Source organism: Astatotilapia calliptera, chromosome 4 (assembly GCF_964374335.1).
Source record: "Astatotilapia calliptera chromosome 4, fAstCal68.1, whole genome shotgun sequence".
Classification (NCBI taxonomy): domain Eukaryota; kingdom Metazoa; phylum Chordata; class Actinopteri; order Cichliformes; family Cichlidae; genus Astatotilapia; species Astatotilapia calliptera.
The window spans coordinates 14,733,831-14,805,370 of record NC_137425.1 but is presented as its reverse complement, the minus strand read 5'-3'; the positions used below and the strand labels follow the sequence as shown (position 1 = coordinate 14,805,370).

At 39.4% G+C, this 71,540-nt stretch overlaps 4 protein-coding genes across 9 annotated transcripts in view; 2 read left to right on the top strand and 2 right to left on the bottom strand.

Moving 5' to 3' along the window:
- LOC113020763 (nuclear GTPase SLIP-GC-like) overlaps positions 1-2,695 on the top strand; it is an 11,309-nt gene extending 8,614 nt beyond the window's left edge. For both annotated transcript variants that reach the window (XM_026164983.2, XM_026164985.2), the window contains 3 exons: positions 1,012-1,142; positions 1,326-1,407; positions 1,495-2,695. In XM_026164983.2, coding sequence (XP_026020768.2) covers positions 1,012-1,142; positions 1,326-1,407; positions 1,495-1,583 — 302 coding nt within the window. In that variant the 3' untranslated portion in view covers positions 1,584-2,695. The remainder of the gene's footprint in view (positions 1-1,011; positions 1,143-1,325; positions 1,408-1,494) is intronic.
- Positions 2,696-29,847: 27,152 nt separating this feature from the next.
- Positions 29,848-44,252, bottom strand: LOC113020769 (nuclear GTPase SLIP-GC-like). Its single transcript, XM_080300272.1, has 24 exons — positions 43,685-44,252; positions 43,472-43,553; positions 43,194-43,306; positions 42,990-43,031; positions 42,816-42,854; positions 41,823-41,861; positions 41,507-41,531; positions 41,263-41,349; positions 40,867-40,954; positions 39,465-39,681; positions 39,129-39,344; positions 37,549-37,754; positions 37,280-37,456; positions 34,171-34,264; positions 34,001-34,088; positions 33,762-33,883; positions 33,376-33,552; positions 33,136-33,284; positions 32,921-33,038; positions 32,703-32,811; positions 32,488-32,618; positions 32,117-32,204; positions 31,940-32,026; positions 29,848-31,121 (listed from the first exon to the last, which is right to left on the bottom strand). Exons 2-23 carry the CDS (start codon positions 43,536-43,538, stop codon positions 31,944-31,946), a joined length of 2,475 nt encoding a protein of 824 aa, XP_080156398.1. The 5' UTR covers positions 43,539-43,553; positions 43,685-44,252; the 3' UTR covers positions 29,848-31,121; positions 31,940-31,943.
- Positions 44,253-48,803: 4,551 nt separating this feature from the next.
- Positions 48,804-68,536, bottom strand: LOC113020775 (nuclear GTPase SLIP-GC-like). Of its 5 annotated transcripts, XM_080300283.1 has the most exons (24): positions 68,132-68,536; positions 65,739-65,820; positions 65,466-65,578; positions 65,106-65,135; positions 62,946-62,987; positions 62,802-62,840; positions 62,355-62,379; positions 62,141-62,212; positions 61,780-61,867; positions 61,360-61,576; positions 61,005-61,202; positions 59,531-59,737; positions 59,265-59,431; positions 53,624-53,681; positions 53,458-53,545; positions 53,207-53,328; positions 52,817-52,993; positions 52,576-52,724; positions 52,367-52,484; positions 52,149-52,257; positions 51,933-52,063; positions 51,324-51,411; positions 51,155-51,241; positions 48,804-50,290 (listed from the first exon to the last, which is right to left on the bottom strand). In XM_080300283.1, exons 2-23 carry the CDS (start codon positions 65,803-65,805, stop codon positions 51,159-51,161), a joined length of 2,388 nt encoding a protein of 795 aa, XP_080156409.1. In that variant the 5' UTR covers positions 65,806-65,820; positions 68,132-68,536; the 3' UTR covers positions 48,804-50,290; positions 51,155-51,158. The 5 variants fall into 5 exon arrangements, with proteins under 5 accessions (XP_080156409.1, XP_080156411.1, XP_080156412.1 ...); XM_080300285.1 differs by lacking the exon at positions 62,802-62,840; XM_080300286.1 differs by lacking the exon at positions 62,946-62,987.
- Positions 65,902-66,985, top strand: LOC145428265 (uncharacterized). Its single transcript, XM_080300307.1, has 3 exons — positions 65,902-66,421; positions 66,508-66,625; positions 66,757-66,985. The coding sequence occupies exons 1-3, from the start codon at positions 66,350-66,352 to the stop codon at positions 66,915-66,917; spliced, it is 351 nt and encodes a 116-aa protein (XP_080156433.1). The 5' UTR covers positions 65,902-66,349; the 3' UTR covers positions 66,918-66,985.
- Positions 68,537-71,540: the final 3,004 nt, after the last annotated feature.

Below are 71,540 nucleotides of genomic sequence, written 5' to 3'. Positions count from 1 at the left end.
GGTTAGGTGAGAATCTGGCGAAGAGAAGTTGAGAGCGCCGGCCTTATATGTTGATGGCTTAATTACCCACAGGTGAGAGCAATGAGCAGGAACACGGTGGCTCCTCCCAGAGGTGGAACAGCCGGCTCTGTTGAAAAACACTGGATGCCTCCTTGCGGCCGGTCACACCTCTGACCTTAAAAAGTCAGAAATCATCACAGGGTCAAATATCAACGATCTGCCCAGCTCTGCTGCCCTCTACCTCGCCGCCGCACATCCAGGATATGCTGGACAGTGAAGGCTGGGTGTCTGTCGATGAGCCGGGCAGGAGGCGGGGGGTCAGGAGGCGGGCACAGGTGATTTGGATTTGGGTACAGGGACAATGGTGGCCGTTTTGAAGCAGGCTGGGACTACAGACACAGAGAGGGAAAGGTTGAAGATGTGTGTAAACACTTCAGCCAGCTGAGCCACACATGACTTGAGGTCATGGCCGGGGATCCCGTCCAGATCAGTAGCTTTGCGTGCATTCAGCTTCCTGAATCACATCTGCGCATCCTCCTCAGACAGTGTGCACACTGACGTCATCCACGGTGTGTACACTGTTCGGTCTTGTGGTGTTCGTTGTGTCAAATCTAGCGTAGAATACATTAAGATCCTCACACAGAGTGGCCATGTCTGTCCAAAGGCAAGATATGCTTCATCATATTTTTTTTTTATGTTTATTGGAGAGAAAACTTACGTTAAGTGCAGCACTTCAAAGTTACACTGTTAGCGATCAAAGATTTATGTACATTTGACAAGCTGAGCGCATTCTGTACTGTACAGAAGACACAGCATGAGATTCGCTGTAGACCACTGTCAATCAATCAGGACGCAGAACACAATGTGCTGTAAAAAAAAAAATACAACATGCAAAATTGCACAAAAAAAAAATACACAAAACAACGAGGCTGCGAAAAGTGAACCGCGTTATAGCGAGGGACCACTGTATTTCCATTCAACTGTGCATAAATATTTTTTGTCTCCTTGTAGAAGCAGCAGCATTTGAAGGACGAGGCACCCTGAAGAAGATGAGACACACTATTGAAAGGCATGTGCACTCAAGGAAGTACATGTTTGAAGAGGCAAAAAATGCCATGTTGGAGCAGTTGAGCGATTTGAAGGTTTGTTACAATTTAAAATCAACAAATTATATGAATGTATTTTCTTGATTTTGGTGAGATGCGCAAAAATGTCGAAGTAGCTTTGAAACACATATCATGTCAATAATTTATCTCTTGTCCAGTTATTCTTGGATTCAATAGTTACCGCTGTAAAAACTAACAAAGGGTTTGATAATAAATTAGGAAACTGTTCTGAGGACACTGGAGAACACCATGAAGGAATCCATTGACTTCTCACTCAAGACTGAGACCTGCTCATTGCCAGGTAAACAGAATATATAAAGTATTAGGAATCCTCTCAATACAAACACTAACAATAAATATTTAATGAATACAAATACTTTGTTTTTAGATGTTTCAGATCATCTTCAGGTGGTGAAGAAACATTATGATGAACTTAATGGCGGTCAAGATGAAAAAAAAACAAACCATACTGTGTAAATCTTAAAATCTCACAAATTGTTTAAAGGGCTTTGATCATGAACTATTTTGCTTATTACTGTGAACAATGTGTTTATTTACAATACAACTGATCCATCCAGAAGCTGATGTGATTTGCTCCACAGAAACAGCTGAGGCCTGATGACCCACAGAACATCCCTGAGGAAACACTGATAGAGACAGGAGGTCTTTAGATACTGTCACAATAATATTTGTTTTGCTCTCTTTTAATTTTATGTTGATGTGTACTTTTGACTTTTAATGAATTTTATACACAGAGCATTTGAATATTATAGATATTAATTAAAACTGCTTATTAACTAAGATATTAGGTAAAACTGCTAATAATAAGGTGTTAATCACAAGGGTCTAAATCATGCTTTGATTTCTTTCTTTTTTTTTAAAAAAAAAATGCAGTATGTTTTTGATCACTTGTAGCAGAGCGTAAAGGCATGTAATGCATTTCCCCATTCAAACCTGAGATTTATGGTTTTAATTGTAAGAGTCTGAGCTTACGGTTTCCAAAAGCATTTTGATTTTGTTGCATGTTTTAAATATCATAATTTAATGTTTTAAGTTGATGTGTATACTCTTGGTTCATTTGGATGGGAGCATTTATTTTAATGTAATGCTTATCAGTTAAACATTAAGCCTTATCCAACACAGAAATGATATTTAACACTTTTACTTCATACTTCTAAATACAAATACTTGTTTTTTGGGTTTTTTTTTTTTTTTTTTTTGCAGTTATAGCATGTGTGTAAATGACAAATAGTGAGAAATAGGTGTAAGTAAAGCTGTAGAAAATTATCAGCTACTTCTGTCATCTCCCTGCCATATTGCTTTTTTTGGGTTTGGAATTATCGATGAATATATTACAGTTTGGGTTTAGGTTGATGGTTTTTTTGTGTTATTTTTTATTATTATTTTAAGTGTATTACATTTTATTTACTTCTGTGCACATTTCTGAATTCCTGCTTTGATTTTTTGTTTTCATTAAGTCTCTCGAGTTTCCTCCCCCGACAATGTGTTTTGAATTTTATTATGGCATATATACCTGTATACACTAGACATGTAATTATAGTTACTCTCATAAATTGTGTTTAATAACACCATGTTCAGCGTCCCCATTGCCGAAGCTGCTGCATTGAGCTGTGGCCGCAAGGTGGTTGGTGCCTGCCATGGTGGTAAGCCACCAGGCTGAAGAAGGAGTCCTATCGGGCTTGGTTAGCCTGTGGGACTCCGGAGACAGCCGACAGATATCAACAGGCCAAGCGGAATGCGGCTCGGGCAGTGGCTGAAGCAAAAACTCGGGTGTGGGAGGAGTTTGGAGAGGCCATGGAAAAAGACTCAGACTGCCTCGAAGAGATTCTGGCAAACCGTCAGGCGTCTCAGGAGGGGAAAGCGGTGCTCTACCTGCACTGTGTATAGTGCTGGCGGAGCGCTGCTGATTTCAACTGAGAAAATTGTCAGGCAGTGGAAGGAATACTTCGGGGACCTCCTTAGTCCCACTGACACGTCTTCCGAGGAGGAAGCAGAGTCTGGGGATGAGGGGAAGGACCCGCCAATTTCCGGGGGTGAGGTCACTGAGGCAGTTAAACATCTCCTTGGTGGCAGAGCCCCTGGTGTTGATGAGGTCCGCCCCGAGTTCCTGAAGGCTCTGGACGTTGTGGGGCTGTCCTGGTTGACACGCCTCTACAATGTTGCGTGGAGATCAGTGGCAGTACCCCTGGACTGGCAGCCCGGGGTGGTGGTCCCCATCTTTAAGAAGGGAGACCGGAGGGTGTGTTCCAACTACAGGGGGATCACACTCCTCAGCCTCTCTTGGAAAGTCTATGCCAGGGTGCTGGAAAGGAGAGTTCGTCCGCTAGTCGAACCTCGGAGACAGGAGGAACAATGTGGTTTTCGTCCTGGTCATGGAACACTGGACCAGCTCTTTATCCTCTCAAGGATACTTGAGGGTGCATGGGAGTTTGCCCAACCAGTCTACATGTGTTTTGTGGACTTGGAGAAGGCATTCGACCGTGTCCCTTGGAGGTGGGAGTTGCTGCGGGAGTATGGGGTGTCTGGCCCATTGCTACGGGCCATTCGATCCCTATACAACCGTTGCAAGAGCTTGGTTCGCATTGCCGGCAATAAGTTGGACTCGTTCCCGGTGGGTGATGGGCTCCGCCAGGGCTGCCCTTTGTCACCGATTCTGTTCATAATTTTTATGGACAGGATTTCTAGGTGCAGCCAAGTGGCGGAGGGCTTTCACTTCGTTGGCCTCAGAATCTCATCTCTGCTTTTCGCGGATGATGTGGTTCTGTTGGCTTCATTGAGTGAAGGCCTCCAGCTCGCACTGGAACAGTTCACAGCCCAGTGTGAAGCAGCGGGAATGAGGATTAGCACCTCCCAAATCTGAGGCCATGGTTCTCAGCCGGAAAAGGGTGGAGTGCCCACTCCGGGTTGGGGATGAGTTCCTGCCCCAAGTGGAGGAGTTCAAGTATCTCGGGGTCTTGTTCGCGAGTAATGGGAGAAGGGAGCCGGAGGTAGACAGACAGAGTGGTGCGGCAGCTGCAGTGGTGCGGCAGCTGCAGTGATGCGGACGCTGCACCGGTCCGTCGTGGTGAAGAGGGAGCTGAGTGTAAAAGCGAAGCTCTCAATTTACCGGTCGATCTACGTCCCTACCCTCACCTATGGCCACGAGCTGTGGGTAGTGACCGAAAGAACGAGATTGCGGATACAAGCGGCGGAAATGAGCTTCCTTCGAAGGGTGGCTTGCCTCTCCCTTAGAGATAGGGTGAGAAGTTCGGCCATCCAGGAGGGCCTCTTAGTAGAGCCGCTGCTCCTCCACATCGAAAGGAGCCAGCTGAGGTGGTTTGGGCATCTGACAAGGATGCCTGCTGGGCGCCTCCTGGGGTTGGTGTTCCGGGCATGTCCCACTGGGAGGAGGCCCCGGGGCAGACCCAGGTCACACTGGAGAGATTATATCTCTCGGCTGGCCTGGGAACGCCTTGGTGTTCCCCCGGATAAGCTGGAGGAGGTGGCTGGGGAGAGGGAGGTCTGGGCTTCTCTGCTTAGGCTGCTGCCCCCATGACCCGGCCCCGGATAAAGCAGATGAAGATGGATGGATGGATGGATATCTACCATTGTATTAATGAAAGATTTGTGCCAGTTGTTGTATGAACACATGTTGATTAATACTGTTTGAAAACGTAACACTGAGGATCAGGAAGAAACCTTTGATAGTGTTATGGCACTGCTAAAGTATGGGCATAGGACACTTCTTGTTATGCAGCTGCCTTTAACTGTGCAGCATAAGCATGCAGCTACGTTTAACTGGACTGCTTCGGGGCGTGTGCAGCCCTTTAAACGGCTGTACAACAGAAGCATGCAGCTCTTTGGAGCGCTGTAAAGCAAAGGCCTGGGGCCCTTTCTGGGGCTGTAAGATAAAAGTGTGCAGCTCCTTAAACGGCTGTACGGTAAAAGCATGCAGCCCTCTAAGTAACTGTAAAACAAAAGCATACAGCTCTGTGAATGACTGTAAAGCAAAAGCAGGAAGCTCTTTAAATGACTGTAAAGCTGAAGTGTATAGCCCTTTCAATATCTCTATAAGCAAACAAACCTGGCCTTTGCAGGGCATGTATTTGGGATTTTGCTCGTTTGACAATTTATCAATTATTAAAGCTCACTGGTGGTCACATTGTTTATTTTGACTCCGGTTGCAGTCCCACAACTGCGTTTTTACTCCAGCACATTGTGATGCATCTAATATATCACTTAGTTTTCTTGCTTCCTTATCTGAAATGATTCTAAAAGAATGCATGTATTTGATATTGTGTACTGTTCAATAAATCTTAAGTGCAAGAAAATATTTATTTTAGTCATAAAATGGAAACATTTTTTATAGCCCGATCTTTTTACCCTAAAACCACCAAAAAATTGCATTGCAGGACCAACATACAGTGGTGAGACAAGTTTGCTCCCCTTCCTCATTTTCATTTTTTGTGTTTGTCACACTTCAGTGTTTCAGAACAGCAAACAAATAAAAAAATCTGACAAAAATAATACAAGTAAACAAAATGGAGTTTCTTAATGAAGGTGTTTATTATTAAGAGGGAAAAAATCCAAACTTATGTCGCCTGTTTGATGATTTGAAACATTTAAGTGTGACAAACATACAAGAAAAAAAAGGAAACCAGGTAGGGGGCAAATACTTTTTCACACCACTGTAGTTTAAAACACACCACAAAAATTACAGTTTACATTATGCAGATTATAGGTTAACGAACATCTTAGCCAGAGTACAAGATTTACATCACACTCTGAAATGATATTGGATAAAACTAAAGATATTTTCTGTGTATCTTTTATATTTTTTATCTTTATTATATTTTATTCATGATTTTTTACACAGTATCAGATTAGCCTCTCGTTTTTAGTGACAATTTCTTATTCTTTGACATGAAAACTTTGCATATTTGAGTTGGAAAATTGGGTTGGAGTTTTTTTGTGGTCAAACATGATGTGTTACTGTTGCGGGAGCGATTAATATTTGGAGAAATGCGCCAAGCCAGTTAAGAAAAACTGATCCCCTTTTGACCTTTAAGATTTATCTTGTAAACCTTTCAGAGATGACTGGCCTCACTTTAGAGTAAGTAGGGTTTTCACTACATCACAAGTTTAACAATTATTAAAAACATTACTTCTGTTGTCTAGCAGGGAAGCAGTCATTACCACAGGCATTATCACTTAATCATAACTATGTCCATCCCCTGGACAGGTCACCAGTCTGTCGCAGGGCTAACACACAGAGACAAACAACCATTCACACCTATAGGCAATTTAGATGATTTTGAGATCAAATGATTTTTAAATCTTTCTTTAAAAACTATGATATCTGTCACGGAGGAGCAGGGAGGACTCGGCGCAGACTGAAATCTCAGAAAAACAGGTTTATTTACACACTCCAGGTGCACTATATACAGGTGAAGGAGAAGGGGGCCAGGGTTCCCAGGGGTGCAGAGCGGGGTCGGGAAAAGCATCCAGAGTCTCCAAACCAAACACGAGAAATCTGCATACAGAGAACAAGGGTTAGCACGGAACTTTCACGGACAGAGCTCAAAACTGGCTGAGGCTAAAGTAGCACTGACGAGCGTTATTCAATAGTCCAGCGGCGAGGTGCTCTCAGTCACTGCCTTAAGTAGCGGGAGCAAACAAGGTGAGGAGCCACAGGTGATTGCCTACAGGTGGTGGAGGCCGGGAGCTCACAATGAGCTCCGCCCAGGCAGCGAGCAGAGAGAGAGGAGAGAGAGAAAAGACAAAACATAACATGTAGCCACACAGGGCCAGCTGAGCAGGCACGGGGACCATGACAATATCTAAGATATGTTTTGCACAATTCCATCACACAATATCACTCGAATTCCCAACAGAAATTATAACAAGGAGCAAAAAATTAAAGAAAAGGAGGATCGCAGTGAGAATATTGAATGACAGAGAACACTAGAGAACATTGGTATGATATCAGGCCATCAGATACCCTGTGTTCAGCAAGTGGTTCAAGCTTCATTTTGCTTTTGAGTAAATATGGTGTATTCTATTTGCATGAGGTTGTTTGCTTTGGGTGTGTGCAGTGGGTGGAATAGGACACTTGGAAAAGAGGTGATGCACTCTAAAAACTAAAACTCACATTTACTTAACATTTTTGATGCAACACTTTTACACTTAAAAATATTGAGTAGATTGGAAACCAGTCAAAACTGTTCAATATACTTGATCAATTGAATAACTAAAGCTTAAAGAAATTAAGTTGAAATGAATAATTGTAGTAGTTACACAAACACGAAAAAATTGAGCAAATATAACAGAACTCATGAGTTAAAAACAAATGTAAGGTTAAGGTGGGTCAAACTTCTCTACAACATCAATACTAATAAACCGTATTATATCACAGTCCTTCGACCTCCACAGAGGTACAAGACAGGGCTGTCCACTGAGTCCTCTGCTTTTTGCTTCAGCTTTAGAGCCTCTGGCAGCGACAATACGTAGAGAGCCTGATTTTCCAGGTATCCAGGTCCACAATAATAATCACAAATTGATGCTCTATGCTGATGACGCCCTGGTCCTAATATCGCAGCCAGAACGCTCTCTACCTGCTCTCTTAAGAATTATTAACCGGTTCTCTAATATATCAGGATATAGGGTAAATTGGTCAAAGTCTGAAGCGCTCCCTCTGACAGGCTTCTGCCCCAAAACCCTGTTCCAGCCAGGGGATTTCAGCTGGCCTCAGACTGGTATTAAATACTTGGGCATTACATTCCCCCGTTTGTTATACAACATAGTTCAGGCTAATTTTGAACCCCTATTGGACAAGTTCAGAACCGACATAATTAGATGGTCCCCTTTGTTTCTCACCCTTTGGGGTAAAGTTAACATCATCAAAATGAATTGTGCTCCAAAATTTAATTACCTACTACAAACACTCCCGCTAGAAATCCCATCAAAATATTTTCATCAATTTGACAGATTATGCAACCAATTCATATGGAATAACAGACGCCCTAGAATAAAGCTTAAAAAGCTACAGCAACCAGTGGAGTCGGGTGGCCTGGGGGTCCCAAATCTACTATTTTACCATTATGCTTTCAGTCTGAGACACATGGTTCACTGGGCTCTCCCTCCAGAACGAGCCCCCCCATGGCTTAGTCTGGAGAGTACTTTGTGCTCACCACTCCCTCTGATGCACATTTTAACCACCAAGCTCCCACCAGATTTACAAACCCACCCCATTCTTTCTTTTCTCCAGACGGTCTGGAAGAAGGTGGCCTTGCTACTAAATTTTAACTCCCACCTTCATACTGAGGCCTCCATATGGCTCAATCCCAAACTCTGCATTAATAAGTCGCCGTTTTTCTGGAGACTGTGGGTCCAGAGAGGGTTACTTGTTCTCGGAGACCTGTATCAGGGGAGAATTCTCAAGTCCTTCAACGACCTTAAAGCACAGTTTCAGTTGCCACAAAGTCAGTTTTGGAGGTACTTGCAGCTCCGGCACTTATTGCTCAAAACCTTTGGTTCCTCCTCCACACCACCTCCAACTATTGAATATCTCAGCTACATCAAAAAAATCTTTTGGGGGGGGGGGGGGGGGGGGGGGTCGTGAAATCTCTAAATATTACTCAATGCTTGTTAAGGGCACGAGTAAAGGGCTACCCGCTCTCCGGTTAGCTTGGGAATCTGACCTTGGTGTGGCTTTTACAGATCAGGAATGGACTACAATTTTGCAGAATAGTTAAAAGGTGTCCAGGGAACTTAGAACGAGACTAATCCAATTCAAATTACTACACCGAATTTACTGGTCGCCACACAGACTGTATAGGGCGAACCTCATACAGTCCCCTGAATGCTGGAGATGTCAGACTGGGGTAGGCACATTGACCCATGTGATTTGGAGCTGTCCTAAAACCCAAATCTTTTGGACTGAGATACATGACTTTATCAAATCAACCATACGATGGGATATTCCTTTTTCACCAAGACTATTTGTTTTGGGGGACCCATCACTCCTTAAATATGCTCCGCCTAAGGCTGCTGAGTGGGTACAGACTGCATTGATGCTGGGGCGTAAACTCATTATCTCTCAGTGGAAGGCCCCTTCCACCCCACCTGTCTCTGTATGGCATATTCAATTAGGGAGACTCACTGCACTAGAACAACTCTTATACAGGCTCCTGAATAAAGTGGAGAGTTTCCATCTGAAGTGGGATCCATATCTGTCCAGAATAAAACGAACAGACTAGAACTTAGAGTGGGATAGACATACACACACACATACATACACACCCAGCACACCCCTGCAGGCGGTTTATCCTTCAAGCTCGGGTCCTCTACCAGAGTCCTGGGAGCTTGAAGGTCCTGCGCAGTATCTTAGCTGTTCCCAGGACTGCGCTCTTCTGGACAGAGATCTCCGATGTTATTCCCGGGATCTGCTGGAGCCACTCGCCTAGCTTGGGAGTCACCGCACCTAGTGCTCCGATTACCACGGGGACCACCGTTACCTTCACCCTCCACATCCTCTCGAGCTCTTCTCTGAGCCCTTGGTATTTCTCCAGCTTCTCGTGTTCCTTCTTCCTGATATTGCTGTCATTCGGAACCGCTACATCGATCACTACGGCCGTCTTCTTCTGTTTGTCTACCACCACTATGTCCGGTTGGTTAGCCACCACCATTTTGTCCGTCTGTATCTGGAAGTCCCACAGGATCTTAGCTCGGTCATTCTCCACCACCCTTGGGGGAATCTCCCATTTTGACCTCGGGACTTCCAGGTTATACTCGGCACAGATGTTCCTGTACACTATGCCGGCCACTTGGTTATGGCGTTCCATGTATGCCTTGCCTGCTAGCATCTTGCACCCTGCTGTTATGTGCTGGATTGTCTCTGGGGCATCTTTACACAGCCTGCTCCTGGGGTCTTGCCTGGTGTGATAGACCCCAGCCTCTATGGATCTTGTACTCAGAGCTTGTTCTTGTGCTGCCATGATTAGTGCCTCTGTGCTGTCTTTCAGTCCAGCTTTGTCCAGCCACTGGTAGGATTTCTGGATATCAGCCACCTCCTCTATCTGCCGGTGGTACATACCGTGCAGGGGCCTGTCCTTCCATGATGGTTCCTTGTCTCCCTCCTCTTTCTTGGGTTTCTGCTGCCTGAGGTATTCACTGAGCACTTGGTCAGTTGGGGCCATCTTCGTGATGTATTCTTGGATGTTTGTTGTCTCATCCTGGACTGTGGTGCTGACACTCACCAGTCACCAGTCCCCGGCCCCCTTCCTTCCGCTTAGCGTACAGCCTCAGGGTGCTGGACTTGGGGTGAAACCCTCCATGCATGGTAAGGAGCTTTCTTGTCTTGATGTCAGTGGCTTCTATCTCCTCCTTTGGCCAGCCTATTACCCCAGGAGGGTACCTGATCATGTACGTGTTGATGGCCCGGATCTTGTTCTTACCATTCAGCTGACTCCTCAGGACTTGCCTGACCCTCTGCAGGTACTTGGTGGTTGCAGCTTTTCTAGTGGCCTCTTCATGGTTCCCATTCGCCTGCGGGATCCCCAGGTACTTGTAACTGTCCTCTATGTCTGCAATGTTGCCTTCTGGTAGTTCAATCCCCTCAGTTCTGACTACCTTCCCTCTCCCTACACTTCTCCAGTCCGAACGACATTCCAATGTCATTGCTGTATAGCCTGGTAGTGTGGATCAGTGAATCGATGTCTCGTTCACTCTTGGCATACAGCTTGATGTCATCCATGTACAGGAGGTGGCTGACAACTGCTCCGTTCCGTAGTCGGTATCCGTAGCCAGTCTTGTTAATGATCTCACTGAGGGGGTTCAGGCCTATGCAGAACAGCAGTGGGGACAGAGCATCTCCTTGGTAGATCCCGCACTTGATGGTGACTTGTGCTATGGGCTTGGAGTTGGCCTCTAGTGTTGTACGCCACATCCCCATTGAGTTCCTGATGAAGGCTCTTAGGGTCCCATTGATCTTGTACAATTCTAGGCATTCCAGTATCCAGCTGTGGGGCATTGAGTCATAGGCCTTCTTGTAATCAATCCAGGCAGTGCACAGGTTGGTCAGTCTGGTCTTGCAGTCTTGGCTGACTGTTCTGTCTACCAGTAGCTGGTGTTTTGCGCCTCTGGTATTCTTGCCAATTCCTTTCTGTGTACCATGTGCCTGTTCATCTTAGCCGATATGATGCCTGACAGGAGCTTCCATGTAGTACTGAGGCAGGTTATTGGTCGGTAGTTGGAGGGGACCGGTCCCTTCTTGGGGTCCTTGGGGATCAGGACCGTCCGACCTTCGGTTAGCCATTCCGGGTGTCCCTCGTTAACTAGCAGCTGGTTCATTTGTGCTGCCAGACGCTTGTGGAGTGCAGTCAGCTTCTTTAGCCAGTAGGCGTGAACCATGTCGGGCCCTGGTGCTGTCCAACTCTTCATACTGGAGACCCTTTCTTGGATATCTGCCACTGTGATGGTTACTGGACCCTGTTCAGGGAGGTCGCTATGGTCTGCCCTCAGATCCACTAGCCACTGAGCATTGCCGTTATGGGTTGCGTCCTTCTCCCATATGCTCTTCCAGTATTGCTCCATCTCCAGCCTTGGTTGTGCTGTTCTCTTATTATTGTTCCCTTGCCACTGAGAGTACACCTTTGCTGGTTCTGTGGAGAACAGCTGGTTTATTCTCCTGCCTTCTATCTCTCTGGTGTACCTCCTCAAGCGGCTGGCCAAGGCTGTGAGTCTTTGCTTGGCAGTTTCCAAGGCCTCAGGTATGGACAGCTTGCTGTATTTCTTATGCACTTTCTTTGTCGCACCTTTCTGCAACTCTGTTAGTTGGCTAACCTCCCTCCGTGCTACTTTGATCTTGCCCTCTAGCCTCCTTCTCCATGGAGGGTACTGCTCCTTGTGGCTGTTCAACTTGTAGCCAAGCATCTCACTGATCACTGCTGCCGTATTGTAGATCAGCTTGTTAGCTAAAACTAAAAACAAACTAAAAACTACTCCCACAAACATTCAGCTTTGATATTAATGAGTTTTTTGGGTTCATTGAGAACATGGTTGTTGTTCAATAATAAAATTATTCCTCAAAAATACAACTTGCCTAATAATTCTGCACTCCCTGTAATGTTAATAAAAAATCTCCATATAATGTATGACTATAATGAAGTCTGGGGTGGGGTGGCTGTAGCTCAGGTGGCAGAGCAGGTCAGCCACTAATCAGAAGATCGGTGGTTCGATCCCAGGCTGCCTCCTGGCTGCATGCCAAATATCCTTGGGCAAGATACTAACCCCATGTCTGCCTACTAGTGGTGGTCAGAGGGTCCGGTGGCGCCAGTGTCCGGCAGCCTCGCCTCTGTCAGTGCGCCCCAGGGCAGCTGTGGCTACAATGTAGCTTGCCATTGCCAGTGTGTGAATGGGTGAATGACTGAATGTAGTGTAAAGTGCTTTTGGGGTCCTTAGGGACTAGTAAAGCGCTATACAAATGCAGGCCATTTACCATTTTAACAGGAAACAAAAAACTTCCATATCCAAAGCTGATGAATATAAACGTCTGAAAATGTTAGCTGCATCTCATGTTTTTGGAATTACTTCAGATGAAGGCATTAACAGGGAGGCTTTTCTAAATCTTGGAGATTCATACTGATTACCAAAAGAGTAGTAAAAGAGACTAGAAGAATATTTATAGATAATGAAGCCAGTGTTGTTGTTTTTTTGTTTGTTGTTGTTTTTTAGTTTGTTTGTTTGTTGTTGTTTTTTTTTTGTAGAAACAAGTTTGTTTCATTAATGTGGGATATGCTATGTTTGTTTCCACTGAACTGTGGATGAAGACATGTAATTTTGTCCAGGATAAATTGACTGAATGGCATTTCAGTGAGCTGATTCACAGATTTGAAGTTAAAGTATTTCATTACAGTTTTGGTTTTGGTAAAAACAAAATACTACTCCACAACAAATGCCACAGTGACACTTTTTTTTATGTGATTTTGTAACTTAATTCCATTGCAGAGGAGAGCATTGACAAAAAGCTCTCCTAAGTCTTGAGGATTCAGACAGAATCAGTGCTTTGATCCCTAAAAAAAGGGGACCAAGAGTAACGTAATATTTTATTAAATTTTACAGAAAATGGTCAAATCCTGGAACATAAAGCCATTAAAGTTTGCCTCATATAAACACATTTCTGAAGAGATGAATGTTGTGATTTAGCTCAAAAACCATTTCAGTGGAGAGACAACAGAGGCGCTCATCACTTCTTTAAAAGTCTGCTTGTTTTGCTTCTCTGATGCTGTCCACTTCTCTGGAATATGGTTGTGACTGGTTTTTACACCCTGGAACTGTGACAACAAAAGGCTCTGTGAAAATATGTTTGTTGAAAATGTATGGAATAAAAGGCGTGTTGTGCCTTTCTAGACTTTCCTTGTTTGACATTGTGTTGCATTGTGTGGATTTGTACCCAGATGTTTACACTCAGTTTTAGTTAGTGTATGTGTCTTTGGGTGAATGTAAAACTCCATGAAAGACTGATATGTAGATGAACAGATTTTACAAATAGGCTCCCGTCTTCACATGTTAAAGCCTCCATCAGAAATGAGCTGGTGATTTCCACGATCACTGGGGTGTTGTGAAACTTTTGAGCAGCGAGTTTTCCTTTAGTTTTATGCATTTAGTATTCTGCCGTCCTTTAGCCTCCACTTCTCCAACATTTTTTTGTTTTGTTTTTTTTTGTCAGGTAGCATTCACATTCTGCAAAAAGAATAACTCTTCTAAAATGACTTTCACATGGCCCATGAGAACCTTGAAACCTTAAATAAAAGTATGTGTATTTATTTTAGGTATAAAACATTTTTTTGCAATGTTGGTTGTTTTACCCTGTTGTTAAAAGAAATGCACATACCACCAAAGTGAAAGAAAGTATTAGTATTTCTGGATAAACAAGTTTCTTATTAGCATGAACAAAAAGCAGCTGTTGATATCCCAGAATAGGACAAGTACAAATCATTTGCACACATAACAAATGGTTTGCATGCATAATAAATGGTGGTGGTGATGGTTGTGCAAGAGGTCATTGGTTTCGAGGAAAATTGGGTGTGGGTAGTCAAACTAGCATGCAAATCACTTGTACCAACTCCTGGATATCAACAGCAGCTTTTTGCCTATGCAAATGAGAAACCTGTTTATAAAAAAAAAAAAACCTTCTCAGGGTGTGCCACTTGGCTTCACTGTCTGGTATCTCTATTACTTTCAACACCTTCTGTAACATATCTAACTCCACACATCTAAACTCAAGTTGCTGAAAACATTTTTATTTCTTCGAATCAACATGTTAACAGAATTATCTGAGTAATGACACAATGTTTAAGAAATGATCTGCAGTTTTGTTGAGTTTAATTGGTTTGATTGTTGAGTTCAAACTTTAAATATTATACTATTTAATAACACTAATGTCACCTGTATCAGTGCTGGGAGGGGACTATTCTTACACATTCTGTCACAGTCTGGCCGGGGCAGACTGTATGTGTTTGCAAAAGAGGACTCAAACGCAGACCAAAAACTGAACGTGGCGTGGATTTAACAAAAAACAAGCCATTTATTGAGGCTAGCAAAGAGGGTACAAACAAATGGGCATTGGTGAAACTAAACAATAACCTAAACTGGGTGAACTAAAACTAAACACGAAAAAACCTTAAACATGGTGAACTGACATAGATACCTGAAGTTGTGACATGGATGCGCAGACGACCTGACAAAGAATGACTGAAAGCACACGGACTAAATACACACAGGAGGATAATGAGGGAAGTGGGAACACATGGGGAAACAGCTGACACATGAACATAACGATGTCACAGTGGAAGAGTAAACTATACACGATGAACACAGGAACACCAGACCTCTTCAAAATAAAACAGGAAACATACTGACTGAACTCTAGACATGTAAACTTAACAGCAACTGGGGAGACGGAACATAGGAACCTGAAACATGGTACAAAAACGTCACAGTAGACACAACATGGAACACAGGGAAGCCATATTACAAAGCCAAAGAACTAAACCTATGATAACCATAACTGAGACCAAAGGAAACAAGAAACAGTACAACAAAGGACTCAAAACATAACCCATAATATAAAAACACAAGATCTCTTCAAAATAAAATAGGAAACATAATGAGACGCAGACATGACAACCAGAACTTGACAACGTAAGACACAGACATGAAACACATGAAGAGCAGGGGAGACTTAACATGGGTTGGAAACACAAGGAGGAACTAATAAGCAAATGAACATAGGAGACCTAATGGGCTTAAACATACTATAAACATCAAAATGAACTAAAACTCAAAACACTGGGTCATAAGACTGTTGAGAAATCAGTTTTACCCCGGTTCTTTTTATTCCTCGAGCATCCAGAGATGGCACCGGACTCAGTAGTCATTTCACAAAACTTTATTCATCTTTACTCATCTTCATTTATCTTTACTCTTCTTCATTTAAGCATGCACCACAGTGTGGGGCCTCCCTGCTGCTGCGGAGTCGGGGCGGTCTGCATCTCCCCACCGCAGGGAAAAGGGTAACACCACCTGGGTCTGGGTGCAGTTCCCCCCTCCAGGGGCAAGGGTACCTAGACCCGGTTCGTAGAGTACGCTTGGGGAGTGTGATCGTGTGTACAGCGTCTCTTTATGTCTGTCTCCACGTTGGTTGAGTGTGGAGTAAGTGCATATGACAGCATGAGGGTGGGAATGGATGTTTGTATTTGTGTGTGCCTGTATGTCTGTGTCTATATGTCAGGTTGGGTATCAGACGCCACCTCTCTGGGGACATCTCAGGCCCTCCAAGGTTTGGAGGCCTATCTCCCCCCACCACCACTTCCCCTGCCAGTGGCGGACTCCCTCAGACATCGGTGCGTTGGTGGTTCTTTGTGTCTGGGGATGGGCGTCCAGGTACACGCCGGCTCACTCCTTGGCGGCCGCTTATCGGGGCCTGGAGCCTGGGGCTCGCTCGGGCCACTTCGGAGGTGGGGTGCCCCCGGCCTCTCGGCCTGGGGCTCGGTCACTCAGGCACAGCTGGCTGCCGGCGGAGCACACGGGCGCGTCACTGCAACTCCCCCTGGCTTCTGCTCCGCGGCTGCTGGGTGAACCCTCATCTGGGACTCTCCTCAGCTCTTTCTGGGACAGTGGCGCGGCTGCCCCTCTGTTAGTCTTCCTTGGTCTCTTGTGTTCTGGGGGCCTCTGGATGTCTGGAGTTTTGATCTCCTCCATACCTGCTTCATGCCCTGGAGGACGGGGCTGTGGCCCCCCCACACCCTCTAGCAGATCATTACATGAAGGAACCTTTTTAAAAAACAAGCGCGTCCATGCTCACAGGTGTACACACGGGTGATCACACTCACAAACTACACCCTTTTGGCTCCTACCTCAAAGCACACTGTGTGCTGTTGATCTTATGTGCTGCACAATAATGTTTAATATTTAGTATTTACTGTCATATTCCCATATATCATTGTGATGTTGTTTATTCTATTACTCTTGTTCGCTTCGGCTTGTTTTCTTTTTTCTTTCTCAACAGGTGATCCAAGTGATCGATATATGCATTTTTTCTTTTTTCCTGCCCATTCTGTTGGTTTTTGTTTTTTGCCCTTCTCCCCCGTCCCTCTTCTCAGCTGTTTCTCTTTCCCTCTTTCTTTCTCTCCTTCTTTTTCCAGTCAAGTCTGTCCCGTATACAGCAAGTGAAAATAAAATAAACAATAAAAGGTGAATCAAATGGACCATTATGGCAAGGCTGGGATGGTCAATTTGGTAAAGTAAATCCGTTGGGCATCTTTCTTTGCCTTTAGACAATAATTCTGATGGCAAAAGAGCCAAACGGGACAGGCAAAAAAAAAAAAAAAAAAAAAAAAAAAGAAGATGTAAGTACAACTCCTCTGGTTTGATATGCAAAACAAATTATTGCGCTAGCTTACACGGTTCAGGTTCTACAGGGATTTAAAGGGTTAACAATAACAATGTATTGAATAATGACTTTAAAAAATAATATAAAATAGTGTGCAAATACTGATAACAGTGCAAATGTTTGCAATATAAAAAATAAATGAAAAATGTAAACATCTATGTTTAGTGAACTTTGCAGTGTTGCTCTGTGGTTCAGTTACGACACTGTAGCAAAGTGTACACACTATGTCTACTTGATCCACGTCAAGTAGAACCCATAATGTTTCCACACCACTGAAGTTTTGTTTTTTTTTACCTCTCTTTTCAACCAACGGCAGTCCCTCTCCTCCCCAAATAACTTCTGCTTCAGGATAGGTAATTGTAATAATAATAAAGACACAAATCTGTTTCAAAAATCCAGTAGTTTAAATTTGTTTTATGTATGCCTTTGCAATAGAGACTATAGCTTGGTTATCAAGCAGGGTTATAGTTGTTATAGTTACAGTTGCGGCGTATGTTTGGTAGCAGTTTACTACCACAAATACACTGTGCTAGGGTACCAATAAACCTGCTGCGGTTGTACTTTGACCTACATAACCAACCTGGTTTACGCTTGTACTACAATATAAGGTAGTCTAAGGTAGTGATCAACATTGTGGCCAGCGCTTACAACTGTATGGGCTGCGTTGACAGCAATGTGTAGTTACCTTTCTAGGCAGGCGTTCATCTTGTTTTGGTTCTGGCATATGTGAAAACGAAGTACTGACTACTGGTACTTTTTGGTGTGGGTGATATAAAGCAAAAGAAAGAAAACCAAAAAAGTGCCATCTACATCGAAAAAAAAAAAAAAAAAAAAAAAGCATGCACTTCTAGAAGGGAAGACGAGGCCGGTGTCCCTCTCCAAATCTTCACCCCTTTGTTAGTTACAGCCAGCTTTATAGAAGCGACCCCATCATAAACCCCCCCCCCACGGTGTGCTGCAAACTCTGTGTCTGTGTCTATGTGCACGAGCACATGAATGCCTACATGTGCACGTTCCCACGTGTCTATGTGAGTGCTCGTGTGTGACTGTGTATGCATACCTGTGTGTATGTGTGAGTGCACATGAGTGAGTGTGCGTGTGGATGTGTGTGCGTGACAATTAAAATACTGTGGGTGTAGGTAACTCCCTGGAGGTCATAAAACCCATCTCCCTTCCAAACCACAGTTATCCAGTTACAAATGTTGAGACCCCCACCCTAAAACATCCTCTGGGGAATTTCCACTCAGTGGGGGAGAGGCCTCCTACAATCTACTCCTAAGTTCACGACACAGTGAGGCCTTTATTACTTTAAGGGCAGTATCAATGTCTCTACAATAGTTCTACATTCTATGATAACACGTTTCTAAACTCCAAAATAAGCTAAACACTCCTACAAGACCCAGGATCGTGACACATTCTTGAATTTGGCTGGGCACTGCTCTTGTGGCGACCTGCAGCAGGTGTTTACTGCCGGTTTCTTTCTCTTTTTCTTTTTCTTTCTCTTTTTCTTTTTAACTTTGTTTTAACTCTGTTCTTAACCGTGGTTTTAACTTTTTATGAGGTTTTTTGCCGAGATGGAGATCTTCTACACCTTAGTTTTATTAGTAAGTAAAGTAAGTAAAATTTATTTATATAGCACTTTTTAAGACAAAAACGCTGTTACAAAGTGCTTCACATGAAAACATGTCAAACAATTGTTGTTGGCGATATTCACCTGGAGTCATTCACTCTCACTGACAATCACTTATACACGTGAGGAACTACTTGGATTACGGTGGTCCTGTTTATTCTATGTAGGACTCTTCTAATGCTCGGACAGATGTGATTCTTGGTGAGGATTTATTTGCCCGGTCAAAGACTAATTTGGAAAGCCCCACCACTTGAGAAAACGCGGAAAGAAAGGCAGCGTGCGTCAGCGTGTAAGAAAACTTCGGAGGAAGAATAATGTTCCTCTGTCTTCTATGATTCTGGCCAATGTCCAATCTCTTAGGAGCAAAACAGGGAGGCTTGTCTGATGGCGCTTACCGAGACGTGGCTGACACTTCACTGCAAATCAGCGGCTTTGGGACCCCTGTCAGATTGGATCGGAACTGTGGAGTAACACGCAAATCTCACGGAGGAGGGGTATGTTTGTATATCAACCAGGGCTGGTGTAATAACTTTACTGTTCGGGAGCGGTTGTGCCTTCCTGACATCAAGCTCCTTTCAGTATCTGTCAGGCCTTTTTACTTACCGAGGGAGTTCCCTCAAATTTTTGTCACTGTTGTTTACATTCATTGCCATTTTTAAAGTGGTACACAATCTGCAGACTCGCTCTCTGGATGCTCCTAATTTTATTCTTGGTGATTTTAACAATTGTAATCTTAAGAAATCACTGAACAATTTCTTTCAATATGTCACTTGTCCTATAAGGCTGGATTTGTGTTATGGACCAATTAAGGGGGCATATAAGTCTGTGGCCGGACCTGCGCTAGGTTCTTTGGATCACAATGTTATTCATCTCCTCCCTGCTTACAGATCTGTGATTAGGAGGGAGAAGGCCTGTGTGAAGCGGACTAATGTCTGGACAAAAGACAGTTGTGTTGCCCTTTAGGGGTGTTTTAATTGCACTGACTGGTCCTTGTTTTAAGAGAGCACTTCTGATTTGGATGAACTCAGTGATGTGGTGTGTAGCTACATCTCTTTTTGCAAAGACTCTGTGATTCCAGTCAGAGAATTTAAGACTTTCCCTAATAACAAACCGTGGCTCCCTAAAGATATTAAGGATCTGATTCTTAAAATGGAAAATTGCTTTTAACAAGGGAGACATTCCCACTGTGAGAATATTGAGGAAGGAGGTGAGGGCTGCAATAAAGATTGCCAGGATGAGGTATAGAAATAAGATTGAGGCAGAACTCAGCAGTAACAACCTCAAAAGAGCTTGGCTTTGTATGAAAACAATGGCAGGGCTACAGACGAAAGGTAAAAGTAATATTACCTTAGAGGGGTTTACCTCTGACAAAAATCTGGCAGACAGTCTTAACAGTTTTTACCTTCCTTTTGAGAATTTTGACTGTTCTAGGCAGACCAGCACACTGAGGGAAAAGACTATCACTCCCCCATCATTTTGTATTGATGAGAGGGGGGTAGCTAATCTTTTTAGACACACTAAAAGCAAGAGTCCTGGACCTGACAACATCTGTGGACAATTACTGAGAACTTGTGCTGATCAGCTGAGTGGGATTTTTCACCATATCTTCTCACTTTCTTTAGAGCTACAGACAGTATCTAAGATTTGGAAACATACTATCATTGTTCCTGTTGCTAAGGGCAGTTCTCCTAAGGTACTGAATGATTTTAGGCCTGTGGCTCTGACTTCTTTAGTGATGAAGTCATTTGAGAAGATAATTAAGGAGATCTTAATGCATGTTGAACACCATCTTGACCCCTTCTAGTTCGCCTATAGAGCAGGGAGAGGTGTGGAGGATGCTGTTGTCACACTCCTGCATCTCTTGTATAAGCATCTTGAGGCCCCCCACACCCATGCAAAATTATTATTTGCTGACTTTTCATCGACATTCAATACAATTCAACCCTTCTTACTTGCTGACAAGCTTTACAATCATTTCAAGCTTGACACTACTCTGGTCGGCTGGGTGACAGACTTTCTGACTAATAGGTCACAATGCGTGAGGGTGAATCAGGTATTTTCTGATGTGCTCTCCTCCTCTACTGGATCACCCCAGGGTTGCTGCCTCTCTCCCCTTCTGTTCATTCTGTACACAAATGAGTGTCGCAGCAATTTCTCGAACAGACATATCCTGAAGTTTGCTGACGACACAGTGATCGTCAGTCTTCTAGTGGGGGACGAGTCAGGCCATGGACAGGTTGTAGATGATTTTATGATTTGGTGTGATGAGTACTTCCTTTCACTTAATGTGTCAAAAACTAAAGACATGATTATTGATTTTAGGAAGTCCTCTTATAGCTCATCACCTACTGTCATTAAAACTGCCGATATTGGGATAGTTGAGAGTTATAAATATCTAGGTGTGGTACTTGACCATAAACTGTGTTTTGAATCTCATGCTGATGCCACTACTAAAAAAGTTCAACAAAGACTGTTCTTTTTAAGGAAAATTAGATCTTTTAATGTCTCATTTGAGATGTTGTCTTTGTTTTATAGAAGTTTTATTGAATCTGTGATGTCTTTTTGTATTGCTGCCTGGTTTGGTAACCTGACGATGAAGGCTCATTCTATTATTAATTGTTTGAACCATCCACTTCACAGTGAGTTTGAGTTGTTGCCTTCCGGCCGCCGTTTTAGAGTACCTGTGAGGAAGACTAAAAGACTTTTGTTTTTGTTTTTAACTGAATTATTTTGCACTTAGTTGAAGTTAATAAGGTCACTTTTTAGTTTACCTCTCCGACTTCCGAACACTGCATTTGGGTCCAACTCCTGCCTAGTGATGTGCAAATGAAACAATGAACCCTCTACTGAACCACTTCATCAGTCCTGTTGAAAATTGGTTCATTCATTCAAAGCTTTGTTTCAGTGACATCTAGTGGTGAAATAGGAGACAACACATATAGTCTCAATTTTCATGTGTTGATTGTATCGAAGTTTTGTGTGAATGATATAAATACAATTTTGTAATGATGGATTGATTGGTCAGTTGATTCTGTAAATTATGTAATGTAGCAGGTAGATGAAGGTATCCTAGGGGAAACAGGATGTGTTAGGATGGTAGGGCGTGCTTGAGAAACTAGGGATGTCTGTGATCAAATGGAGGTTAGAGAAGTTCAGTTGTTTTTGTTTCTTCGTATGAAGAATAAAGTATGCAGATGGTGAAGCATAAGATCTTTAGTCTCTATAGTTTTAGTGCCAATGAAAAAAGTTATGCTTTTGTCAACATGTTGATGACAGTAAAGGTAAGTGGAGAGATTAAACAAGATATCATAAATAATTTTTATTTAAATAAAGCATTTTGGAACTGTGGCACAATATTTGTATGGAAACTATCAGTATTTCACAAACTGTGAGTAAACATCATGAAGGCCTGTGCCTTGTCTGAATGATTATTTGGTATTTGTTTTCACGCAGGAGCCAAACATTTTTCCTCAACATTTGGAATCTGCTTCAGCGTCTGACAAAACAGATGGCAAAGACACGGTAAGAAATGAAGTCAGAAAAGATACCTTTAAACTGGTTGAAAATTCAGTGATTTACAATGATTTTATCTGCAAACAAACATTTTGTCTTCATAAAGCTGCATTAAGAGGAGCAATAAATAATGAAGCTAAAAAATGCAAACAGCTTCAAATTTGTTTGAATATGCATATCTGAAATGCACCTTCATCAATTGAATATGAAATATTAAGAGTATAGGTAGGCCTGGCTGATGTTTTGGCCTTGTTTTACATGCAGGACCACAACATTTTTCCATTTTATTTGGAGTTTGTTTCAACAATTGACAACACAAGATGAAGGAATATTGATGTTTCTTCTCAAATTGTTTTGTTATACTAATATTATTTGTGTATAGAAAACATGTCTGTTTATCTTTTCAGAGTAATGAGCCAATTTGCTCCAGGGCAACAGTAGCTCGAGGACAAAGTCCAACCACATTTAGTGTCAGGTGTGTAAAATCTTCATGGGAAACAATCCTGATTCTTGTTGTTCTCACTGTGCCTCAGTGTTCAGCAAAGCAAGTATCATTCAAAATGGAAACTTCTTTCTGTACTCATCCCTGAAAGATCTCCTAAAAGGTATCCTTGAGAACCACAGCACTGAGTTGTTACCTAAAACAGTTAAAGATGAGCATGATAACATTAAAGATGTGATGGATGGGATGATGTACCAGAATCTCCTTAGAAAATTAATCCCAGATAATCAATTTCAGTGGAGAGACAGCAGAGGCACTCTTCATTCATCAAAAGTCTTCTGCTTGGTTTGCTCCTCTGACGCTGTGGCGAGGCCACTTCTCCGGAATTGCAAACAATTCAATGGAGAATATGGTTGTGACTGGTGTTTACACCCTGGCACAGTGGTAACAAAAGGCTCAGGATCTGTGAGAACAAACCGATATGATGAAACTAAACAAGCATCAAGATCAAAAATTATGTTTGTTGAAAATGCAAGAGAGGCTGAAAGCTCCCATGAAAACACCTCAGAGTATGGAGTAAAAGGAATGTCCTTACTTTCCAGACTTCCTTTGTTTGACATTGTGTTTGGATTTGTACCAGAATATATGCACTCAGTTTTAGTTGGTGTGACTAAGCAACTTATTGGATTGTGGCTGAACTCAGAGAACTCCAAGAAAGACTGGTATGTAGGTCAACAGATTTCACAAATGGACTCTTATCTCCGAATGTTAAAGCCTCCATCAGAGGAACAGCGCAAATTTAAGGGCCCTACTTAGCAACATAAACTACAACCTTAAAAAAATTTAAGACAAGTTTCTCAGTTGGCAGTGCCTGCCAAGCCACCTTCGTTGCTTTGTTTATGACCCCAATCCAGGTTTTGGGTTGGGGAATTTCACCAGTAAATGAAACCACTGATTGTTACAATCTGCTTGGAAATTCACTCCATCTGCATATCACAGGATCCATAAAACTAGCAATAGAAAAGCTTTTAAATCGATTGGTTTCATTCAGATCAGTGGAAGCCTTTGACAGCTTCATCAACAGAAATACTGTTTTCTCTGTAAACCATGAAGAGGCAGACAGAACAGACTGTGTCATAAAACTCAAGAATGGCTGCTATGGAGAAATACAGTTCATCGTCAGGTTTAAAGAGAACTGTGTTTGCACATCCAACTGTGTGTGCTCGGCTATTTCAGTCATTGTGGTCCAGCTGTTTTATATCAAACGTGATGCAGAGGACAGCAGGATGATTCCTGACAGTGCATCAAGGAATATCTTTGTGGAAGTGGAAAGGACAACTCAGCTCAAAGCCTTCTTCTTGAGGGATGTTAGGTGTAAATGCATGGATGTGAATGGTTGGCTTTTTAAACAGTTTGGAGTCATTTTATTCAGTGTGTGAATGTGTGTGTGAATGGGTGGATGACTGGATGTGTAAAGCGCTTTGGGGTCCTTAGGGACTAGTAAAAGCGCTATACAAATACAGGTCATTTACCATTTACCATTTTGGTGTGACAGTGTGGACATAATGTAATCAGTGCAATGTAGGATTATATCACTAATTACCATATGTGCCTGTAGGAAACAGACCTAGATTATTAGTAAACAGGCACAAGCTTGCCTTTCCCAACTTTGCATTCACTAAGTAATTTTCATACATGTCAGTTTACCTCTATTCAAAATGAAATGCAAATTATTGTGACATATAAACATTTTGTGCATTCATGCTAAAAATCCAGGGCGAGTGGATAAATGTGGTTTATTGTATCCTGATACAGATTACTATTACTGAGATAAAAACTTCATATCACCTCATAATTAGTGTTAGACCTGCTGATGGTTCTAACACCATCATTAAGTTTGCAGATGACACCATGGTGATTGGCCTCATCAGTGACAACGATGAGGCCGACTACAGGGAGGAGGTGGATCGTCTGGCTGAGTGGTGCGACACAAACAACCTGCTGCTTAACACCGAGAAGACTAAGGAGCTCATCGTGGACTACAGGGGGAATGCTGACCCACATCCACCCATCCACATTAAGGGGACGGCTGTGGAGCGTGTGAGCAGCTTCAAGTTCCTGGGAGTCCACATTTCCAAGGATCTCATCTGGACGACCAACTGCTCCAAGCTGGTCAAGAAGGCTCACCAGCGCCTCTTCTTCTTGAGGACTCTGAGGAAGAACCACCTGTCCTCAGACATCCTGGTGAACTTCTATCGCTGCACCATCGAGAGCATCCTGACCAACTGTCTGGTACGGGAACTGCTCTGCCTCGGACCGGAAGGCGTTGCAGAGGGTCGTGAAAACTGTCCAGCGCATCGCCAGAGCACCACTTCCTGCCATAAAAGACATCTACAGGAAGCGGTGTCTGAAAAGGGCTGGGGAAATCATCAAAGACCCCAGTCACCCATCACATGGACTCTTCACCCTCCTGCCCTCTGGGAGGCGCTACAGGAGCCTCCGGACTAAGACCACCATGTACCAGAACAGCTTCTTCCCCACAGCTATCAGACTCCTGAACTCTGCCTCCTGACATCTGACCCACGTTAAACTCATGGACTGAACATACACACACCCACAACCACCTACACACACAATGGACAACTGTACCCTCAAACACACAATAATAACATGGACTGAACCACCACTCACAACCACTAGCACTTTATATAGTCTCTGTAGAAATTATCCACATATGTCACTTATCTTAACTGCACTACTGTATAGCTCTGTGTAAATAATCATTCTGTACATACGATAATTTTTAATCCTACAACTGTTTATAACCTGCATAGTTCACATTTCTGTATAACTGTATATCTCAGATTCTTGTATAGTTTTTTTATTTCATATTCTGTATAGTTTTTTTTCATATTTATATCCTGTTCATAGCCTGTGCATACTTATAGTTATAGAATATTCATAAGTTATGAATCACAACATACTTCATACCGTGTACATTATAACATAATAGACCCATTTCTGTAATATACTTACATATCTATATTATTGCTAATATATATTGTAATATATCTATATCATGGCTAAAGCACTTCTGGATGGATGCAAACTGCATTTCGTTGCCCTGTACCTGTGACATGTGCAATGACAATAAAGTTGAATTCTATTGAATTCTATTCTATTCTATAATATTGTCTAATGGCTGATGAGACTAATAAATGAGACTTATTCTACTTAATGTTGGAATTTGACAAGCCCGTTGAATATAATACAGATTGGTTTGCTCAAGAATGTTTGTATCCTGCCAAGTAAAAAATGATTAAAATTAAATTCTTATTACTTTAAATATGACTGAAAAAAATTGGTTGGCATGCTTATTCACTCTGGATTTGTGGTGGTATTCAGAGTAAATTCAAATAATTTCCAAAAAAGATGTGTAAATACAGTAAATGATTTTTATCTATTTTTGAAAAATAAACACCACTGTTAATATGTGGCTTTATTACCTTACCAAACGCCAGAATTAAATATCTAAGTAGGATCCTTGTTTGAAACCATGTTGAACTTGTTTACTGGTTCATGAAACATCGGTAAAGCAAACAACAGAAAAGACGCTCATATATAGACTTATGGCTTAAGTTGACTTAGTTTAACAGTATCATGAATTAAATTCCATAAAATTTAAATCATGTCAGTCTCTGTGTCTCTTTGGTTGACCTAGTTTCAGGCCAAATATTGTTTTTGCTTTTGTCTCTCTCTCTCTGTATCTGTATCTATAAAATGTCTTATATTATTTTTCATTCTATTTTATTTCTTGGTCTTATTAATTTATTTTTTGAGTCATTTCTGAAACAAAGTCCATACTGAATGCCTGTGCATCTGTGGTCGTGTGAAGCACATTAATGTGAAAGAATTAATGTAAAGAGCATGAAGAGAGCATGAGAAAATGACTTCAGGAAATGGTTGTGTTATAAAAGGACTTAAAAACATTACTTCAGTTATAGTACACCAACATGTCTTATACATTAGCACTAAGGAAACACTGAATGACCTGGTGGTTTTTGTCCATAAGACTACTCATCTAAGATTACCACAAAATTATTATTATGTGCTTGATGTGCCTCACCTTTGGCCCTGGCTCCTCCCCTCTGACTGCACTAGGACAAATTGCCACCTGATAAAATAACACATTGATTCGTGCCATATAAAAAGTGAGACATGTCAATTCAGATTCTTTGTCAAATATACACTAATGAATCAATTTACATCAGCAGCCTAACAATTGTCATGATAATAAATACTAGTTAATCTATAGCACCAAACCATCAGCCAGTCACCTGTGACCTCGCCTCTTCACCTCTGTCCGAGCTACAACATGGCAGAACTGCCTCTGTCACCTGATGAATAACAGTGAGACATTCCAAATACATGCAGTCACACATGTGCTTCAAATACAGTAATGAACCAACAAGTCATCATCCAACTTCACCTGTGATCTTGTATCAACATTACTCTCTGAGCTTTGTGTTGGTTCTTCTGTCACCTGACAAATAGGACATACATCACAATAATAATAAAATGTGTAGCTTCAGTGTTTCTGTCAATTTGTGCAGATCTTGACTCATCAGTAATGTTTGTAGGGTGAGTGCATTTTTAAAACAATTTGTGCAAACTGCACTACAAGGTGGAATATTTGCAAAATCATGACTACCTCATGACATTTTGTCTCAAAAATGAACCCTATGAATATGTCAGTACCATTAGGATGAAATTATTGTGTCACCAATATTTTAACGTTAGACATAACTTTAACAGCCTCTGTAAACTAATATCCTGGTTTGCTCGAGGCTGCCGTTTTCTCTGACAGTTTCAATCAAAATTAGATATGTTATTCTTGGAGACTGAGATAACTAATAGTGCTGCCTGTTGTGCAGTTAGTTTCCAAAACACGTTATTCATAGTTACATACAATTTTAGACTGATGTGGGCCAAAGCCTAGCATAGCCTGTAACGTTATTATGACGCACACATTTTATGAGTAAACTTGACTTTAAGTGACTTACAGGTTTCTTTGAAAAATACTTTCTTATATCCAGGTTCTTCCTTTTTGCTTTTTGTGTTTTCTTTTACTTTTTTTGCTTTACTTTTTAACAGAGGAGTGAAACGATGTTGGGTGATGAACACTTTTAAAAAAAATAATTATTAATACCATCTTTAATCCTCAAAAGTATTAATAAAAATAGAAATTGCCACTCTGTTCTGTCACAGTCATCAGCCCAGCCACAACCATCCCACAATAGATAAATGCAACTGTTATGTTTGACTTGCTGAATTATGGTGTATAGGTAGTAGATTCACTGACAGTTAGAAGGAAAAAGAATTTATAAATCTTGGCTGAAAGTTGTTGCTTAATCAGTGTTTGTGTTTTTAGAATGGCGTATTTAACATGCTCAAATGTTGTATCGCTACATAAAATAATTGTGGTTCACACAAACATGCCTTCTTTTCCTCCCTGTGCTATTCATTTTACTGTTAGTTTATTTAGATTGTAAAACACAAAAAGGGACAGCATATGAAAACATACATTTGTGGGGCCACATAAAAATATCTGCAGTTTGTGATGTGATTATAGAACTAAAACAAATGATTTTCCTTCCATATTCAAAGTGCCAAAGAGAATGAGATCCCTCGGTTCATCTCTAAAAGTGGAGTAAAAGGACTTAGCATCCAGCCTTTTTATGGGAATCGTGATGCAGAGTGATAAAACTGAGTTTACTTAGATGTTATTTTGCTAACGGTTAATCGTGTTTAAATTTAATCAACATGATGAAATAGAAAGTGTAGTTTGGATAATGAAATTATTTTCATACCTGACTTTTTCACCCAGATTCCACGAGTGTTTTTGACTACGCTGCTCATCCTTGTGTTTCTGCGTGAGATTGTGGAAGTCTGAGAGATGTGAGAATCTCTGAGTTTCCCATGTATGATTAAGAAAGAAGTTATATTAAGTGTGTTGTGATTAGTAAATGCAGAAGATTCATGTGTAATTAATAGAATATATGTGATTATACATGAAGTGTATGAAGGAAAGTATATTCACATGCGAGAGAAACAACAGGATGGGATGCCCATCTTCCCCCCTTCTTCCTCTTACCACACTTGGTAAGATGCGATGAAAGCAGTGCGTTTATTTACAGTGAAGAGATGTTACATAACAATACATTCCAGTGCGTTCCGTCGACTCCCGTGCAGTGTCTTCTCCCAAAATGTCCGTGTTAGTGCTCTCCGCTCCTGTGTCTCTGCAGTCTCCGAGCTTGCTGTTCTCTACCGTTCCACGCTAGTCCTGGGGGGGAAATAATAGCGGCAGCCGTCAGGACACTTTATCAGCAGGCATATACACTCTGAACTTGTAACTCTAGGAAACTGACATGGAGTCTCACCTCCCTATACACACACAAGCATGAACATGCTTGGGAAAGGCAGCACAGTGCAGAAAAATATATAAAATGAGACCCCAACTGCTTGTGGACCCTGGGTCGCTCAGACCCAGGTCGATGACACCTGTAATATTGTAATATAACAAAAAAGGTTAAAAAAGGTTACTTTGGCTATAAAAGTTAGCAGATCCTTGGGCCCTATTTTACAGGCCACTAAACTTTAACCCAGTTAGTTACTAGGTACACAGATTATAGAAGAGAGCTGCTGATAAGACATGTGACTGGAGGTTTGTAGATGACCTATAAGGCCACCCAGACAAGAACACCTTCAGAGGAAGCAGGATCCACAATCATTTGACTTGGTTTGTGGTTCAGTCTTTACAATTCATAGATAATTTTTTTGTATGTTACAAACTACTGTGGTGCTACAAAATACTTTTTGGCAGGTAGCTTATTTTTAGTGTCAGAAAAAACAAGATCAGGATTTGAAAAATCATGTTTCCATCTTACAGCTATAGAATCAATACAGAATAGAAACAACAGAAAACAATATGATATAATAGCTAAAGCAGAAGCAGAGACGTATTTTTTTGCTGCTGCTTTATTACTCATGTGACAACCAAATTAAACCATTATATTACACTAAATAATATTTATGTTAGAAATGTAAGAACATGGTATACATAAGTCATGTGCTATAAAGGTCTCAAGAATAAAACTGACAAATGCATCATGAATATAAATGAATCATGACTAAAGACATTAAATTGTAATATTCAAATTTACTACAAGGGAAAGAAAATCTGCTATTGAAAGAAAAACATAAATTGAATCCTTAAACCTGAAAAGAGTCTGAATATCACAGTATTCCTGTGGTTTAAGGCACTAAAATTAAAATCTGTAATATTGTACTTCTACCGCTGTATCTAATTTTCTGTATAATTCGGGTCTACAAATAATGAACAAATATGACAAAAGGGAGAAAAAAGAGACCAAAACATTTTTGGACAGAGTGCTGGCCATTTGGTTTAGACCCTCACAATTAAAACTGTAATACCCCTGGGAGGAATTAATACTTAAAATTCTCAATCCATCCATTTTCTTCTGCTTATCCAATCCAGGGTTGCTGGAGCCTTTCCCAGTTGTCAGGCGAGAGGCAGAGTACACCCTGAACAGGTTCCTAAGGTTATTCCACTCAAATAAAACTGAAATAAAAACTAAGACTAGATATGAATATTTTAGTTAAACAAAATAAAAACAATAATCAACAGAAATGATTAAATGACCTCATTTGAAATACAAATCAGTTTATAGAGGAAATAGCCTTAGTTTCAGTATTTGTTAGTTTGGTAAAAATGTTATTACAATGTGCCTGACATGTTATTGATGGACATGTTTGAGACACTGAACATCTACAAGGCAAGAAGTGTTATTTCTACTGGTTTTCCTAAATTTTGCCTCTGACGTTTGCACTAAATACAACAATAATTACAAATACAACAATAATTAAAAAAACAAAAACATAACAGTAATAAAACCCAACTAAAACTAAACTTTTTCAAACAATAAATTGAAACAAGAACAGTCTTGAAACTTGAATTAAAACAAAAAGTCAAAATGAAATAAAAATTAATGACAAAAATACAAAACTATAATAACTGTGTCACACAGCTAACTGTCATTCTTGCTCACATGCACATCTATATCCAAGATCACCAATTAACCTAACCCCCACGCATGTTTTTGGCCTGTGGGAAGAAGTTGGAGTACACAGAGAGCACCCACACAGACACAGGAAGAAAAAGCAAAGTCCACACAGAAAGGCCACAAACTGGATTCAAACCCAGGAGCTTCTCTCAGTGAAGACTGAAAAATCTCATTTCACCAAATTCATTAAAAGTCAAACACAGCATTCAAAGACAGCAAGCAACACAACAGAAATGTCTGTGGTGATATCCAGAGACCTCATGCTTTTGGTCAGTGTTCCCTCAGAGATGTTGAGTGGGTCATCAGGTTTCTGCTGTTACTGTGTGGAGCAAATCTGAAACATCCAGTAATAATAAGCACAAAGATTTTTAACACTCAGCTGCTCAGGCAAACAGTAAAATTGCCAGTGCTTACAGCTAGCTTTAAGATGTCTTGAAAGCTCCTCAGCCTAGAATAGAAAATCTTAATATCTGTTGTTTCTGTTACTGTTTGTGTAGAAAATCATTTTTGGAAACTTTATTTTAACATGTTTGAGGTGACTCGGATGTAAAAAGGGTAAAATAACACAAATTATAAGTGGTGATATTATTCAAATACTTCGTCTGTGCACAGCAATAACAAATTCGGCATGTTTACCTCAGCTGTCAATCCGATATGAGTCAATAAGTCACTTCTGTCCAAAGACAGTATTCAGGGAAGTATATCCTGAATTTTTATGTTGGTAGTGCTTCTGTTTTCACCACTGTTAGCAGTTGTTTAGCAGCTCTAGCAGCTGCTAAACTTCTTTTAAAGTAGATGTAACATTGTGGTGTCATACTTTAACACTGCATAACATTACTTGGCACAATGCTAGCTAAGAACCAGCTGTTTTTTTTTAGCTGAGATGATGAAAATACAAATGGACAGGTTAAATGGACATATGTAATTTAACCCTGGAGAACCCATGGGGTCAAATTTGACCCCATGGGTTCTCCAGGGTTAAAATGGTTATTTCTGATCTTAAATTATGGCACACTTATTGACACTAAACAGTAAAAATTTAAAAGTTACTGTATACTTAGGTGCTTAGGATTGTCATCAGATTTCACCCTTTTTCCTTTGAGAATTCACAGGAACTTTTAAAGTAACATGAAATAACATTTAAATATTTACCTGGCTACTGTGATGTCATTTCTCCCTCTTGACTGCCCTTACTTTCATTGTAATGTTGCTGGACAGTTTCAAGATGCTCTGAAACATCTGAAAAGCAAACAAATATATAAAAACATGGGCTTAGCATTGTTCAACATTTTACTAACGATTTACTTTCATAGCCTATATTTTCTTTACCTGGGAGACTCTCACTCAAAGCTGATGCCTTGAGTGAGAGTTTAATGGAGTGGTCCATGGTTTCCTTCAGTTCCTTGCAGATGATCATCTAATTAAACATCAGAGCTTTTATAACTTTTCACAGAGTCAAATATTGAGGTTTAAAACAACTGAAACACCTGAATTAATGGGTGGGTGTTTGTTTAGAGTTCTTGTGGCCAGTTCAAACTGTTCAGTTCAGCTCCTCATTGCAGACTAAATCTTTGTTATGCTCAAAAATAAAAATGTTAACAGCCACTCGCTAATGTTTAGACAATGTCCAGACTGAGCAAAAACACTCAAATGTAGAAAACCCCCAACATGGTCTCAGTATAATTTGTAATGTGACAAACCATCAGTTCATTCATCTTCTTCATCATGGTCTTTTTTGCATCCTCATACATGTTCCTATTTAAGGATACATGTGTCTCAATAGTCTTCCTCATTTTTTTCAGTGCATCATCTCCAGAAATTTTTTGTGCGTCTACAAGAAAAGAATAAACTTTGTCAAAACATTTTTTATGTACAATTGTGATTTATTACAGTGACAAGCTGACAATCTTCTTACCTTCATAGCACTTTTTCATGTTTTTCTCAGTTGTCTCTGTTAGACTGTTGTAGATGATTTTCTTCTCTTTTAGGATCATTTTGTTGAGTTTTGCCTTAATTTTATCCTCCTTAAAAGCATCAAACATGGATAAGTTAAAATACAAAATGACAGTTTTTTCATTGTATTGGTAAATTCTGCTATAATAAACTGACAAACTGGATTGTTTCATGTCGTACCTCTGTCTGAAGAAATATCAGCTGCAGTTTGACATCTTGGTATTTTTGAATCAGCGAATTTGTGTCAAGTGAAAATCTACTGATGACTCCATTGAAAGATCCGCCTTTAACATCATTTCTGAAAAAATGTTTCATGATGGCAGTTTTGACAAGTTTGCTTTAATCATTTTAATTGTAGTCTAATATGGTACAGTTTAATATTTGTTTATTCTTACGGGAAGGTCTTTCTGAATTTTTCATCAATGCTGTCAGTCAAGCATGAAGCTAATACTGTGTTGAGATTTATGTGTTCCCCTTTTTTTGTTTTGTGGATGCCGTCTTTTCTAACCACAGCCTGTAGTGTCTTGAAAAAACTAGGCTGTTTCTGTAACAGATCAGGAAAACAATTCTAAACACATGCTCATATAAAGTGCAAAATCTGTTGCTTTGATGTTAATTATGATTCAGATACGTACATCACGGTCCAAAAAGGATTTCAGTTTTTCTTCAGAGGTTTTGGAATTTTTAACGCCTTCTGTAAGACAATGTTCAAAATCCTTGATCGCTTCATCAACTGCTTTTTTCACTTGATCAAGTTGTTCTGTCATGTTTTTCTCGAGAACTTTACATACATCATCTGCTTTTCCAACACCCTGAAATTAAAAGAGTATATTTATTTTTTATTAAAGGAGTAATAACATAAATACAACTCTTTTTTTTATTCATCATTTTGAAATGTTGTCACTCAGTGCCTGTCAAGAAATCTTGATAACTAAAATTTTGTTAGGTGTCAGATTTATGGAAACATTTGAAGTTTTAAATTTCAGTAAAATATTGTTCCACATAGATAACTTGACCTCACCTCTTTTCTGCACCTGGCACCTTCAATCAAAGATAGAATCCCATAAGCTCCACTCACGTAGTTTACTGTCTCTGAGTGACAGTCATTGAGATCTTGCAAAAATCCTTTAAGTTTTGGTATTTCTGTTGAGAAGAAATTTCAGTGCCACACTTTAACATTACACACTTTAATTCAAATTAAATAATTCTTCTTTCAGTCAGAGCAAACTAAAACAACATGTGCATCAAGACTTCACCTACCAGTCTCTTCTGGACTTAGATGCTTCCCTTTTAGGAACTCTTTGGAGCTCACTGTGAACACTTCGAAACTGTCATCAGTGAAGTGTTTCTGGGGAAAGATGATTTAATTTTAAAGCATCCTTACAACTATGGAGAGTCTGTGTTATTTTCTGTAAGCCTATAAAACTCACCTTAATCTTGGTTCGCTTGTTGAATTCTTTCTTTACTCCATCCTTGGCTTGAATGTTTCTTTTAACTATTCGATCATGGATATCAGCTGATGAACTACAAGAAATGTGCAAATATGTACTGTTACCATCATCACTATTATCATCACCATCACCATCATTAATCTGCGGCAGGCTGGGTGGTTTTGTTTTATTGTTGGCGAAAATATGGGAATCTCCCTTCTGACCAAGCTGAGCTTTCCCTGACTGTTGCACATCTGTAACTCATTGTTAACATGTAGATTGTATTTAAAAACTGGCTGTGAATCCGGCTATAGAGCCACCTGCCATTGCACTCAACCACAGGCTCTTCTGTCCTGATTGGATCTTCACCCCCCCCCCCCCCCCCCTTCCCACAGACAAGACAATCGATAATCCAGTTGTGTGGCACACGGTGAGAGTGTGGGCTCAGATGAGGAGGCATTTTGGATTAACAGGCTTCTCCCTTCTGAGTTCAACTTTCTCTAACCCTTTTTTTCAGCCATCATTATCTGATCCTATATTTCGAGATTGGCATGATAGGGGCATAACATGTTTCAATGATCTGTTTTTTGACAATACCTTTAGATCTTTTGCTCAGCTTTCTGATAAATTTAATCTCCCACGTACACATCTTTTCAGATATCTGCAGATCAGACATTTCCTCTAATCTCAGATTCCAAACTTCCCGGTAGCACCAGCTGCAAGCCCAGGGGATATGCTCGTTACCCTAGTTCCAACACGAAAAGGATTTATCTCTCTTATGTATGACAGGCTGGTGAGCATGAATGGTTCTTCGATAGATCGGATTAAAATGGCCTGGGAACGAGATTCAAATCAATCATTGTCTATGGATAGATGGGACTAGGGATGGGTATCGAAACCCGGTTCTTGTTGAGAACCGGTTCCCACTGTTTCAATTCCTTGGAATTGTTTGCCGTTTTTGCAAACGATTCCCTTATCGATTCCAGTCGCCCCGAATGACGTCACCACGTTATGGAGCGTTATTTACCTTACAGGAAATATGGCACCTAACGCTCAAAAGTTTGGTTACACTTTACGAGAATGGATGACAACAGGCCAACTTGCAATACTTGCAAAGTAGATATTTCATTTAAGGGAGGAAACACTACGAATATGCAAAAGCATTTGCTCACAAAACACGCGATGACCTTAAATGAATGTCCTGTTTTAAATTCCGCTCCGGACTCGTGAATCTCAACGCAGCAGCAGCGGTAACGTTTGCATGTCCTCTCCCGTTAATGCGGCAGGTAAATAATCAACTAACAGTGCATATTATGTTAGCACGATCTGCCTTATTACAAGACCTGCCATTACTGTGCATTTAGGTGACCATGATGAGAGAGACAGACAGAGTCTTGCTGGCTCAGATGCTGGCAGTTCTCGCTGCAGTCTACCGGTAGCGTCTCCTTTCAGGCCAGGATAGACGAATGTCACTGAGCAGTGACCAAGTTTGTGGTAAAAGGCTTGCACCCATTTGCCACAGCAGATGCCCCCGATTTTCGGTAAGTGAATGTGTTTAATTGTAGGCAGGGACATTACTGGATATTCTTGTGTAATTGCTACTGAATAATTTATGTTACACTTTGTTATTGCTACAGAAGAATATTTATTTTATTATTTTACATTTACAATGTTTTTTTCCTGGGGACCCTGTGACACTCCATTGAAGAGCCATAGGCTGGATCTCTTAAGATCTCACTGCTGGGTTTGTAAGGCCATGTTACTCCTAAATTTCTATCTTGTTCCTATCTTGTTTCTGGAGAGATATATTTCAAACTTTGTCCCTAATTCTTGGACACCATATGGATCCTAATCCATTAGTTGCGCTTTTTGGCACCACTGGGAAGGCTGATGCACGGTTGACCTCGTCACAGCATTGCATGCTCTCCTTCGCCTCCCTTGTAGCTAGACGTGCAATCCCACTTAGATGGAGGAGTGCCCCTTTGCCCACCCAGGCTCAATGGCTGAGGGACCTTATGTACTATCTGAGCCTTGAAAAGATCCGGTATGCGATTAGCAATAACAGCGGTAAGTTTTACAAGGTGTGGGGGCAATTCCTGAAATACTTTTCCAGCCTCCAGGTTGCGAACCCGACTTCCAGCATTATAGGTATGGGCAGGGGGTAAACTGATAAAACCAATTATAAGACATGTGAGTGTGTCATTAATCTGTATTCTAGTATTTCAGTTCAAACAGTCACTGTGAAACTTACTTGTTTGCTGTTTAACAATTCTTTAACAATTAACAAATCTGTTTTTCTTTGTTGCTTCAAATGAATAAAAATATCTTTGAGGAAAAAAAAAAAAAAAAAAAAAAAACACTGGCTGTGGCAATGTTTCTCTGCCTGATGGTGGTGGTTCTCCAGTTTGTTGCATTCTAGTTTTAAATGTCTGGTCTGGGTAATATCCTCTCATACTCCTACTTTCTAACCTGGGTTGTCAGAGCCTCTCACCAAAATATTTACTGCCAGTCATTGCATACTCTCCCCCAGACCACCACCTTAGGGTGGTGCTCTCCACTAATTCACCAGTTCATTGTATATATTTGTTTCATTGGAAATAAACCTATTGAGCTTCAATTGTGCGAGTCTGCCTCGCAGGTCCAGTCATTTATGATGATATGACTTTATTTGTTAAACGTATTTATTTTGATTGTTTAAAAAACAAACAAACTCGCAAATATCAGAGATTGGTACCATTTATTCTTAAAGCACTCAGAGAAAGGCCAGCATATTTTATTTGGAGCGTGACGTCACCACACGCTGACATGCTTACATACAAATGTTTTTTTGTCACAGCAACTACTTTAACTTTGTTGCTGAAGGACAGTGTAAATTCCCCTGCCTTTCCCACTCTCCACTATCCCCCCCACCCCCCCCCCCCCCCCCTCTTTGTTACTCTGTCCACCATCTTCAGTAAACTTTATATGATTGTATCTGCCTCTGAGACTCATTTTGACCCAAATGTTCTGCATTCATTACAACAAAGACTCAACTCTGTGTTTCATTCTAGCCGGGGTTTATCTTACATGAAAACACTGTGTAGTTGATCAGCATGCAAAATTTACTTACAGATCATCTGAATCATCAAGAAGATCAGACTTGGTGCAGATAAAGTGAATTTGCTGACATTCGCCACCATTTCCAATCAGACTACTGACACTTTCCAGGATCCCCCAGGCTGCTTTCTCTGATGCTGCTCGATTAATTTCAGTCACAATCCACACAGTAGAACAATCTCCAACTATCTGAAAGGAGAATAACATGTCTCAGTGCTTAATAGAAAGATGACTGTTTACAGACAACACAGTATAAGCAAAGAGCAGTAAATGTGAATTAACCCTTTCCACATCTGATCTCTGCTCTTGTTACAGTCACCATTTCCAGGAAGGTCCACAAGTGTGACATGCTGGAGAAAAGGATTGTTTGGCACCCTGACAGTCACACACTTCACCAGTGGCCAAAACCACTTTTTTCCTTCATTGCCTTCTCCTTGTTTTGACTCACTTCTTGTGTACTTGACACATTTTGCAGAAAGTTCATTAGCCTGCAATAAATAAAAAAAAGCAGTGCAGTTTAATTTTAATCCTCAGTGCAAGTGCTTTACAAAAACCATTAAAAAGTCAGTGACATAAAAATTCAGGTCATGTGAAATCCTTTTTAGAACAATCAACCATTTGATAGTTTCAAGAAAGTGCCTAATTATTATTCAAAACCAAAATTTAAATAAATTTTTATGATTTATTTAAAAGTTTTTATTCTGTATTTAAAATCACACTAAGTACACTCTTGGTCTCAAACAGTTAGTATTACTATGGGCAGAAACTACTTGATCTGTGTATTTTGCAGTTGTCCACCAGTTTGGGACATTAATAAGCTACTTTAGGGTGCTCCCTTATTTACAAGGGATCACTACAGCGGATAACTTGGCATGTTTTGACTGTCAGGGTTTTACAGCACTTTATGCCATTACTGACACAACCGACTGTCAGGCACTGATTTACTAAAGTTTGTGGCCACTTTGTTGACTTTGCTCAGCAGTGAATTTCTACAGAGCGATTTAAAAAGGGTAAGTAGGTTAAAACAAGGAACTGATCACTGTCGTGTGAAGAGGTAAAGGTTCTTACTGCGATTTAAAAAGATAAATAAATCATGCTCTACATCAGTGTTTCCCAACCTTTTGGAGCCACGGCACATATTTCACATCAGATAAATCACACGACACACCACCAAAGAAAAAAAGACAAAAAAACATATTGATAATTTTTCCGCGTACCAGGTATAGCAGTTTGTCTCCAATATACCTTTTTAGCTTTCTTCTGACCACTACTCATGCTAGGGCCTTCATCTGGGTCACAATTTTCTTCAGGACCCAGGTCAGATTTACTACTTTTTCTTTTCAAATATTTATCTATTGTTATTACGTACTACGTCGTCTCACTCAGAGCATGACTATTGTGTAATTTCTTCTTCTTCATTTTTACTAGCAGTTGGTAACCCGTTTAATTAGAGCAGGTAGTTGTCTTCCACGGCACACCTGATCATTTCTCAGAGTGGTTGGGAAACACTGCTCTACATAATGGACCTGGACCAGTCTTGGGATCTGTTAACCACAGTTATTACAAGAACAGATTTTTTTTCTGGATATGTGATCATCTAAATGTGATTATGGGATCTCAGTAAGATCTGTTTCGTTGGGATCACTGGATCTGTTTTCAGTGTTTTATGTTTTTTAGACTTTTGAATCTATGCTGCATTCTGTTTTCAGAAGTGAGATATGTTTCCATAACTCTTTTGTTAATTTGGTCAGTTCCCTTTTGTGTCCAGGTTGTCCTGGTTTCACCTGTGTGCATTTCCCAGCATCCCCAGTGTGTAGTCTATCATGGCTGTCTGTTATAGTAGTAATATGAGTTTGTCTTACTGATTCACATCTCAAAATCTTCCGCCTGGATTGGAGAAATTCTGGAATTTCTTTGAAATATTTGCGGTCCATGAGGTTTTCAAAGGACTTTTCCCAGTCTTCTCCATACAGTGCCGACAGCTTTTCAACAGCATCATGATAATCATCGTCTTCCTTTTTCTGATTTTTATTATTGTCAAGAAACTGACGAAATGACCACAACTCTTCTTTCCACTCCTACAAAAATAGATGACATACCATTTATTGAGGTATGTACCCAACCTTAAACCCCAAGAACTGCAATGTAACACATGATTTAGCTTCAAAAACAAATCAAACTTTGAGAACTCATTTTACCTCCTTTGCGATGAACTCAATTTCTGCCTCATACTTTAAGCTACCTCTGTTAGCTTCCACTTTGATCATGACTGAGGTGCAGGCACTGACACTTCCTGAAGGTAAAAGATTCTTCTCTTTGATGATGGCATTTATCAAAGAGCTCTTTCCAGCCCCAGTTTTACCAAAGACACCAACCAGCTCCCTCTTGTCTGTCTCCAAATCACTGATCTTTTTCCTGTTGATCAAGATTTTAAATATAGTTAATTTGTTTTAAAAAAAGAGAGTTTAAAAGAGAGTTATAATCATGGTAGTGATTTTCCAATCAATTATCACTATACATTTCAGTTTTATACACTTGTTCCACTAATTGTTTACTGTATGTTGTTTTGATCTAATAAATAATGATATAAAGTGCCTTGAGGCGACTGCTGTTGTGATTTTGCGCTATATAAATAAAATTTAACTGAATTGAATTGAATTGATCCACACCTTCCTGTTTGTGTCAGTTAAAGTGAAAATGTTTCCCCCAAGAATGGGTAAATACCAGGAACAGGGAAAAAAATGTAGCTAAGTCACCAAAACTTCCTAAAAATATGCGTCTTTGTTGGTCTTAACTTGGATAGTTTTAGTTTACTACTGAATCATGAATGAATGAATCTTTGTCACTTGCAATTGCCTGTATTGAAAATTGGACCTTGCTGACCGTAAATACAATACACAAACATCACATTGAGGAGACAGGTCAGACTAAGTGGCATAAAGGAAAAACAGTGAAATGTATAACATAAAAAGGGCAGTCGAGGAGAAAAAAACAAACTCTGCTCATACTGGTCCCCAAAAGGGAATCAGTATGAGAAGAAAACAAAAATTCCATAGCACAAAAGAAGCACGGATATTTTCCCACCTTAACACCATGACAAACAAGACAAGCAACAGGCGGGGAATAGGCCAATGTGCACAGCTGCATCTGGGACGCCGCGATCGTGCATCCGAAGCTGAGCCGCTGTCCACATTGGATGGGAGGCATTGGGTTCGGGGAAGGGTGGGGGGTGAGTGCATATCAGTGGCAGTGTACGTGTGTGCATGCGTGTGAGAATATGTGTCCTGTGTTCAGCCTGAGAAAGTGTCCTTTCTCCCAGTTAGGCAAAAATCAACAGTCTGCAGCCTACGCAGGTGGCCTTGCGGAATCGGGCAAGAGAGTCAGTGAGTTATCGTTTCTCAGGGAAAAACTGTTTTGTTCTTGTCGGCATCGGCCTTTAAGCGTCCAGCTGGCACCGTCGTGTGTGTGTGTGTGTGTATGTGTGGGGGGGTTAGCCTCATGAAAGATGTTGGTTGTGTTGTTTTAGGACAAACAGACTGCATTTGACTTTTACAGTTGTTACATACATTACAAAATAGGAAAAAAAAACTTAATACTCACTTTAAGAAATCACTGAGTTTGTCTTGCTTATTTAGTCTGGCATGTACAAATGTCATGATGCTTTTCACATCAGACAGTATGACTGGTTCTGTTGGCATAAAAGTAAAGAAGTATTTAGAAGGAATTATAGACTAGAATAAACAGAAAATGTAAAATATCATGTTAAAAAAACAAACAAAGCAAACCTGTGTGAATTAGAGTATATCAGGACCATAATGTGACCACTTACCAATTAACCCTAATATACCATGCATCATGTGACTGTTACATTTTGACAAAAGCCCAAAGAAAAAGTAATTTCTAGCATCAAAGATGAAACTGGCATGTTGGACAAATTGTGCTGCACAGAGGTTTAACCCTTAAACTGTGACACTGTTTAGTAAGAAACGTAAATACCTTCAAATCCTGGCATAGACAGACGTTGTCGCTTAGCTGGTGACTGCAACCTGATGGTGTCACTTTGAAGGTCTGATTTTCTCTTTCCTGATTGGATAAAAACAACAACAAAAAATAAGAAAAGAAAAATGTGTTTCTCTCAGTAAATCTATTCTTAGTAAAGTTATGTAGATTGCAAAAAATATTGGTGCCTTTAAAACACAGAATAATATGAGATGCAATAAATACGATGCATGTGTCTCACCTGTATCACTTGTGGATGGCAAGACCTGAGGATGAATATGAGTTATACAGGAAATTATTACTATTTGCATTGGTATTGTTCTTTAACAAAATTTAAAGGACACTAACATATAAGTTTTACAGTCAACAAACTTAAATGCAGTTATTTTTTATTAACCAGCAGACTGATGAAAAATAAATTACAATAACCTTATTCTTACTAAATATCAGTGATCCGACGAGACAGTTGTTTTACATAATTAAGTCCCAGTCCCAATGGAGCTTTACTTTGTCTCAGGCAGTTGGCTCATATGTCTGAAATTCAGTATAATCCTTACCTGAACCACATCAGCTGCTTCTTCATGCTCCTGTTCACACTGCAGATAAAAAGTGCAAAGCAGTGTTTAATATTAACCTCTTAAACATGTATTAAAATTGTATTTGTCGTATGGACATTCAATCTGAAGGAAAAAAATGTTTTAAACTGACTTGAAAAGAAATGACTGTTTCCTGATTTGAGTTTTGTTCTTTTGCCACAATCAAAACAACTCAAATTATATTAGTTAAGAATTAATAAAATTACTCTACAAATAATTACTGCCAGTGAGATGCTGTCAAACACCAGTGGGTCGCTGGTGTTCGCTCTCTGCGGTAAACTATCACTTCTTGTTCCAACACACAGTGATGCTTTTATGTAGCTTATCTGCGTAGCCAATTTAATTAAAAACTTATAACTTACATCAAGGTGTAATCTTCACACACTCTGTGTATTCACTCACAGTATTCACTCACTGTGTCTTCAGGGGTTCACTAGCTTAGCTTGGCCATAGCCAACTCATTAGCAGCATGGCCTTTTCACCTGTCCCTCCTGCACGTTCCTGCTCATTGTGTCAGATGTTTAGTTACTCCTCAGCCTCCTTCAGCAATAATGATACTTGCAATAAATGTAGCCTATCGGCAGCTCTGGAGGCCAGGATCACAGAATTGTAGACTCTGCTTCGCACCCTTAAAAATCCCATAGCTATCCAGGCCTCTTTAGCCCGTGCTAAAGGTAGCGTAGGCCCCATTAGCTCCCTCTGGGAGATTGTCCCGAGCAGTCGGGGAAACAAGATGACTGGGTGATGATGAGGAGGAAGCATAGTATTAAACAGAAGGCCGGGCACACTGCTAACCCGTTCATGTCTCTAACTGTTTTCCCCAATTGGTGACACACTGGTTACCTTAATGGGAGGTCACTAAAATTAATACTGTATGCTTAAAGGCAAAAGAATGGAGTTTTACTTTGTCTCAGGCAGTTGGCTCATATGTCTGAAGTTCAGTATAATCCTTACCTGAATCACATCAGCTGCTTCTTCATGCTCCTTTTCATGCTGCAGATAAAAAGTGCAAAGCCAAATACAATGAGCACTTAAACATGTACTAAATTGTTTTCTTTCTCGTATAGATACAGATAGATATAGATAAAGATAGAAAATCTCAAGGCAACAAAATAGTTTGTAACTTACTTGAAAAGAATTGACTGTTTCTTGATTTGTGTTTTGTTTTTCCTGTACAATCAAAACATTGTAAATCCATATTAGTAAACATTTAACAAAAATTACACTGCATAATATTACTGCCAGCACATTTTTCAATATCCAGATAATTATAACAAAAATTCACCGCTGTACACTAAAATAAAAATGATTGTTTAAAAAAAATGTAATTACCTTTAACAGCTTGAGGTTCTTCTTGAATCTCATTCTTGGTCCAGCTTTTGTGATCAAATTCTCAATTTCTCGATCATCAAGCTCACAAATAATTCCTGCATCAATTTCTTGATCTGTAATTAAAAATAAAGTTGCAGAGATCAAGATTATTCTTAACTTGTTTCAGGAATACTAAATAAATGAAAAAGTTATGGGCACAGATCTGAGCTGTTTTACAGTTTACAGATCCCATCAAGATCAATATCTGTACCCATCACAGATTCACGTTAATACTTTACCTTTAAATTTTTCCACCCACTCACTTAGCCCCCATTCAAGCAGTTTGGTTCTTACGAAATCATCCATGGCCAAGAAATGAAACTGTAAGATAAAATGCAATATTTAACCAGACAGTACTGCTTTAAAGATTAGATATTGTGACAAACGTCTCCATTAATACATATATAATCAGAGACACTGATATTAAATTCAGATTAAAAGTTCAAACTCACCTTTTGTTGAAAGTAATGCTGGAAAAGGCTGCTGAGAGAGATGTGAAGTAAGCAGTGAGACACAAACAGCAAACAGGTGGGAAGAAAGAAATCGAGCAAAAAGCAAAGTCCACAAACAGATACGGTTAAAAACAAACTGAAACTGTGTGGCTCAGACTGCACAATTGCAACTGCATCTATACATAAAATAGAAATGTAAATCCAACATGAGTAAAGTGAGTGCAGGGAAAAGCAGAACTGAGAAAAGCAGGAAGAGGAGACGTTTGCTCAGCGTAGATGGGAGTGGCTGGCAGACAGGTAACAACCTGCCTCAGAGAAAGTGGGTTTTTGTTGTTGTTTAAAATAAATCAAAGGGATTAAAGTTTTCAAATATTATAGGTTAAAACAAGACAAAAACACAGTTTTATGTATACTTAAAGTACACAGGAAGTCAAAACGTTAAAAAAAAGAAGAAAAAACACTTTCAGCTGTTCCCTTTTTCACAAGAGCTCATAACAACAGACAGCTTCATATGTTAGTAATTTGTGCAGCTAATCAGGATCAAAGCAGGGATCTTTCACTTCTCGGGCAAACAGAAAAATATCTATATTATGGAGCCACTAACGTTAGGCAAAGTTGCCTACCTAAATTAAGGTACTTAGATTAAAAATATCACCATAGGTTTTATTATATGCTGCCACATGTTGGCTATGTACGAATAATAAAGGTGTGAGACAATGTTGGGTGAACACTTTTTTAAAAATTCTTAATTATTACTATTCCAGTCAGTCCAATTCAGTTCAATTCAATTTCATTTGTAGAGCCCCAAATCACGACAACAGTTGCCTCAGGGCTCTCTGTGTTGTAAGGTAGTGTCAGGGCTCTGTGTGCGGGCAGGGGGAGATGAGGATCCAAATGCAGGACTCGGAAAACAGAATGCAACTCAAAACCTCAGCTTTATTGCTGGCACGAAAACAAAACATGAAGTGAACACTGAGAACAAAAACACACAGGCATAATCTGAGGGTATGACGTGACACTGAGCAAGGGCAAACACAAGGCTAATATACACAGGGAAGTAATCAGGGAATGGAAAACAGGAGGGAGACACAGCTGGGAGAGATAGGGGCTAACGAGATAGGGGGAGCGAAGCTGGACACACTGACATAAGACACAATCCTTCAAAATAAAACAGGAAACAACACAAGGATGCAGCCTGAGAAACACGGACTTTACACGGGCAGAACTAAACCTAAACCAGAATAAGCTGGAACATACTAAATAATCATCATCATCATTATAATCATCATCATACAATAGATCAAGAAAATAACCAAAAATACAAAATCAAACCAAAACATGAAATCTCAAAATACTGGGTCAAAACTGACCCAGAACCGTGACAGGTAGACTCTACAACAATACATACAGAGAAAAACCCAACAATCTTATGACCCTCTATGAGTAAGCACTTTGACGAAAAAAAAAAATCTTAAAAGTAGAGATAGTGTCTGTCTCCCGAATCCAAACTGGAAGCTGGTTCCACAGAAGAGGGGCCTGAAAACTGAAGGCTCTCCCTCCCATTCTACTTTTAAATACTCTAGGAACAACAAGTAAGCTTGCAGTGGGAGAGCAAAGTGCTCTAAGAGTGCTCTAATATGGTACTACAAGGTCATTAGACTTAAACTGCCGGAGAGCAGCCATTTGGCTTTTCTACCTTTAAAACCCGGAGAGCAGCCAAATGGCTTTTAGCTAGGCTTTAGCTTCAGCCAAGTGGAAGCTAAATTGGCTAGTCATTCATATGTAAATTAGGTTGTTACCTGGGAATTCTGGAGGGAGGGGAGTGGGGGTGTGTGGATGAGGGGGTGGGGGAGCTGCTAAAAGCTGTGAACTTCCTTTTGTGTTCGTCTTGATGCATTCTCAATCATCCAGGGAAATAAATCTCCAAAAGTCACCAACTTGGAGTGTTTCAGTTTGCCATCTTAGGGAGAAATCAACACACATGGGTGTATGTCCTTTGTTGCTGAGATTTATTGATAAAAACAGTACAAAAAACCAACCATTTGTACACATATTTACAAATAATAATAAAAAGTGAGTGAGTACATTTCAACATTATACCAGTGGTCTGATTGATGCCACAATGGAGCAAATCGAGCAAAGACTGATAAGTTCGCTGCAATTTCCAGTGTGTGGGGATCATTTGTCACCAACTGCATCACGTGCTACAACCCTGGTCTACATATCACCGTTGATGAACAGCTTTTCCCATCAAAGACTCGGTGCTGTTTCCTGCAGTATATTGCAAGTAAACTTGACAAGTTTGGGATCAAGTTTTGGGTGGTTTGCGACCTAAAATCCAAGTACATTTGCAATGTCTTCCCATATCTTGGCAAGGACCCCAATCGTCCCACTGGGGAGAGACTTTCTGAAAATGTAGTAATGAGGCTGATGGAACCATTCCTAGACAAGGGCAGAAATGTTACAACGGACCATTTTTTAACATCGCTTTCACTTGCGCAAAAACTTCTTAGACGGAAAACCACCATCCTCGGCACAGTCAACAAGATTCGCAGGAAAATTCCTCAATCCACTAGACAGACAGATCGCAATGAATTCACCACTCAGGTATGTTGCAGGTCTTTTGTGGTTCTATGTTTATGTGTTTCATTGTGTGTAAAAGGGCTTTGGAAATAACAATTTATCTTATTTCTTAGGTGTTTTCAGTAACACGGCAACTGGCCAGCGCCGTGTTCCTCTGCGGACAGTGTACTCCCGAACCATCTGGTCCATCACATCCACGCCACACTTTGTTTTGTTGTAAAGGGTGACAGTGTTTGGCTTCCTTTTGATAGTGTTATCAGTCTGAACCACGCTGTGCATGCTGCTAAGAATATAGACTGTCTTCTTCCGTTTGGCCGCATACGCCGTTAGCGTGGCAGCAGAGGTTGAAAACACCTAAGAAATAAGATAAATGGATAGTACTGGATGGTACTTGGATTTTAGGTCGCAAGCCACCCAAAACTTGATCCCAAACTTGTCAAGTTTACTTGCAATATTCTGCAGGAAACAGCACCGAGTCTTTGATGGGAAAAGCTGTTCATCAACGGTGATATGTAGACCAGGGTTGTAGCACGTGATGCAGTTGGTGACAAATGATCCCCACACACTGGAAATTGCAGCGAACTTATCAGTCTTTGCTCGATTTGCTCCATTGTGGCATCAATCAGACCACTGGTATAATGTTGAAATGTACTCACTCACTTTTTATTATTATTTGTAAATATGTGTACAAATGGTTGGTTTTTTGTACTGTTTTTATCAATAAATCTCAGCAACAAAGGACATACACCCATGTGTGTTGATTTCTCCCTAAGATGGCAAACTGAAACACTCCAAGTTGGTGACTTTTGGAGATTTATTTCCCTGGATGATTGAGAATGCATCAAGACGAACACAAAAGGAAGTTCACAGCTTTTAGCAGCTCCCCCACCCCCTCAATCACACACCCCCACTCCCCTCCCTCCAGAATTCCCAGGTAACAACCTAATTTACATATGAATGACTAGCCAATTTAGCTTCCACTTGGCTGAAGCTAAAGCTTAGCTAAAAGCCTACCAGGCATTTGGCTGCTCTCCAGGTTTTAAAGGTATAAAGGTAGAAGCCTGGCAGTGCTACTGTTTTAACAGTAGCACTGCCAGGCTTCTAGGATAAGATGGGGCCTGATTATTTAAGACCTTGTATGTGAGGAGCAGGATTTTGAATTCAATTCTGGATTTAACAGGAAGCCAATGAAGGGAAGAAAATACAGGAGAAATCTGCTCTCTCTTTCTAGTCCCTGTCAGGACTCTTGCTGCAGCATTTTGGATTAGCTGAAGGCTTTTTGGGGAGTTTTTAGGACATCCTGATAATAATGAATTACAGTAGTCCAGCCTGGAAGTAATAAATGCATTAAGTAGTTTTTCAGCGTCACTCTGAGACAGGATATTTCTAGTTTTAGAGATACTGCACAAATGGAAGAAAGCAGTCCTACATATTTGTTTAATATGTGTATTGAAGGACATGTCCTGGTCAAAAATCACTCCAAGGTTCCTCACAGTGTTACTGGAGGCCAAGGTAATGCCATCCAGAGTAAAAATCTGGTTAGATACCATATTTCTTAGATATTCAATCTAACAACCTCAGTTTTATCACAAATCTTTACTACCAACTTTAATCCTCACAAATACTAAGAAAAATATAAATTGTCAATGTTATCTGTCAAAGTCGACAACCCAGCGACACACAACAAATAACATGCAACTGTTAAGTTTGACTTGCTGAATTATGCAGAGTGATAAAACTGATCTTATGACCACTGTAATGAATGACTGAAGCTTTTCCCAAACTTCTCAATGTGAAATTTTACAGGGAGGGAGAGAAACAACAGAATGGGATTCACAGAGCAAACCACATTTGGTAAGACGAAGGAAGGGGGTGTAACACATGTCCAAATTGTTAAATCATCTTCAGGCCTGGATGAGCCCATCCTCCTTTATCTCATTCCTCCCAAAATCAGTCTTAGGAATCTACATTAGAGTAGGTTAATTACATAAGTCGAATTCAAGGGCTTTTATTAAGCGATGATTATTATTAGTTGATTTTTCCTTTGCTCCTGTTAAATTTCTTTAATTTAATATTCTGCATTCAAAAAGTCTAAATTGTAGACATTGGTCTTTTAACCCTTTGTGAAACAGTAAATGTAAAGGTTATAAAAGGTAACTTTGGCCATAAAAGTTCATTATTGTGGAATTATAGAAGAGAGATGGAGGATTAAAGACTGGAGGATTGTATTTGACCTGTAAGGCCACTTAGACAAGAACCCTTTTTGACGAAGCAGGATCCACAATCATTTGACTTCTGGTTGATAAATGGTTTGTGGTTCAGTCTTTACAGTTCATAGATAATTTTGCTCTTTGTTACAAGCTACTGTGGTACTGCAAAATACTTTTTGGCAGGTAGCTTAGTTGTAGGGTCAGAAAAAAAACACAAGAACAAGGTTTGAAAAACCATGTTTCCATCTTACAACTATATAGAATCAATACAGAATAGAAACAACAGAAAACAATATGATATAATAACTAAAGTAGAAGGTGAGACATATTTTTGCTGCTGCTTTATTACTTATGACAACCAAAGAAACCATTGTATTACAGTAAATTAATATTTAGGTTAGAAATCTAAGTAAAATGGTATACATAAGACATGTGCTATAGAAGTTTAAGAATAAAACTGACAAATACATCACAAAAAAAATATTCAAATTTACTTAAATTGAATCCTTGAAACTGGAAAGAATCTGAATATCACAGTATCCCTGTGGTTTAAAGCACTAAAATATAAAATCAATGTTACAGATATAAAAAATCTGTAACATTGTAGTTCTACCGCTGTATAATTTTCTGTATAACTAGGGTCTACAAATAATGAACAAATACAACAAAATGGAGAAAATAGATATCAAAACATTTTTGCACAGAGTGCTGCCCTTTTGGTTTAGACCCTCACAATTAAAACCTTAAAAACCCTGGGAGGAATTCATGCTTAAAAATCTTCATCTATCCATTTTCTTCTGCTTATCCAATTCAGGGATGCTGGAGCCTTTCCCAGTTGTCAGGCGAGAGGCAGAGTACACCCTGAATAGGTTGCTAAGGTTATTACACTCAACTAAAACTAAACTAAAAACTGAGACTAGATATGAATATTTTAGTTAAACAAAATAAAAACAAACAACAGAAATGATTAAATGACCTCATTTGAAATACAAATCAGAGGAAATAGTTTTAGTTTCAGTATTTGTTAGTTTGGTAAAAATGTTATTACAATGTGCCTGACATGGTATTGATGGACATGTTTGAGACACTGGACATGTAACAAGACAAATGGGTAAACTGTTTTCAAAAAGTGAAACATTTCTATTGTTTCCACTGGTTTTCCTAAATTTTGTCTCATATTTCCACTAAATACAAAAGTAATTAAAAAAAAAAATTAACAGTAAGGCAAGGCAAGTTTATTTATATAGCACAATTCAACAACAAGGTGATTCAAAGTGCTTTACAGAGACATTAAAAAACAATAAAAAAGCATGATTTAAAATTGATTAAAAGAAAAAAACAGTAGATAAAATCAGAACGTAACAGTAATAAAAACCCAACTAAAACTAAACATTTTCAAACAATGAAAAATAAATTGAAATTGTAAGTCTTGAAACTAAACAGAAATGAAAAATAAAAATGAATGACAAAATACAAAACTAATAACACCAATTAACCTAACCCCCACGCATGTTTTTGGCCTGTGGGAAGAAGTTGGAGTACACAGAGAGCACCCACACAGACACAGGAAGAAAAAGCAAAGTCCACACAGAAAGGCCTCAAACTGGATTCAAACCCAGGAGCTTCTCTCAGTGAAGACTGAAAAATCTCATTTCATCAAATTCATTAAAAGTCAAACACAGCATTCAAAGACAGCAGGCAACACAACAGAAACGTCTGTGGTGATATCCGGAGACCTCGTGCTTTTGGTCAGTGTTCCCTCAGAGATGTTGAGTGGGTCATCAGGTTTCTGCTGTTACTGTGTGGAGTAAATCTGAAACATCCAGTAATAATAAGCACAAAGATTTTTAACACTCAGTTGCTCAGGCAAACAGTAAAATTGCCAGTGCTTACAGCTAGCTTTAAGATGTCTTGAAAGCTCCTCAGCCTAGAATAGAAAATCTTAATATCTGTTGTTTCTGTTACTGTTTGTGTAGAAAATCATTTTTGGAAACACTTTAACATGTTTGAGGTGACTCGGATGTAAAAAGGGTAAAATAACACAAATTATAAGTGGTGATATTATTCAAATACTTTGTCTGTGCACAGAAATAATTAATTCAGCATGTTTACCTCAGCTGTCAGTCTGATATGAGTCAATAAGTCACTTCTGTCCAAAGACTGTGGACAATATTCAGGGAAGTTTTTGAGCATGTCCTGAACGTTTATGTTGATAGTGCTGCTGTTTTCACAACTGTTAGCAGTTGTTTAGCAGCTGCTAGTAAACTTCTTTTAAAGTAAATCTAACATTATGGTGTCACACTTTAACACTTAGTGAAAAAAACTCTCATCCAACGTAAGAATATAATCAAACATTTTATCAGAGAGAAATGGGGTTGTTTAGGGCACCGGTGCATAACATTACCTGGCACCAATGTTAGATAAGAACCAGCTGGGTTTTTTTTTTTAGCTGAGATGATGAAAATACAAGCGGACAGCTTAAATGGCCATATGTAATTTAAAATGGCTATTTCGGATCTTTAAATTATGACAAAAGTTAATGTATATTTAGGTGCTTAGGATTGTCATCAGATTTCACCCCCTCTCTTTGAGAATTCACAGGAACTATTAAAGTAATTTAACACAAAATGGTTAATAATAATAATTCTGTGACATGAAATAACATTTAAATATTTACCTGGTTACTGTGATGTCATTTCTCCCTCTTGACTGCGCTTAACTTCATTGTAATGTTGCTGCACAGTTTCAAGATCCCCTGAAACATCTGAAAAACAAAAAATAAATAAAACATGCTTTGGCATTGTTCAACATACATGATTCACCTTTATAGCCTATATTTTCTTTACCTGGGAGACTCTCACTCAAAGTTGATGCCTTGAGTGAGTGTTTAATGGAGTGGTCCATGGTTTCCTCCAGTTCCTTACAGATGATCGTCTAATTAAACATCAGAGCTTTTATTACTTTTTCCAAAGTCAAATATTGAGGTTTAGAAACACCTGAAACATCTAAATTAATGTTTGTTTAGAGTGCTTGTGGCCAGTTTATACTTCAAACTCTTCAGTTCAACCCATCGTATCAGACTAAATCTTTGTAATGCTGAAAAATAAAAATATTAACAGCAGCCTCACTAATGTTTAGAGAGCAGGGGTGGGCAACTTCCAGGCTTCAAAGGCTGGTGTCATGTAGGTTTTAGATGTGTCCTTGATCCAACACAGCTGATTTAAATCGCTACATTACCTCCTCAACATGTCCTGAAGTTCTCCAGAGGCCTGGTAACAAACTAATCATTTGATTCAGCTGTGTTGACCCAGAGTGATATCTAAAACCTGCTGGACACCGGCCCTTGAGGCCTGGAGTTGCCTAGCCCTGGTTTAGAGAATGCTCAGACTGAGCCAAAGCACTCAAATACAGAAAAAACAATACTTGGTCTCATTGTATGTTATAATTTGACAAACCATCAGTTCATTCATCTTCTTCATCATGGTCTTTTTTGCATCCTCATACATGTTCCTATTTAAGGATACATGTGTCTCAATAGTCTTCCTCATTTTTTTCAGTGCATCAGTTCCAGAAATTTCTTGTGCGTCTACAAGAAAAGAATAAACTTTGTCAAAACATTTTTTTATGTACAATTGTGATTTATTACAGTGACAAGCTGACAATCTTCTTACCTTCATAGCACTTTTTCATGTTTTTCTCAATTGTCTCTGTTAGACTGTTGTAGATGATTTTCTTCCCCTTTAGGATTATTTTGTTGAGTTTTGCCTTAATTTTATCCTCCTTAAAAGCATCAAACATGGATGAGTTAATAAACAGAATTAGTATTTGTAGAGTGAATAGGTAAATTCTGCTATAATGGACTGACAAACTGGATAGTTTCATGTCGTACCTCTGTCTGGAGAAATATCAGCTGCAGTTTGACATCTTGGTATTTTTGAATCAGTGATTTTGTGTCAAGTGAAAATCTACTGATGACTCCACTGAAAGATCCGCCTTTAACATCATTTCTGAAAAAAAATGTTTCATGATGGCAGTATTGACAAGTTTGTTTTAATTATTTTAAGTATAGTGTACAGTTTAAAATGTGTTTATTCTTACGGGAAGGTCTTTCTGAATTTTTCATCAATCTTGTCAGTCAAGCATGAAGCTAACATTGTGTTGAGATTTATGTGTTCCCCTTTTTTTGTTTGGTGGATGCCGTCTTTTCTAACCACAGCCTGTAGTGTCTTGAAAAAACTAGGCTCTTGCTGAAACAAATTGGAAAACCATTTTAAAAACACATGCTCATATAAAGGTCAAAATCTGTTGCTATGATGTTAATTATAATTCAGATACATACATCACGGTCCAAAAAAAATTTCAGTCTTTCTTCAGAGGTTTTGGAATTTTTAACGCCTTCTGTAAGACATTGTTCAAAATCCTTGATCGCTTCATCAACTGCTCTTTTGACTTGATCAAGTTCTTCTCTCATGTTTTTCTCGAGAACTTTACATACATCATCTGCTTTTCCAACACCCTGAAATTAAAACAGTATATTTATTTTTTATTAAAGCAGTAATAACATAAATACAACTCTCTATTTTCATTCATCATTTTGAAATTTTTTTCAGTCAGTTCCTGTCAAAAAATCTTGATAACTAAAATCTTGTTAGGTGTCAGAGTTATGGAAACATTTGAAGTTATCAATTTGTCATTAATATATTGTTCCACACAGATAACTTGATCTCACCGCTTTGCTGCACCTGGCACCTTCAATCAAAGACAGAATCCCATAAGCTCCATTCACATAGTTTATTGTCTCAGAGTGGCAGTCGTTGAGATTTTGCAGGAAGTCTTGAAGTTTGGGTATTTCTGTAAATAAAAGTAATTTAATCTAGTAACTTCTTCCTGGTTTACATAGAGGGAAAATAAAACAAGATATGCATTGAATAAGATTGTTTTCTTTTAATCACAAAATATTCTGACATGCTTACAACCTACCATTGTCATCTTCTTTTACACGTTTTCTTTTCAGGAACTCAACAGCACTCACTGTGAACACTTTGAAACCTTTATCACTGAACTGCTCCTGAAATAATGTGTTTTAATTTTAATGAAGCTTTGCCTCGCCATTACAGAAAACTGTTTGAACATCTTTAAAACTCACACTCAGTTCCTGGAATTCGTTCATCACTTCTTTCTTGGTTTCCTTGTTGTGTGCAACTCTTAAATGGATAGAAAAGAAAACTGGACTCAACATATAGCTTAATCATACAGCAACACATCAAGAAAATAGCTGAGTTTGTCTTTCAAAGGATTTGCATGTTGAGTGCAAGATTCCTTTACCACTTCAAAAAGATGTGTCAATAAGATCAGCATAATTAAAGGACTGACCACTTCAGGCCCCGCTTTTCTGCCTTCTTTTTTTTTTCTTTTTTCTTTTTTTTTTGTGTCCCGTTTGGATCTTTAGCCATCAGAATTGTTGTCTTAAGGCCAAGAAAGATGCCAAGCGGATTTATTTTACCAAGTGGATCATCATGGCCTTGCCATATTGGTCCATTTGATTGACCTTTATTATAATTATGAATTTATTTTATTTTCAGTTCCTACAAACGGGACAGACATGACTGGGCGACAGGACAGGGAGAAAGAATGAAAGAAAGAGAGGGAGAGAAAGAAAACCAAAGGGGAGAAGAGACGGTGAGAAGGGGGGGAAGAAAAAAAACAAAACACCTGGGTCACCTGTATGGAGAAAAAAAACAGAAGAGAAAGCAAACAACAAAGAGCAACATAATAAAAAAAAACGGCACCATCACAATAAACTAGCTAGCAGTAGATATCAGTAGATACTAAGTAATAAATGATATTGTGCAGCACGCAAGATAGACAGCGCACAATGTGCTTCTTTTTATTTTCTGAAGGATCGTGCTTTCTATTATTCCTGACCTTTTTTTTTTTTTATTGTTTATGGTTTCATTCAATGGTAAATGGCCACATGCTTAAACAGATTCTGCAAACCAAAGTAGTTAAAGTAATAGTTCTGACTGCTAGTGAAAATAGTTTTATTTACAAATAACTCCCTCACTGAACTAACACAATTCCTCAAAATGTTTGTAAGTAAGTAAGTAAAATTTATTTATATAGCGCTTTTCACAGATAAAAATCACAAAGTGCTTTACAACACAGGAAATGGAAATATAAAAACAATATAACAGTAAATAAAACAATGTAAAACAATAAAACTATAAAAACAGCATAAGAAGAAATTAATCAAATGCTTTTCTAAATAAAAATGTCTTCAGCTGTTTCTTAAAAGAATCAATGGAGTCCGTGCAGCGAAGAGACAGTGGGAGAGAATTCCACAACCGTGGTGCCACAGTCTGAAAGGCCCGATCACCACGAGTTTTAAAACGAGTGCGCGGTACCACCAGCAGTCTCTGATCTAATGACCTTAAAGCCCGAGAAGATGAATGTGGTTTCAGCAGGTCAGATAAATGTACTCTCTGCTTATATTCCTTCATATTAAATATTTTTTAAATAACTTATTTTAACATTGCATTCAACAACAAACTTAAAGGGCCAAATTGCAATATATTTCTTCACGTCAATATACAGGCTGCAAGGGGGGGTGACGTGGGCCGCAAGTGGCCCCCGGGCCATGAGTTTGAGACCCTGTTCTGAAGTATAAAAGGACAACGCTTTGTGATTTTCTATAAAGTTATGTTTAGCTATGTGTATACCACGGCACCTTTTTGACAAACATGCTGAAAGTGGAAAATGAGAAACATGTCCCATGCTGTACTTGAACCCACAACCTTAGACAAACAGATCTAAACTGTTTCGCATTCGTTTTGTATCGTAGTGCTAAATCACTACAGATGTAATATACTTTTGTCCACTATGGTTTTCCGGCGCTATTTCAAGTCTGAGTTGCCACTTCTGGAGAAGAAATCAGATCTCAGAGCTCTGTCATCATTAACCACAGGTAAGAAAAAGGTTATCTGAAATAAGAGTAAACCTACAGAACGAATATGCAGCTGTGTTTTGAAGGGTTATCTGATTTATGACAGCTAGCGTCCATCATTTGGTTAAACAGTTGTGTCAGTTGTGCTGAAGTGACGAGCTAAATGATGAATGAACGGGAGGTTTCAGTTATTCGTGTTGCTGTCATGTTGTAATGGTAAATAAGCTGGGTGGGTTTCTGACAGTGTTGTGTTCATATCTTAGAACATTAGAAATGCTCACTGACAGAAATAGAGCACAGACCTGCTATTTTCATTTCTTTAAATAAAAATTTCATTCAAACACTTTTTTCTATATTCAAGTGTTTTATATCTAACATTCACACTAAGATAAATACATCAGATGGTCGGTTGCGCCGTGTGTCTGGCGACACTCTTGATGGAGGACATTGAATGACATCTATTAATTCGGAACCACGATAACAGAATTCTGGCTGACTGGAGCTGGCTCGGACCTGGCTTATTGAAGAACAAGAAGTGGCTACAGCTGTTCAAAGTCCCACAAGGCTGGCTGACATGATAGACGATGGGCAGGGCTGTGAGTACACAGACTGTGTTTATTGAACGCATTATGGATAAGATCTTGGAGAAGAAGATGATCAGCTGAACACGGAACACACACACACACACACGCATGTACACTGACACAGACCTACATTCACCCCCCCACCCCCTCCAAACGCCTTGGAAGTGTCTTCTATGTTGTGAGATGTGATGATTCATGTGCTATGTGCTGAGGTGTTTTTTTTTTCTGTGTCAAACTGATCTCCCTGTTGGAGCTCAGTCTGGGGAGTTCTTTTTTCTCCTCCCTAACCCCTTCCATTGTTATACCTCTCTGACCTGTCTTCCCCATGTGACGTAATGTATGTATGGTCGGAAGGGTAAGATGGCTCTGGCAAGGCTGGCAGCAACCCAATTTCCCTCGGGATGAATAAAGTATTATGTCAATGAAAAATTGTACTTAGTAGTCAGTATAAGCTTTTAATGATATAAGTTTACATGTGATAGAATACTGCATGATGACCTTTTTATTACTTAGAACTGATTGTTCTTTATAAAAACTTGTTCTGATATTTTTATCTGAATCTTCCCACAGCGATAGTAAGAAGCTCAACAAGCAGTTCTGACCTCTTACCAGGAAAAAGAGCTGCTTCCCACATTCCACCACACACACACACACACACACACACACACACACACACACACACACACACACACACACACACACACACCTACCAACATTCCACTGAACAAATGTATTCATTATTGTATTACTTTTCTCATGTATAAATAAAGACAAGTGCAAGAACAGAGCGCTGATCACAGGGCCCCCACTCTCGTGTGAGCGCTCTGTGACCGCCCTTGCAAGTAAAACCTGCAGCGTGTGTGTGTATCCACTCTCTGACTCTCAGCTGAAGAAGTGTCATTTAGAATAAATCTCTTGACATATTATCAATCAATCAAGAGCAAATCAGGGGTCAGCATCTTGCCCAAGGATACTTGCATGCAGACTTTCTTTACTGCCCTTCTAAATTATACCGTCTATACAGAGATGCTTCCTGGTGCAAAACAGTGTCCTTGCATACACCTAATAAACAACACAGGATTATCATGGTATTGTTACAACCCCCTCTGCTAGGGGACAGGGAGTGAAATAAAGGTTTTATTGCAAAATTCAAACAGAAAACCGACAGGGCCCCGTACTGCAGACCACTGGGCATATAACCAGCACAAAATTAACTAAACCTAAAACCTAAAGCTAACTAAGGCTAACCTCACGAGCAGTAACACCTCAAAAATCTACTCAAGCTAAGTTCAACCATAGTTAGGGGTTAACAAGCAGAGTTCAACACTATGAACAGTGTTTAGCGAGCAGGATATCATCTCAAATGTACTTCATGAAAGTATAGGTAATTAATGCAGAAACACAGCCCCAAGGGTGGTAACACTATATAATATAATTTACAAATAAACAAGACAATCAAATAAAATCATAAAGTAATGTGAAAAATTAATGTTACCTACATTATCTAAGTACAAACTGGTGTTTATCCTTTGATAATGTAACACAAGCTTTGTCCCTACCAGGCCTTGAACCTGTTCTCTGACGGTTCTGTGTAAGCAATCTTTTTTTATTTCATTGGCCGTTGCTGCATTCACACTGAATGCATTACAGCCAATACGCAATGGCCCCCCACAGAAAGAGTAGCAGTTTACCCACTAAACCTCTCAGTGAGACACATGACAAGCTAACAAACTGTAGATGAGCCTTGTGGTGAGTATTACCTCATAGGTGGGGCCCAGACTATGGTGAGACACAGACAAACCAGTACACAAATTATATTCAAATGAGGGATGCTGTAATAGAGTGAATTGTTGCCTTATGGCTTATAAACTGGGAAGTGAACGTGATATCGATGTGTTTTAAAAACTGTGGGGATCCCAAGAAGTTGTTCTACACATGTGTGGATTTTTGTTTGTGTAGAGCTTAAATTTAAGGTCACAAGTGCAAGTTAAAAAATGTTCTGTAAAAACTTTGCTCCAAAAGTGGTTGGTGAAATTAAACAGGGAGTGAATTTCCGGGTACTGTTTATAAGGCTGGGGAAACCTGCAGTAAGCTTTCGTCACGACGAAACATTTCTCCCACTGAAAACACTATGTCCAGTTGAACAGAATCAACTTTTGGGGATTAACTTACTTGGATGATTGAACATGTATCTAGATGTTAAAGAAAAAAAATTCACCTGAGGATTTGTGTGCCTCACACTAGCCTCATGCTAACTCTCCAATACACATGAATGGGGAGGGATTTGAGAGACAGAAAAACTGTAGAAATGAAGTGAAATAAATATCTTAGTTTTGCAGACAGTTCCTCTGGTCAATTTGGTGTAACAGTAGGGTCTAAGTCAAACGGTGTGGGAGAAATATGGCCTAAAAGAAGGAAAGTGATTCAAAGTCAATGTGACCCTATCAGCAGAAAAGAGGAATATTTCAGAAAGTGTATAAATTGTAAAAATCTGAATGGAAGCACGCAGCTCACAGACAAGCGACAAATGGTGTGAGACTAGTTAGCGGCTAAAGACATAGATTAATAATAAACAAAAATGGCTGCTGCTTTACAATGATCCAATGAAAATACAAATAAGCAAAATGGCCACTGACATTAACATCCATGGCACAATTTATTCTTTAACATGCAATTGGAACACCTTAAGTCTTTTCAAAAAAAAAAAAAAAAAAATCCCTGCCCTTGAAATAACAACAAAGGAATAACTAGAGAACACATTTCCTAAAGAAAACTCAAGTGTGAATGTGGATAGCTGAATTGTTTGAGATGAAATGTCATAACTTCTGAACCTTTGGTTGGAAAAATATCCATTGAGCTGAAATACACCGAACCATTCATCTGAAAGTCAAAGTGCAGAATTGCTGAAAGCTGAAGTTCACAAAGTCTAAATTTTCTTTTGTCATTTAATCAGCTTATTCTGTTCAGCTACTTTCAAACTCTGAAACTACTTCTTCAGTGTGAACTTCTGCTCTCATGTGAATGAGTTGGTGTATTCAGTGTACACACTGGTGTACAAGACTAAGTAATTATAAAAATTCAACTCAAACGATTCAGCTGTCAGCATTCACACTGAATTTTCTTCAAGAAATGCATTCTCTAGTAAACTGGTACTATCTTAGTCTTGATAATAGTATGTGTCTTTAATATGATTTTTGATATCAGTTATTGAGTACTTTTGCCAACACATTCAGCACTGTGTGGTTTGGTAATTCACTTACCGATCATCTGCAGGATCAGACTTGGTGCAGATAAAGTGGATTTGCTGACATTGACCACCATTTCCAATGAGGCCATGTGCACTTTTTAGGATCTCCCAGGCTTCAACTTCTGATGCTGCTCGAGTAATTTCAGCCACTATCCACACAGTAGAACAATCTACAACAATCTGAAAGAGAATCATAGAATGTCAATTTTAAATAATTACACAAAACAATGTTCAGACAACACAGGACAAAACAAGATGCAGTGGATGTGAATAAAATACCTGTTTCCACATTTCGTTCCTGCTCTTGTTACGATCACCATTTCCAGGAAGGTCCACAAGTGTGACATGCTGGAGGAGCTCATTGTGTGGCACCCTGACAGTCACACTTTTCACTAGTGGCCAAAACCACTGCTGTGCTTTAGATCCATCTTCCTGCTTTGGTCCACCCTTTGTGTATATACGAAGTTTTTGAGATAGCTCTTGAGCCTGCAATAAATGAAATAAATACGATAATGCAAGACACGTAACCTGTACAATCACTGAACGTGTCTTCAAATTGGATTAAAGAAGTAGTGCAACGTAAAATATGACTGAAGAGCAACGATAACGTGTAGTGAGTATTGTAGCTTTTAGTGATACTATACCTGAATACGTACCTATACCTAACTGAATTTCTAAAACTTACAATTACAGTAAATTAGGAGCAGAAAACCCAAAATACAGCACAGGCTAATGTAAGTATGTACAACCATATGTACACTCTTGACCTCAGGAGCTAATACTGACATCTTTAGGATGAAAAACTTTTTGAAAGCTTTTCTCATACCATCTATCCATAACATGACTTTTTGTTTGTTTCAAATCCTCTAAATCCATTTCAGTGGAACTCAAATTTGTTTGTTTTTTTCTCCTTTTTTAAAGCTATTCCTTGATGAACTTGCTGAGTTGCACAGCGACTATCACTCATTCTGTTAAAAAACTAAAAAACAAAAAGAATTAGAACCTGCCCTGGTACATTTGGTTGTCATTTTATGGATTTGGAGGTGTGATAAATAAAAATGTTCTCAGTTACAAATCCACTAAACTTGCAGTTAAATTAGTCCAATTTCTATAGAGTCGGCCGAGAGTAAATTATGTCAGTCCTCGCAAACTGAAAACATAAATACTTTCTCAAAGAATGCATTATTTAGAGTTTCTGAGCTTACTGTGTCACATTCCAAAGATTTCTTCATGGAGTTTAAAATTTCTGGAATATGTCTGAAATGCTTTTCTTCAATGAGGTTTTTGTTTTTCCACTCTCTGAGTGCTCAGATAAAGTAGAAAAGGTCTATATAAGAATCAGTCTTCCCTATTTAAGTAGGATGGCAGGACCTGACAAGGGAGCTCAGTGTGCTGAGCTGCAGGAGGCAGCTGGAAAACATTGTAAATAAACATTCACATTTTTGTTTCTGTCTTTGGTCCTTTGATCACATCTAGTTTTCAAACTGGTCAAAAGCAGCACTGAGGTTTGATAAGGCAAGAAAAGATTTGTTTTGTGATTTTGGTCTGTAGCACTTATCAAAGATGCATTATATTCTACTCTGCTTCTATTTTTTTTTCTTTCTTCATTTTTTTAATAACAGTTAAAGCCCAATTTGCATAGAGTAGGCCGTCTATAAATTATATCAATTTCAGACTTTGCAAACAAATTTCACTCAGTAAAACAAGAAACATTCTAAGTAATAGTAAGTAATAGAATAGCATTTGACCTTACTGTGTCACAATTCAAAGATTTCCTCTTGGACGCTAGAAATTCTGGAATATTTTTGAAATACTTTGGTTCTATAAGGTTTTCAGGGGATTTGTCTTTCCATTCATCTCCATACAGGGCTGACAGCTTTTTAACCATGTCCCGATAGTCATCATCACCTTTCTTGTAAGTTTTCAGTGACCATAATTCATCATGCCACTCCTAAAACAAGATAAAAACAAAAACAATCTTTGGGTTTTCTTAAATGTCATGCAGACTAACTAGAAATTATAATTATTATAATTATGTATTATATAATTATTATATACATACTTATATATACATATACTGTGAAAAATAAACATTCATTTTATTGTACCTCTTCTTTAATGAACTCAATTTCCGCTTCATACTTTAAGCTACGTGTGTTAGCCTCCACTTTAATCACGACTGAGGTGCATGCGCTGATACTTCCAGTGGGCAAAAGATTCTTCTCATCAATGATGGCATTGATTAACGAGCTCTTTCCAGCCCCAGTTCTTCCAAAGACACCAACAAGCTCTCTCTTGTTAATCTCTAAATCACTGATTTTATTCCTATGGAACAAGAGTTTAAATGTGAGTTAATTTATTCAACAATGAAATGTATCGCAAAATTAGAAAGCCATCTCTTTGTGAACACCTTGTGTATATGATTTCCGTTCACCAGAATAGTCTTACAAAAGACATCTGGATCTCATATAAATAAAGCTTCATTATACCTTAAGTAAAAGGTCTTACTTAAATGTTTATATACCCACTTTATAAAAGCACCAAGTTCTTCTTTGTCGTTTATTTGGTCCTTGATTTGTTTCATTATGCGTTTCACTTCAGACAATATTCTGGTGTCTGTCAAAGTGAAAGTAAAGAAGTGTTTAGCAGGAATTATGAACCATTATAAACACACAATGTGATACACTGATATCCAAAAAGGGTAATGTATCAGGTTCTTATGGACCACTTACCAAGTACTTATGGCACAAGTTGATTGTTCAATGTTTGATTTGAAATAAGAAAAATTTAATATAGTACCTCAGATACCAGCAAACTGATGATAAAGTTTTTTCCTGCTATACAAGAAAAATTTCATTGGATATGTTGTTTAGAAACAAAGAAAAATACCTGAGTCACAACGTCTTTTAGCTGCTGGGAAACATTTGAGGGACTCAGCCTGAAGATCCGACTTTCGCTTTCCTAAGCCACAAAAAAATATCCGTTTGTTGGCTGGGTCTCTCTCGATATCCAAACTTAAGCTCAATGGAATCATTTAGTCAAAATAAAAATATTTCTGCTTTGAAAGATGAATATCAGATGTAATAGATAGTATATATCTTACCTTTGGAACTTGTGGATGGCAAAACCTGAGGATGAATATCAGCTATACAGATCACTATTTGCATTGGCATTGTTCGTTAACAACATTTAAAGGACACTAACATACAAGTTTTACAATCAACAAACGTAAATGCAGTGATTTTTTTTATTAGCCAGCAGACTGATGAAAAATAAATTATAATAACCTTCGTCTTAGTAAACATTGGTGATACTATGAGGCAATTCTTTCGCATAATTAAGTCCCAGTCACAAAGAGCTATAGAGACGGTTGGCAAACCTCCTAGTTAGGGCAAAATGTATATTCCGCAACTCCCTATGAATTAAGTTTTTAGATTCAGTCATTTATTGGCTTCTGTAGAGAGTGGTCAGTCTCTATAAACCAGAGAATGGAGCTTTACTTTGTATCAGGCAGTTGGCCCAAATGTCTGAAGTTCAGTATAATCCTTACCTGACCCACATCAGCTGCTTCTTCATGCTCCTGTTCAAGCTGCAGATAAAAAGTGCAAAGCAGTGTTTAATATTAAGCTCTTAAACATGTATTTGTCATGTGGACATTAAATCTGAAGGGGGAAAAAAACTGTTTTTAACTTACTTGGAAAAAAACAATTGGTTCCTGATTTGAGTTTTGTTCTTCCTATCACAATCAAAACAATTAAAATCTACATTAGTTAAGAATTAATACAATTAAATATAATTACTGCCAGTGAAACATTGTCACCAGTGGGTCACTTGGTGTTTGCTTTCTGCATTAGAGTATGACTTCTTGTTCCAACACACAGTGGTGTTTTTGTGTAGCTTATCTGGGTAGCCAATTTAATTAAAAACTTATAACGTATTTCAAGGTGTAATCTTCAACCATTCACTCAGGAACACAGAATTGGAGACTCGACTTCACACCCTTAAACATCCCGTAGCTAGCCAGGCCCCTTTAGCCGGGGCACAGCCGAAGGTAGTGTAGGCTCCATTGGCTTCCTCTGGCAGATTGTCCCGAGCAGTCGGGGAAACAAGATGACTGGGTGACAATAGGGCTGCCACGATTAGTCGACTAGTCACGATTACGTCGACTATTAAAATTGTTGACGACTGATTTAATAGTCGACACGTCGTTTGAAGCTTTGTAAGATCCCAAAAGACGCAGGAATGAGTAGTAGGATTTAAGAGTGTAATAACGGACTGAAACAGAAGATGGCAGCACTGCATGTACAAGGATGCCAGCTGCCGTTAAACCCCGAAGAAGAAGAAGTAGCTGTGTCCCAGAATTCATAGCGCGACCCAGCTCAGTTTCCAACAATGGCAGCAGCTAGTTAGTGTTAACATTACTCTTATTATTCTTTCTGGGTCACAAAATAAACGTTTAACATATTTTCAGGCAAGAATGTAGCTGTGTAAACCTCAAATGTCTGCTCAGTTTATCAAGACAACACATATTTTCAAAAGCGCTCCAACGTTTTCGGAGGCGTCTGTTACCCACTAGCTCGATAGCTAGCTGGGGTTCAAGGCTCACTAGAGCCCGTGAGAACACTGGACTCCCGGCAAATCGTTTTCAAACCCACCACCGTCTTTCGCTACTCAGGTTAAACATGATATATAAGTCATTTAGATAACTTAAAAATATTATTGTTTGGCCTTTTTTTAGTATTTTATTTGTTCCTGAGTAAATCAGTTTGGCTGAGATTAAAGTTATAGTTTTTACACAGCTGAATAAAAGTCAAGCAGACAGCTGATTATCAGAAGTGTGAGATGCTCGAGAATATACTCCGGTGTCCCGTTATATTTTAGATAGCAAGGAGTTTATTAAACTTCACCGAAACAATCTGCAAATTTCATTAAAATTTAACAAACTATCATCTTGTCTTTATTTTTAGTTACCACATACCTTAAACACTTAAAGCTGTAAGCTAATGATAGTTATATAAGAGCAGATGCTGCTGGTGCAATAAGCTTGTACGTTTTATGTCCAATGGATGCATGATCTGATTAGTTGACTAATCGCAAAAATAATCGGTGACTAGTCGACTATCAAAATAATCGTTTGTGGCAGCCCTAGGTGACAATGAGGAGGAAGCCCCTGGTACACCACCAACCCATTCATGTGTCTAATTGTTTTTCCCTACTTGGCGACACACCCGCAGGGGATCAAACTCTGGTAATTGGTGATTCTGTTCTGAGACATGTAAAGCTAGAGACATCAGTCAAGATGGCCTGAACAGGCGACAGTGAGGGAAATTTAAAACTGCTGGCTAAGGGTAAACATAAATTCAGTAAAATTGTAATTTACGTTGGCAATACTGACATCCGGTTATGTCAATCAAAGGTCACTAAAATTAATATTCAATCGGTATGTAACCCTATAGGCCAGCGGTCCCCAACCTTTTTTGCGCCACGGACCGGTTTATGCCCGACAATATTTTCACGGACCGCCCTTTAAGGTGTTGCGGATAAATCCAACAAAATAAAACTAGTACCGGTACCGGAAAAAAAAGAAAATTTATTCATAACACGCGTGAAAAGACCAAGGAAAACCGAGTAAACGATAAAAACGATAACAAAATAATGCTGAAAACCGATAAAAACCCTGAAAACTATACATTTCACACCTGAGCCTCAACTCTCGCGGCCCGGTACCAAACGACTCATGGACCGGTACCGGTCCGAGGCCCGGGGGATGGGCCCGCAGCTATAGGCAACAGAATGAAACTCTATTTTGTCTCAGGTAGTTGGCCCAATGTCTGAAATTCATTATAATCCTTACCTGAACCAAACCAGCTGCTTCTTCATGCTCCTGTTTACCATGCAGATAAAAAGTGCAAAGCCAAATAAAATACTGAGCACTTAAACATGTATTAAAAATTGTATTTCTCGTATAGATACTAAATCTCAAGGAAACAAAATAGTTTGTAACTTAATTGAAAAGAAGTGACTATTTCTTGATTTGTGTTTATTTCTTTCTAGCACCACCAAAACATTGTAAATCCATATTAGTGAAGAATTAAAAAAAAATTATGCTACATATTGTTACTGCCAGTACATTTTTTTTAATATCAAGATAGTTCTAACAAAAATTAAACCTCTGTACACTAAAATAAAAATGATTGTCAAAGAAATCAATTACCTTTAACAGCTTGAGGTTATTCTTGAATATCACTCTTGGTCCAGCTTTTGGGATCAAAATATCAATTTCTCGATCATCTAGATAATACAGACTTTCCGCATTGATTTGTTCATCTGTAATTAAAAGTAAAATTGAAGAGATAAAGATTATTCTCAACTTGCTTCAGAAATTCTCGCTAATGAGTGAAAAAGCAATCCGCACAGTTCTATAAGCTGTTTTACAGTTAACAGATCAAATAATAATCAATATCTGTCAATCAGATCAATACTTTACCTTTAAATTTCTCCACCCAATCACTTAGGCCCCATTCAAGCAGTGTGTTTCTTACGAAATCATCCATGACCAAGAAATGAAACTGAAATATAAAATGCAATATTTAACCAGACAGCACTGCTTTAAAGATTAGACATCATGATCAACTTTAATCCTTTAATGCATACAGAATACAATAGAACTTTATTTGTATAGCACATTCAAAACCAGCGGTACACCAAAGTGTTTTACAGTAATACAATAATTTAAAGAAAGGAAACTAACGGAATAAATACACCAACAGGCGGAGAGCACTAATTAGTAGTGATGGGACGTTCTGTATCGAGGCTTCGGAGCGTGTGTCGAGTAATGGAGGGGGCGTTTCCGCGAAGCGCGTATCGAGGCTTGCTTCATTTATGGGAGGAGCTGAAAATGATGACGTCCGAAGCCTCGCTGCCCGGCTGTACCACGTGACTGGTTCATGAAGTGGTTCGAACTTTGCCGCGAGCTATGACAGCGATATAAACCCCTCAGACTTCATTCAAAAATGTGGGTGTTTGATGGAGAGTTGCGGTTAGTGTGAGTTTGGAGACCGTTTGGAGGTTTATGAGAGTGAGGAAAGTCAGGAGAGAATGGAGCCAGCTAAGAAGAGGAGGATGTCCTCCCCTGTGAGGGAACATTTTGATTTTATTCCTCCCAACAAGGTATGTAAATTTCTACAGAAGATGTATTTTCATGATACTGATGGTGCAATACAATTTATGTTAAGCTGTCTTTACTTTTGTACAAGGTGAAGTGTTTGCTATGTGCCAGGGAGCTGGGATATAACAACAACACCTCATCCATGCTTAGGCACTACAGAGCTTTGCATGAGAATAAGGGGAACACCGATTGTGGAGCAAGACCAGGTGAGCCATCAAATGCAATGATAATATAGGATGCAGTAATGTTACTAAATGATATAACAATATTATACAACTGTAATAAGTTACGTGTGTGATATTTATATTTGTGCTTTGTCTTTATTGTCTTTCCTCAGGAGAACAATCTCAAATAGATGAAGACCTGGTCAGCATGGTGATTGAGGACTCACAGCCATTTAGCATTGTGGAGGACAAAGGATTCAAAAGATTTGTTAAATCATTAAATCCTAGCTATGTTCTCCCCACTAAAAAGGTCGTAAAAGCAGTGAAAATTTAGTTTTTACAGAATAAAATGTGAACAGGCAGGACTGAGGCTCAAAGCCTCAGTGTGTAGCTGTCCATACCTCAACGTTACAAAAGCACAACCACTGTCCACACCCCAACCACACCTCACCTCACAGTAAATGATCATTTCCATTTCAAGCATTTCCAAATAATCATTTCCCATACTGCCACTATAAATATACACAGTATACTGCCATCACTACAATATACATGTTTTACACACTCCTTTTGTTGTTGACATTTACAGGCTGTGTGCAAAATGCCACACTCTTCAAATTCATGCCAGCTATTATTTTTACGTCCAGTAGGTGTCCTGCTAGAGCAAATGAAGCTTCATGAAGCTTCGCGTTGGGGTGAACCAATTGGATGAAAAGCTTCAGTGCTTCATGGGGCTTCATCTGCCCATCACTACTAATTAGCTGCAGCGCAGTGAAAATATGCAAAAGAAAATACAAACACAACTCGACTAGGAGATTATTCAGCAATAAAATAAAATAAAATCATTAAAACTACATAAAAGAACATTTGCAGGATACAAATACTAACTAGGGAAGGCTAAATTGAATAAAAAGGTTTTCAACCGCGATTTAAAAGATTGAACTGATTCAGACTCAGGAATAGCAAAATAGGAAGATTATTTCAGAGTTTGGGTGCAGCTATGGCAAAAGCGCGATCCCCTCTGGTCTTCAACCGCGCCCTAGGTTGCACTAAGAGCAACAGGCCCATCTACTAGGAGTGTACAAGCTGCGAAGTTTAACAAGATAGCTGGGAGCAATGTTATTTATAATTTTAAAGGTAACCAATAGTCATTTAAAATCAATACGGTATTTGATGGGAAGCCAATGAAGGTCAGCGAGGATAGGGGTGATAGAATCAAACCTGCCAGTTCCAGTTAAGAGGCGTGCAGCCGCATTTTTAACAAGCCGAAGTCTGCGGAGAAGGGGATTGGAGGCCAAAATAGAGGGAGTTACAGTAGTCTAATCTAGATGCAATAAAGGCATGGATAAATTTCTCAAGGTCCTTACTGGGTATATAAGGCTTGGCCTTGGCAATTTGGCGTAATTGGTAAAAGCTAGATTTAACTACAGTGGAGACTTTGTTTGTTTGTCAACTTTAAAAGAACTGTCCAAGTGCGCCATCGTCGCACTCTCATACATCATCAGAGACACTGATATTAAATTCAGATTAAAAGTTTAAACTGCTCACCTTTTGTTAGAAGTAATGCTGGAAAAGGCTGGTGAAGAAAGCAGTGAGACACAAACAGGAAACAGGCGGAAAAAATAAAAATCGAGCAAAAAGCAAAGTCCACAAATGGATAAGGTTAAAATCAAACTGGAACTGTGTGGCTCAGACTGCACTATTGCAACTGCAATATAATAGAAGTTTACATATACATATAATAGAAAGGTAAACCCAACATGAATAAGGCGGGAGCAGGAAAAGCAGAACGGAGAACCGAGAAAGGCAGGAAGAGGAGGTGTTTGTGCAGCGCAGATGGGAGTGGGTGGCAGATGGGTAACCTGCCTCAGAGGAAGTGGGGTTTTTTTTTTTTGTTTGTTTGTTTGTTTAAAATCAATCAATGGGATTAAAGTTTACAGACGCATTTTCATCTATACTTAAAATACACTGAAAAAAAAAACATTAAAAAAGGGAGAAAAATACTTTCAGCTGTTCCCTTTTTCACAAGAGCTCATCACAACAGACACAAGAATTTGTGCTGCTAACCAGAATCAAATCAGGGATCTTTCACTTCTTAGGCAAACAGAAAAATAACTATATTATGGAGCCACTAACATTAAGTTGCCAAACTACATTAAGGTTCTTAGATTAAAAATATCAACATAGGTTTTATTATCTGCTGCCACATTGTACTGATAATAAAGGCGTGAAACAATGTTGGGTGATGAAGACTTTTTTTAAAAAGTTCTTTATTATTACTATTCGTTTCATTTCAGCGTTATTTATAGATCACCAAATTGCAACAACAACAGCCTCAAGGCTCCTTATATTGCAAGGTGGCCCTACAATAATACACACAGAGAAAAACCCAACAATCATATGACCCCCTATGAGCAAGCACTTAGGCAACAGTGGGAAGGAAAAACTCCCTTTTAACAGGAAGAAATATCTGGCAGAACCAGGCTCCAGGAGGAGCGACCATCTGCTGCGACTAGTTGGGGTGAGAGAACGAAGACAGGATAAAGACATGCTGTGGAAGAGAGACAGAGATTAATAACAGGTACAATTCAATGCAGAGAGGTCTATTAACACATAGTGGGTGAGAAAGGTGACTGAAGAAGAAATACTCAATGCACCATGGGAATCCCCCAGTAGCATAACTAAGATTCAGGGTCACCTGGTCCAGCCCTAACTATATGCTTTAGCAAAAAGGAAAGTTTTAAGCCTAATGTTAAAAGAAGAGTTAGTGTCTGTCTCCCAAATCCAAACTGGAAGCTGGTTCTATATTGTGGGGCCTGAAAACTGAAGGCTCTGCCTCCCATTCTACTTTTAAATAATACTTTTAATATTTTAAATACTCTAGGAACAACAAGTAAGCCTGCAGTGTGAGAGCGAAGTGCTATACTACAAGGTCATTAAGATAAGATGGGGCCTGATTATTTAAGACCTTGTATGTGAGGAGCAGGATTTTGAATTCAATTCTGTATTTAACAGGGAGCTATTATACCAATATAATGGGTATAATTTAGGACATCCTGATAATAATGAATTACAGTAGTCCAGCCTAGAAGTAATAAATGCATGAACTAGTTTTTCAGCATCACTCTGAGACAGGATATTTCTAGTTTTAGAGCACAGGTGTCGAACTCCAGGCCTTGAGGGTCAGTGTCCTGCACGCAGTGGCGGTCCTAGCCTGTTTGGCACCCTGGGCGAACATTCCCTCTGACACATAAAACTTTAATGTATTGTTTGGAGTTTAGTCCTGTTACTGTTACTATTTTTACCATTTCTTCTTGGAGCAACTGTAACCCACATAATTTCCTTAGGAATTAATAAAGTATTCTGATTCTGATTGTTTCAGGATGACCTGCCATTATCCAATGACACATCTGCTTACCTGTATCTTTTGCTCGTTTCTCCTCTTCTTTTCTCTTTTTCTAAACTGAGCACCTGATGGCTTTGAACTTTTCTTGTCCATCTTGGTTTTAATTTTGCACTCCAGTATGAACACCCATTCCCCAACCCGAGGATCACCACAACATAATCTAATAGACCTACACCTTAGTTCACAGATTCACTTTGTCTAAGGTGTATTTCTGGGATTTCACACAACCCAGGATTCAAATCATGAATAATGGGCTTGGATTTACATCATTATGAATTAAATGTGCTCTGGAAGTAGCCGCCCCTGCCCTTTCGACGGGTTGTGTGTCAGACTTTAAATCATCAAACTATAAAATATAAATTTTAAATTGTTATTGATCCCTTTACCCCCAGTCCTAAAGTGTATATTTATTTTCTTACTCTTCTTATATTTATTGTTTGTTTACTTGCACGGCTGTAACTGGAGCCTCGTCGTCTCGTCTCTCTATATACTGGACTGTAGCGGAGATGACAATAAAGTTTACTTTGACTTCAGCAGCAAGCAGGCGCGCCGAGGGTTCTCGCGCTCACTTTCAATTTCGAAAAGACATCGGTGCAAATTATAAATCTGTGTCATAATGTCTGGTGTTTTCGTGTTTGTTGGTTTTTTTTTTATTTTGTTTTATTTTGCGAGCTGGTTATTAGATGCTGCTCCAGCCGGTCAGAGAATCCCCCGCCGCCCCGCCCTCTCCTCTCTGTGCCACAAGCAGCAGGCGCACCTCGCAAACGGAGGGCGCCCTTACTCCCGCAAATGGGCGATAGTAAACCCCAGTATGCGCTGGCATGACGTCGGGGCAGAATGAGTACGGACAATTTTTATTTTATTTTTTATTTTGCCGATGCCCGTGATGCCGCCCCGGGCAACCGCCTGTGTCGCCCGTATCAACAACCGCTACTGCCTGCAGGTTTTAGATGTTTCCTTGATCCAACACAGCTGATTGAATGGCTAAATGGCCTCAACATGTCTTGAAGTTCTCAAGAAGCCTGTTAATGAACTCATCATGTGATTCAGGTGTGTTGACCCAGGGTGAGATCTGAAACCTGCAGGACACCGGCCCTCAAGGCCTGGAGTTCGACACCCCTGTTTTAGAGATATTGCGCAAATGGAAGAAAGCAGCCCTACATATTTGTTTAATATGTGCATTGAAGAACATATCCTGGTCAAAAATCACTCCAAGGTTCCTCACAGTGTTAGTGGAAGTGAAGATAATGCCATCCAGAGTAAAAATCTGGTTAGGTGCCATATTTCTAAGATATTCAGGGCCGAAAACAACAACCTCAGTCTGAAATCTTTACTACCATTTTTAATCCTTACAAATACTAATAAAAATATAAATTGTAAATGTTCTCTGTCATAGTTAACAGCCCACCCTCGAACAACAAATAATATGCAACTGTAAAGTTTGACTTGCTGAATTATGGTGTATACCTGATAAATTCACTGACAATTAAAGCAAAAAGAATTGATAAATCGTGGCTCTAATTTGTTGCTGAATCAGTGTTTGTGTTTTTA

What these genes read in the sequence shown, in the direction of transcription:
- LOC113020775 (XM_080300283.1), bottom strand. Translation starts at nt 65,805, where the DNA reads ATGGATGATTTCGTAAGAAACACACTGCTTGAATGGGGCCTAAGTGAT. An exon ending in AAGCAGCTGATGTGGGTCAG is followed by an intron (nt 62,380 to 62,801) that starts GTAAGGATTATA and finishes ATTCATCCTCAG; the next exon opens with GTTTTGCCATCCACAAGTTC. An exon ending in TTGAGTTCATTAAAGAAGAG is followed by an intron (nt 61,203 to 61,359) that starts GTACAATAAAAT and finishes ATCTTGTTTTAG; the next exon opens with GAGTGGCATGATGAATTATG.
- LOC113020769 (XM_080300272.1), bottom strand. Translation starts at nt 43,538, where the DNA reads ATGGATGATTTCGTAAGAACCAAACTGCTTGAATGGGGGCTAAGTGAG. An exon ending in CTTGATGATTCAGATGATCT is followed by an intron (nt 34,265 to 37,279) that starts GTAAGTAAATTT and finishes CATTTCTTGTAG; the next exon opens with TTCATCAGCTGATATCCATG. An exon ending in TTTGAGTGAGAGTCTCCCAG is followed by an intron (nt 32,027 to 32,116) that starts GTAAAGAAAATA and finishes TTTGCTTTTCAG; the next exon opens with ATGTTTCAGAGCATCTTGAA.
- LOC145428265 (XM_080300307.1), top strand. Translation starts at nt 66,350, where the DNA reads ATGGAGCCAGCTAAGAAGAGGAGGATGTCCTCCCCTGTGAGGGAACAT. An exon ending in ATTTTATTCCTCCCAACAAG is followed by an intron (nt 66,422 to 66,507) that starts GTATGTAAATTT and finishes CTTTTGTACAAG; the next exon opens with GTGAAGTGTTTGCTATGTGC. An exon ending in CGATTGTGGAGCAAGACCAG is followed by an intron (nt 66,626 to 66,756) that starts GTGAGCCATCAA and finishes GTCTTTCCTCAG; the next exon opens with GAGAACAATCTCAAATAGAT.